This window comes from Eubalaena glacialis, chromosome 11 (genome assembly GCF_028564815.1).
Source record: "Eubalaena glacialis isolate mEubGla1 chromosome 11, mEubGla1.1.hap2.+ XY, whole genome shotgun sequence".
NCBI lineage: Eukaryota > Metazoa > Chordata > Mammalia > Artiodactyla > Balaenidae > Eubalaena > Eubalaena glacialis.
In genome coordinates this window covers 805608-873856 of record NC_083726.1, presented here as the reverse complement: position 1 = coordinate 873856, position 68249 = coordinate 805608, and the positions used below count along the sequence as shown (strand labels likewise).

Genomic DNA, 68249 nt, shown 5'->3' with positions numbered 1-68249 from the left:
CTGATTTTCTGTTACTTCTTGAGTCACTTTAGTTAATTTGTTACTTTCTAGGAATTTTTCCATTTCATGTAAGTTGTTGAATTTGTTGGTAGACAGTTGTTCATAGTCCTCTCTCATATTTCATTTAGTTACTTTTTTTTTTTTTTTTAAGGTTTTTTGGTGTGGACCATTTTTAAAGTCTTTATTGAATTTGTTACAATATTGCTTCTGTTTTATGTTTTGGTTTTTTGGCTGTAAGCCATGTGGGATCTTATCTCCCTGACCAGGGATCAAACCCACACCCCCTGCATTGGAAGGCAAAGTCTTAACCACTGGACCGCCAGGGAAGTCCCTCATTTAGTTTCTGAGGGGGCAGTGGTAATGCTCCCAGGTTTTTGCAATCTATGTCTTCTTTTTTTCTTGGTTAATCTAGCTAGGGATTTGTCAATTTTGTCAGTGTTTTCAAAGAACCAACTTTCAGTTTCATTGAAGTTCTATATCACTTTTCTGTTTTCTATTTCATTAGCATCCACTCTAATCTTTATTATTTCCTTTTTTCTGCCTTGGTTTGGTCTGTTCTTTTTCTAGTTTGCTTTTGTTTTCTTTTTATCTGGAGGTGAATGTTTACATTATTGATTTGAGATCTTTTTTCTTTTCTAATATAGGTATTTAAAGCTTTAAATTTCTCTCTGAGCACCAGTTTAGCTGCATCTCATGTATTTTGGTTTGTTGTGTTTTTATTTTCATTCAGATGAAAATACTTTCTAATTTCCCTTGTAGTTTCTTTTTGACCTGTGGATTATTTAGAAATGTGTTATTATTTCCAAATATTTATTGATTTTTCAAATTTTCCTCTGTTACTGTCTTGTAATTTAACTTCATTCTGGTTGAAGGATATATTTGTATCATTTCAGTTCTTTTAAATTTATTCATACTTGTTTTATGGCCCAGCCTCTGGTCTGTACTGTGGAATGTGTTGTGTGCGGTTGAAAAGGGGAAGTATTGTGCTGCTGTTGGATGGAGCCCTGTGTAGATCTGCCAGTTCAAGCTGGTTAATAGCATTGTTCAAGTCGTCTTTATCCTCACTGATTTTCTGTCTTGCTGTTCTAGTTGACCTCCTTTCAAGTTTGCTGATTCTTTCTTCTGCTGGCTACCAAGCCCCTCTAGTGAATTTTTCATTACAGTTATGCATTTCAGCTCCATAATTTCTAATTTCATAATTGGTTCTTTTTCATAATTTTTCTCTCTATACTGATACTTACTTGGTGAGACATTGTCCTGCTTTCCTGTAGTTTCTTTATATGTGGTTTCCTTTAGTTCTTTCAACTTATTAGAGTAGCTGATTTAAAGTCTTTGTCTAGTAAGTCCAGCCTCTGGACACCCTCAGGAACAGTTTCTTGGTTTATTTTTCCCCCAGGTATGGGCCATACTTACCTGCTTTTTTTTTTTGCACGTCTTGTAATTTTTTTGTTTTTGTGGAAAACTGGACATCATTTGTTGTTATTGCTGAGGGGTTGTTTTGTTTTTGCCTGTTTGTTCCTTTAGTGACCTTCCTGGACTAATTCTGAAAAGTCTGTACTCCTTGTAGTGTTTGGACACTTCAGTCTCTGCCTGGTTAGCTTGGCGTCAGTGATTTCCTGAAATCCACTGAGCTGAATGATTTCCTTAAATGCTGCCAACACATGCACCCGCCATCTTTGCCAAGAGCTGTGCGTGTGCCTGTGCCTGTGTGTGTGTGTGTTGGGACAAGCATTAACCTTCTCCTTGCACAGGGCTTCAAGGTCAGCCAGAGGTGAGAGATGGGGTGGCCCCTCAGGTCTCTCCTGGGCTTGTCCTTCTACAGCTGCAGGAATCTGTCAGAGCCTTTCATAGCTCCCTGCAGACATCTCGTCCCCCCATCTTCCTTCTCAGCCTTTGGCCAGGCTCTTGTTTGCCCCACTGGAGTTGCAGGGTTAGGCAACTGTGATGTTACAGAAGTGCAACTGTTTTCAGCAGAAGCCCAGGGAGAGGGCTTCTCCCACTGCAGGCTCTGAATCAGGTCAAATAACTACCGTGCCCTGTGAGCCGGGCTTTTCCAGGGACCTGTGACAAAAGTCAAGTGGTGGCAGTGCTGCAGACAGTGGGACTTTGTGAGGGGCCGCAGGCCCGGTCTGCCCCTCTGGTGGCTGCAAGGCTGCTGCTTTTCACAGCTGCCATGGTCCTGTGGTTCCTGTGGGGAAGGAAGGACGGAGTGGAATGTTCTTACGAGCGCCCACAGTTTTTCTTAAATAAATGCTCCTCGGATTGTTGCAGGCCTTTGCTTAACCCCCAGAGTTGTGAACAATTTGATATTGACAACTGCCTAGCGCTGCCTTTGCTTTCCTGCAGCCACTGGGTTATGGAGGTCCTCACCTACCACTCTGAGCAGTGCTTGCGTCAGGAGATTTCTCCTCCCTTCTCTACCCTTCCTTTGCTGTTTCTTTTGTCCCTGAACTGCTCAATTTATAGTCTATTCCCAGCAGTTCCTCTTTGAAATGGGTCTTTGCCCTGGAGGAAGCATGGGCTGGGTGGTTTTTCTCCAGCCTCTTTGGACCTTACCCTGGACCCCTGACATACATCCGCTCTGATGAGTGCAGAAAGCTCCTCCCAGTTTCAGCAGCTTGGTCCTCGGGGCTTCCGGTGAATACCTGTTGGCTACTTTGGGATTATCAGTAATCACATGCCCAGGGCTGCTTTCTTTTTCTGCCTGTACAGATCTAATACCACATGGGCCTTGTATATATTCTTGGTTTGTCCTGGTGGCTTATATTTTGGAGTTAAGGAAATACCTTGTCAGGCTTGTCTTCTTGTTGGTCTCGTCCATGAGATTGTGGCTTTGCTCTTTTAGTTCTGCGCTGTATTACCAACTGAAACAATGAACTTAACTGTAGTTCAAGTGAATAAAATAACTACACTTAAGAGAAAAAACTGACCCAAGAAACTCTCGGACACAGTGCTTGTTTATATACCCTCAAGCCCAAAGACAAAAATGTATAAACTAATATTTCTGTTCAAAAGCTTGTTTTTCCTTGGTGGTATGGGTTAGCATTCTGAAACTACTTTCTGAATATTGTAGGATTGAGCAAATGAGCAAATCTTTTAAGGCTAGTGGGAGCCAGATTTCTCGCAATTGGAGAAAGAAGTTACAGATATGGAAACAGGGAGGCTCGGATGATCCTGGGATGTTGGATTGAAATTGGAGGCATCAGCGTGAACATGTGGTTTTTATCCACCTGTGCGTGTGCATGTAGGCGTATGTGTGTATTAATGGTTTTTACTTAATTCCATTGAAAGGGCCTAGAAACAAAGGCACCCCAGTGACAGTGGGCACACCAAGCACCTCACTCTTTACCCACACCATTATTGTTTTTGTTAACTCTTGTCGCTTTCTGTCCATCACTGAATTTCCATGTGGGATTATTTCTGCCTGAAGAACACTTTTGCATTTCCTTCAGTACAGGTCACCTAGTGACATATTCTGTGTTTGATTTGTCTGACAGTGTTTTTATTTCGTATTAATTCCTGCAGGAATATTTTTGCTGAGTATTGAATTCTGGTTTGGCTTTTATTTTTTTCAAAACTATGAAGATACCATTCCTTTGTCTCCTGGTTTACATTGCTTCTCTTGAAAAGTCAGTAGTCTGTCTAGTTATCTTTTTTTAAAATAATTCCTATGGAAGTGTTGTAATATATACTAGTGTAATGACCTGTGCACTCATCACCTGGCTTTAACAATTACCAACTCAAGGCTGCTCTTGTTTTATCTGTATCCCTCACCCCACCTAGTTATGTTAAAGCAGATACCAGAAATCATATTTCATCTGGATATTTTTCAGTAAGTATCTTAAAAAGATGGGATTCTTTGAAACGTTTTATCTACAATATCTTTATGCCTTAATAAACTAAGAATTACTTAATATCGAATGTTAATTCAGTATCCAAGTTTCCCACATAGTCTAAAAAATGTTATACAGTTTGCTAATTCCGATCAGGATTCAAGTATAATTTGTTTGTTAAAGAAACTGGGTTGTTTGTCCTATAGAATTTCCCATAGTCTGGATTTTGCTGATTTCATCCCACTGGTGGTATTTAAATATGTTCCTCCATCCCTTGTAATTTTTTTTTTTTTAATTTATTTATTTATTTATTTTTGGCTGTGTTGGGTCTTCGTTTCTGTGCGAGGGCTTTCTCCAGTTGCGGCGAGCGGGGGCCACTCTTCATCGCGATGCGCGGGCCTCTCACTATCGCGGCCTCTCGTTGCGGAGCACAGGCTCCAGACGCGCAGGCTCAGTAATCATGGCTCACGGGCCCAGCCGCTCCGCGGCATGTGGGATCTTCCCAGACCAGGGCTCGAACCCGTGTCCCCTGCATTGGCAGGCAGATTCTCAACCACTGCGCCACCAGGGAAGCCCCATCCCTTGTAATTTTTATCTGTCTGCTTTATCTCTTGTTTTTAACACTTTTTTTTTCTTTTTCTTTAAATCTTGCTTGGGGTTTGTAGGGATTCTCGAGTCTGTGGTCTGAAGTCTTTGATCCGAACTGCTTTTTTTTTTCTTGTTTTTTTTCTGTTGTGGTTTATCACAGCATATTGCATATAGTTCCCTGTGCTATACAGTAGGACCTTGTTGTTTATCCATCCTATAGACACTAGTTTGCACCTGCTAATCCCAAACTCCCAATCCTTCCCTCCCCCACCCGCCCTCCTCCTTGGCAACCACAAGTCTGAGTCTGTTTTGTAGATAAGTTCACTTGTGTCATATTTTAGATTCCACATATAAGTGATGTCATGTGGTATCTGTCTGTCTCACTCACTTAGTGTGATCGTCTCCGGGTCCATCCATGTCGCTGCCCTCACAGCCACATCTCTTCTTCTTCCTGCACTCTTGTCTCCTGTCCACCGCTCTGGCCCCCCAGGGCTTCCAGTGCTCACTTCTGGATGCGAGCAGCGGCCTGTTTCCACCCGTGTGCCCTGGACGCATTTCTCACCCTCTCTAAGCCTCAGTGTCCTCGTGTGTAAAAGGAGAAATACCAAACTGAATCTTCCTCAAAAGATTTTCATGTGGTTTAAATGAGACAACACAGGTTGAACCCACGGTAAACAGTCACTGTTGGCTCTCCCATTCTCGTCACCCCACGCTTTTGCCCCAGGAGCATCTCCAGAGAGAGTCAAAGTCACCCGGGAATGTAATGTTTGCCGTGAAGGGAGAAGAGCTGGTTTCTCCCAGACCCAGAGAGAGGAATGGGGACAAGACTGTCCAGGACTGAGAAGACATCGAGGCACCGAGGTCGTAAGGGAAGGAGCAGCAAGGCAGAGTGACCTTGAGCCTGTGACCTTCCTAAACGTACTGAGATCCAGTACTTCTTCATAGAGGCCTTAGAACCTTTATTACATAGATGACTGTGTCTTCTGTGACTAAAGCAGTGTGACCTTTCCTTCCTGACCTGCCTCTTGCCTGGACCCCCAGTGCGACACTGGGTACAAGTGTGAGGCGGGGGTGGGGGGTCCTTGCCTTGTTCCTGAGCTTTCCCTGCCCAGTGTGATGGTAACTGTAGAGTGTTTCTAAAAGTCCTTGTAAGACTGAGGAAGTTTTCCTCTCTTCCTGCCTTGCTGAGAGTTTCTGTCGTGAATAGGAATAGAAATGATGTTAAATGTTTTTCTGCATCTAATGACATGACTCTATGGTTTTCCTCCTTTTTTTCCATTAATGTGGTGAATTCTGTTGGTTGATCTTTTAATGCTAAACCAGCCATGCTTGTGATGAACCCCTCTTACTCACGGTGTATTATCTTTAATGTCGTGCTGAATTTGATTTGTTAAATTTTTAAGAACTTGCTACATTTTCTTAAGGTTTTTCTATGATCATAGGGATATGAATCTGATTCTTTTCTTATAATGTCTTTGCTGGTTTTGGAGTCAGGGTAATACTACCTCATAAAAAAAAGAGTTGGGAAGTGTTTCTTCTATTTTCTGGAAGAGTTTGTGTTTCACCAGTTTTTTTTTCTTTAATGTTTGTTGAAATTCACGAGTAAGCCATCTTAGCTTGGAAGTTTCTTTAAGGGAAGGTTTTTAACTACAGGTTCAGCTCTTAAAATAGATAGAGGGCTGTTCAGGTTATCTCTTTCGTGAGTTTTTGTAATGTGTGTCTTTTCAGGATTTACCCGTTTCATCTAAGCTGCTGAATTTACCATCATAAAGTCACTCATCTATTGCCTTACTATCTTTTTGTATCTGTAAGATCTTTGGTGAAAATCCCCTCTTTCATTCCTGCTATTGGTAATTTTATGTCTTTACCATTTTTTTCTTTAATCAGTCTGTAGAAGTTTGCCAATTTTGTTGATGTGTCCAAAGAACCCGTGTTAGGTTTCATTGATTTTTTGTTTTCTCCCCTGCCTCTTCTCCCACGCCCCCAATTTCAGTGATTTCAAATCTTTTATTGTTTCCTTCCCTTTGTTTGCTTTGGGATTAAATTTGCTTTACTTTTCCTTGTGATTTTTTTTTCTTTAACCCTCAGCTTAACATAGAAGTGTTATTTATTTGAAGATATTTAGGATTTTTCCAGATATCATTCTGATGTTGATTTCTCATTCAGTTCCCTTATTGTCAGAGACCATTCTTTGTTTGATTTCAGTTCTTTTAAATTTATTGAGATTTGCTTTACTGTCCGGAGAACAGTCTATCTTGATGAATGTTTTGTGTCCACCTTTAAGTGATATTCCGTTGTTGTTTGGACTGTTCCATAAATGTCATTTAGGTCAAGTTGATGATAGTGGTTTAAAGTCTTCTGTTATCTTTCCTGCTGTTCTGTCTACTTGTTCAGTTAACTACTGAATGGGGGTGTGAAATCCCATCTGTAATTTCGGTTGGTCAAGTCTCCCTTGGGGTCTGTCAGGTTTGCTTCATGCATTTGGAAAATCTGTTGGTAGATGTGTGCATGTCGGATGAACTGACCCCTTTGTCCTTTTATGTGATCTCCCTGTCATGCTGCTGTGTCATTCTTACATCCTCATCGCGTGCTAACTTAGGCACGCCCGCTTGCTCCTGGCTGGGTTAGCGTGCTGCACCTTTTCTGTCCTTTTGCTTTGAACCTATTTGTGTCTTGATGTTTAACGTGTTTTTTGTAGGCAGCATATAGTTAGTCTTACTTTCTTACCCAACCTGACAATCCCTGCCTTTCTTAAAATACAACTTTATTGGTGGTGTAGGCTGTGTCCTGTGTCTTCTTTCCTCTGATGCTCTGCTCCCAGAATGCTTCACGTCTGGCCACCAATATGTGCTCTTGTGTCCCACACTGGCCGTTCTCCAGCACCAGCTGGCTGTCCCTCAGTTCACTTCTGACATCACCGCCTGAAGTCATCCTCAGATCCCCCGGGTCAGGGCCCAGTCCCACAAGACCGCTCCCATTCAGACACCAACCCCAGTTGTCCCCTGTATTTCTGACCAATCGGCTTATGTCTGGGTTCCCACAATAAAGTGCTAGGGCGGCTTACAGAACTCAGGGAACCCTTACTGACATTTATTGGTTTATTGTAGGAAAAGGATACGATAAGGGACACAGACGAACAGCCACATGAAGATGCACAGGGCGAGGTCTGGGAGGGTCCTGAGTGCAGGGGCTTCTGTCCTCCTGGAGTTGGGGTGCGTCACCCACCCGACACGTGGTTTTGTTCACTAGCCCAGCAGTTCCCCTAACCCCCGGACCATTGGGATTCTACAGCGGTTTCATCACGTGGGCGTGATCAGTATTAACTCAATCTCCAGCCCATCCTGGGGGGTGGGGGTGTGGCTGAGAGTTCCAAGTTTCTGGCCGCGGCTCTTTCTGGTCACGGGCCTCCATCCAGGAGTCACCTCGTTAGAACAAGAGATGTTCCTGTCAGTCAGGAACTCCCAAGGGTTTTAGGAGCTCTGTGTCAGGAACTGGGGGCACAGACCAATGTACGTATATATTTCATACTTTTTCACATTAGGTGTAATTGACGTACGATAAACTGCACTTATTTAAAGGGTACGATTTCCTCAATATACACACACACTTACATCATGTTTATATACATAAACAGTTTGCTGCCAACATTTGTGGACAAATCGTATGGGCATAGGCACTCACATGCAACTAATTTTCAGCAAAGTTACAAAGGCATCCTTTTGTTGAGAAGGATGGTCTTTTCAACAAATGATGTTTGAACAATTAGATATTCATATGCAAAACAATGAATTTGAATCTTTCAAAGATCTAAGTATAAAATATAAAACTTCTGGAAAACAACAGGAGAAAATCTTTCTTAGATACAACCCCAAAAGTACAATCCATGAAAGAACAGATTGGTAAATTGGACTTCACTAAAATTAAGGGCATTTCTTTTCCAAAAATAATGTTAAGAGAATGAAAAGACAAGCTACAGACTGGAATCATATACCTGATAAAGGGCTTGTCTCCAGGCATGTAAAGAACTCTAAGAAAATACACAATCTGTGAAAACGTGGGCAAAACACGTGAACAGATGCTTCACCAACGGAGAGAAGCAAATGGCAAATACGCACATAAAATGTTCAACATCATCAGTCATTTAGGAAATTGCCAATTAAGGCCGTAATAAGATACCTTTACATACCTATTAATTAGAAGGGCTGAAATTACAATGATGGACCTTACCAAGTCTTGGTATTTTCTCTTTACCATCTTTTTCTCACTTTTTTGGATATATAGTAATGTGTATATGTTACTCCCAAATTCCTGATTTATTCCTCCCCCCTACCTTTCCCCTTTGGTAACCATAAGTTTGTTTTCTATGTCTGAGAGTCTATTTCTGTTTTGTAAATAAGTTCATTTGTATCATTTTTTTAGATTCCACGTATAAGTGATATCAAATGATATTTGTCTTTCTCTTTCTGACTTACTTCACTTAGTATAATCTCTAGATCCATCCATGTTGCTACAATGGCATTATTTTATTCTTTTTTATGGCTGAGTAATATTCCATTGTGTATATGTACCACATCTTCTTTATCCATTTGTCTGTCAATGGACATTTAGATTGTTTCCATGTCTTGGCTACTGTAAATAGTGCAGTTATGAACATTGGGATGCATGTATCTTCACCTATGGTTTTCTTTGGATATATGCCCAGGAGTGGGATTGCTGGATCATATGGTAACTCTATTTTTAGCTTTTTAAGGAACTTCCATACTGTTCTCCATAGTGGCTGCACCAATTTACATTCCCACCCACAGTGTAGGAGGGTTCCCTTTTCTCCACACCCTCTCCAGCATTTGTAGACTTTCTGATGATAACCATTCTGACAGGTGGGAGGTGGTACCTCATTGTAGTTTTTATTTGCATTGCTCTAACAATTGGTGACGTTGAGCATCTTTTCATGTGCCTTTTGGCCATCTGTTTGTCTTTTTTGGGGATATGTCTATTTAGAGGGTATTTTCATTGTGTAACTGGTTTGTAAAAAAGTCAAGGAACAAACTTTTCTGTTTTAATTTCCCATTATGGAATTCCTTTCTATGCATACATTGAGGCTCATATATCCATGACAGTGTAGATTTGAAATGTGACTGAGTCCAGTGTCTGACTTGATTTCATCTTCTGTAGATAATGCAGAAGGATCACTGTGCCATCAAGATGACGGCGATCCTGTGTCTGAGACAAGCAGGTCCCCGCTGCGTGAATGCGTGTCTACACCGTGAAGTGTTTAAGAGTAGAACTCCTGGAAAGCAGCGGTCCGCACCCTAATGACATGCTCACGAGTTCCCTAGTCTACTCCTCAGTAAGATTTATGATTAGCCATATTCATAAGCATCCCGAAAGATAGGATTCTTTTGAAAGAACTGAAGATAATGTACACTTGGGGGCACAGATGAGCATTTGGATGAGTTTTCTACCAACCTAGGAGGTCAGCATCATGGAGCAGCCAGAATAGTTATGGTCAGTCATGGAGAATCACCAGGAGACTCGTCCCGAAGGGGATGGTGATTTTGTTTCTGATAAAATAAATTTTAAAATAGAAGAGGAAGATGATGATCAAATCCCTAATCACAGTTTGGAAAGAATGGACTTTAGAAATGAGCAGGAGGACGGGAAACGGGCTGACAGTGGTGACGAACGGGCGGAGGGCAGAGAGGCGAGCGGCGGCTGCCGGCCCCCCGGGAGGCGCGTCTCTCCTGACCCCGAGGACGACTACGGGGCCCTGTTGTCACAGTACAGCAGCACCCTGTACAGCGTGGCCATGGAGGCCGTGACGCAGAGCCTGCTCTCCGGCCGCGGCATCAGCTCCAGGAAGAAGTCCCCGGCTTGGAAGCATTTTTTCATCTCACCCCGGGATAGCACGAAGGCCATCTGTACGTACTGTATGAAGGAGTTCAGCAGGGGCAAGAACGAGAAGGACCTGAGCACCAGCTGTCTGATGCGGCACGTGAGGCGGGCGCACCCCACCGTTCTCGTGGAGGAAAACGGCAGCGCGCCGGCCCCGGCCCCCCTCCCTGCCCCTCTGCCGCGGCTCCCGCCACCGCCCACTGACACCGGAGACCCGGGCACCGTCCTGTCACCTGGCAAACTCGTCCCCAGAACGGCCTCTAAGAGCCCGTCTCCCCATCAGGTAACGGAGGAACCTGGCTCTGTGGTTTCTTCCGAAGAGGCCCCCTCCGACGTGTCAGTCTCTGAGAGGTACAGCAGGGATGAAGCCCTGGTGGGGCCGCCTGCCCAGCCCCTCAGCCTCCACTGCGACGAGCCTGCAGAGAACGGGGCTGAGAAAAACCTCCCCCTGCCCAGGAGCGCATCCGGGTCCAGGAGGAGATCCGCCGTCTGGAAGCACTTCTACCTGTCGCCCCTGGACAACTCCAAGGCCGTGTGCATCCACTGCATGAACGAGTTCAGCCGGGGGAAGAACGGGAAGGACCTGGGCACCAGCTGCCTCATCAGGCACATGTGGCGGGCACACCGCTCCATCGTGCTGCGGGAAAACGGCGGGGGCGCTGGCGTGCCGCCCCCCTACTCCGCGCCCCCAACCCTGCTGCCCACCCCGCCGCTGCCCGACGGAGAGCCCAGCCCCGCGTCCTCGTCTCCGGGGAAGCCGGTCCAGGACTCCGCCTCCGCGCCCTCCTCCCCCGACCGGCTGGCGGAGGACCCGCCGGCGCACTGGAGCCCCGGAGACGCGCCGGTGGAAGACGCGTGGGCGCTGTCCTCCTCCTCTGACGTGGGCGAGGCCTCGTGGGCATCGTCTCCCGAGAAGCAGCCGGGCGACGCACCCAGCCCTCGCCCACTCGAGTCCGGCGCCGTGTTCCAGCAGAACAAGAAGGTCATGAGGAGGCTGAAGTCGGAAGTCTGGCACCACTTCTCGCTGGCCCCCACGGACAGCCTCAAGGCTGTGTGCAGGCACTGTGGCTGCGTCATCAGCCGGGGGAAGAAGGGTGACGTGGGCACGAGCTGTTTGATGCGGCATCTCTACAGGCGCCACCCGGAGGTCGTTGGGAACCAGAAGGGCTTTCTGGGGGCCAGCTTGGCGAATTCGCCGTACGCCACCTTGGCTTCTGCAGAAACTTCCTCCTCCAGATTAACTGACCTGCCGACCATGGTCACAAAAAACAATCAAGTTACGTTTCCCGTCAACAGCAAAAAGACCTCCAAGTTGTGGAATCATTTTTCTATCTGCTCCGCGGATCCCACGAAGGTCGCGTGCTTGCACTGTGGCCGGACGATCAGCAGGGGCAAGAAGCCGACAAACCTGGGCACCAGCTGTCTCCTGAGGCACCTGCAGCGGTTCCACGGCGGCGCGCTGAAGCCCGACGCCCCCAGGACGGCGCCGCCCTCCCCTCCTGGTGCCCGCGGGCCCCCGAGCTCAGAGTCGGCAGGCGCCTCCTCCTGCGATGACGTCAACGAGAAGTTTTATGATTCGCATCCAGTTGCCAAAAAAATAACAAGTCTCATTGCTGAAATGATCGCACTTGACCTCCAGCCGTACTCGTTTGTGGACAACGTTGGCTTCAACAGGCTGCTCGGATACTTGAAACCTCAGTACTCTCTGCCCCCTCCGTCCTACTTCTCCAGGACGGCCATCCCAGGTATGTACGACAATGTGAAACACATCATCATGTCACATCTCCAGGAAGCCGAGAGCGGTGTGGTCCACTTCACGTCTGGAATATGGATGAGCAGCCAGACCCGGGAGTACCTGACCCTCACCGCCCACTGGGTCACCTTTGAGTCGTCGGCCCGACCGCACTGCGAGGACCACCACTGCTCGGCGCTGCTGGACGTGTCGCAGGTAGACTGCGACTACAGCGGCAGCAGCGTCCAGAAGCAGCTGGAGTGCTGGTGGGAGGCCTGGGTGACGTCGACCGGCCTGCAGGTGGGCATCACGGTCACCGACAACCCCGGCGTAGGGAAGGCGCTGAACGAGGGGGCACGCTCGAGCGTGCAGTGCTTCAGTCACACGGTCAACCTCATCGTCAGCGAGGCCATCAAGAGCCAGAGGATGGTCCAGAACCTGCTCAGCACCGCGCGGAAAATATGCGAACGGGTCCACCGGTCGCCCCGGGCGAAAGCAAAGCTGGCGGAGCTGCAGAAGGAGTACGAGCTGCCGCCCCACCACCTCCTCCAGGACGTCCCGTCCAAGTGGAACACGTCGTTTCACATGCTGGAGCGGCTCATCGAGCAGAAGAGGGCGGTGAACGAGCTGTCTGTTGAGTGTAACTTCCGGGAGCTCATCAGCTGCGACCAGTGGGAGGTGATGCAGTCCGTGTGCCACGCCCTGAAGCCCTTCGACGCCGCCCGGCGGGAGATGAGTGCCCACGTGTCCACGCTCAGCCAGGTCATCCCCATGATCCACATCCTCAACAGGAGGGTGGAGATGCTGTTCGAGGAGACCATGGGCATCGACACCATGCTCAAGTCCCTCAGGGAGGCCATGGTGAGCCGCCTGTCCGCCACCCTCCACGACCCCAGGTACGTGCTGGCCACCCTGCTGGACCCGCGCTACAAAGCCTCCCTCTTCTCCGAGGAGGAGGCCGCGCAGTACAAGCAGGATTTGATCAGGGAACTAGAAACGCTGAATTCTACCTCAGAGCCTACGCCCGTCCCCAACGGATGCGCCCCGGGCTCCCCACCGAGAGACTGTGCCGGGGAGGAGAGCCTGTGGTCGCTCATGGCCAAGATGAAGAAGACCGAGCCCAGAGGGAGGACGAAGGTCCCAGAGGACATGGTGCTCGCCTACCTGGAGGAGGAGGTGCTGGAGCATGGCTGCGACCCGCTCGCCTACTGGAACCTGAAGAGGGCGGCCTGGCCGGGCCTCTCCGCCTTGGCCGTGCGGTTTCTGGGCTGCCCCCCGAGCATCGTGCCCTCCGAGAGGCTGTTCAGCACACCCACTGAGAACGGCAGCTTTGGCCAGTCCAGGCTCATGATGGAACATTTCGAGAAACTTATTTTTCTGAAAGTGAATCTTCCCTTAATATGCTTCCAGTATTGAAGCTCACGGTGGAGCCGCCAGACGAGAAACAGCATCTGTCCCGGGCTGGCGGCTCACTGCGGTCGGGGCCCTGCGGGGCAGCAGGCCGGGCGCTCAGGTCCACATCCACGGGAGGTTCCCGGCCCGGCCCTCGCCGTCGTGTCCACATGTGCCTTACCCAGTTCTTCAGGCCAGGTACCACGGTGTGTTTTTTAAGAAGTCCAGTAGAAACAGCCTGTCTTGTCAATTACGAAATACAGTGATTAGGTTTTCATTCGTAACTGTAAAATTTTTTAAAAGTTGGGGGTTAGGAGTTTGTTTTACTAGAATGACAGAGGAGATATAAGCAGTTTTATTCTGTAGGCTTTTTATTCGATTATGTAAAAACCACAAATCAGGTACTGTATTTTAGTTTAAAATTGCTTTAATTGCAACAAAACAGCTTTTGTGGCTGTCAGATAAAATCTGTATATAGGAGGTGGAGTTCAAGCCATCCTGACTGAGCAGTTCCTGGCTGCGGGCTCTAAAGTACGTTCAGGGGACGGCGAGTATTCTGGGAGGTGACTGTTTACACAACAGAGACGTGGCGTTCGAAGACAAGCCTGCACTCACATGTACCACGGAATGTCGGCCGTGTAGGGTTCAGGGGAGAGAGCATTACCGTTTCAGGGGTTTGCCCTCGGTGCCACGTGGGCTGTTAGCTCGGACACATCCCCGCCGTTCACGGTGAGCGCCGGTGGTGCCTGCTGTGTAGCTGGTGCACAGCGTGACACGTTTACAGCATCCTGTTGGTGGAATCTCCAAGCCTCTGACTCAGTGGCTCTACACCATGAAGCTATCTTGAAATTTGTGCACTGACCCCCCAATTTGATCAAATTATGTATACAGTCCTTTTTAGAAGAGGTGGCTTATTAACAGGGAAGAAGATTGCTATAATACAGTTGTAAGAATAGCCTTAGGTGTTTAGATTTTCTTTTTGATAATAGGGAAGATGCAGCCATCAGTGGGGTATTTTAGAATCCCAAGGACATCAAAATGGAGTATCAGTCATCAGGTTTTTTTTAACAATAATACGTCTTCAAAGTTTTTGCCTCAGTGTCTAGAAAAGGGTTCATTTTCTTATTTCAAACCAGGTAAATATTCTGGGTGAAACAAGTCACTGATTTGCCTGTGACCTTTTAGAAAAGTTGTCGTTTTGTTAAAATACTGTACCTATTATTAATCTGAATTCGCATTGACTATGTTTTAGTGTATTTATAAATGGTGAACTCAGTTTCTGAAATTAAACTTTTTATTTGCAATTTTCTACTGCTGGAGGACACTGGCTTTTTATTCTTAGGATAATAAAACAGTCCTACTCTTGGGGGCCAACATACACAGAAACCACATTCATGCAGCCTTTGGATTTTCACCTTAGCCCCAGGTGGGACCCAGGGGAAGTGGAGGAGTAATTCTTACAACAGCATTGCTGATGGTGGCAGTAATGTATGAGAACTTTCCAGGTCTTGTGTTCAGAGCGAGTGCTGTGCAGCCTGTGGTGCTGGAGGGGAAGAGCAGCCACTGTGGAAAATAGTATGGAGGCGCCTCAGAAAATCATATGCTACCATATGACCCAGCAGTCCCACTCCTGGATATTTTTCTGAAGAAGGGAAAAACACTAATTTGAAAAGATATATGTACCCCCATGTTCATAGCAACATTATTTATGATAGCAAGATATGGAAGCAACCAAAGTGTCCATCAACAGATGAATGGATAGAGAAGATACGGTGTATATATATATACAATGGAATATTACTTAGCCATAAAAAAAATCTTGCCGTTTGCAACAAAATGGATAGATCTGGAGAGTGTTATGCTAAGTGAAATAAGTTGGACAGAGAAAGACAAATAGCACATGATTTCACGCAAATGTGGAATCTAAAAACAAAATGAAACAGGGACACACTCATAGATACAGAGAATAAACTTGTAGTTTCCAGAAGGGAGAGGATGAGGGATGAGTGAAACAGGTGAGGGAGAGGAAGAGGCACAAACTTCCATTGACAAAACGAGTCACCAGGTTGTAACGTACAGCATAGGGCATATAATCAGTAATATTGTAAAAGCTTTGTGTAGTGACAGATGGTAACTAGACGTATTGTGATCATTTTTATAATGTATAAAAATATCAAATTACTATGTGGTATACCTACATCGTATGTCAGTTATAGTTCAATTAAGAAAATCCATTAGTGTCAGAATGAGAAGGGGTCCGGGAAGATGGCGGAGGAGGAGCACCGCAAGTCCCCGTCCCCTGCCGGAATCGGTCTGCCGTAACTGTCGGGAACTCTGGAGAATACAGACGGCTTGTAACCCCCAGGGGAGACTTGCAGGGTGGCAGCGCCCCACCCCCCAGCCCCAGCCACCTGGCAGGCAGCTGTGCATGGGTCCTGGAGCAGCTTGCACACAGCTTGCAGGAGCCAGGGCAGGGAAAGAAAGGACCCTGTCCTCCAGATATTGGGGATCTGTGCTCTGATAGCTCATCACTGCTTCTGATCTCACAGGTGCAGAGAAAGAGGCAGGCGCCCCCGCCCCCCACACCCCCGCATTGTTGCAAGACCCTCTGCCTCTAGTGTCTTCCAGGGGATTTAAAGGGCCAGAGCCCTTTATTAAAAAAATTATTTTTTATTTGTTTACTTTTGGCTGCATTGGGTCTTCATTGTTGCGCACAGGCTTTCTCTAGTTGCAGCGAGTGGGGGCTACCCTTCGTTGCGGTGTGTGGGCTTCTTATCGCGGTGGCTTCTCTTTTTGTGGAGCACGGGCTCTAGGCACACAGGATTCAGTAGTTATGGCACATGGGCTCAGTAGTTGTGGCTCACGGGCTCTAGAGCACAGGCTCAGTAGTTGCGGTGCACAGGTTTAGTTGTTCTGCAGCATGTGGGATCTTCCCGGACCAGGGATCGAACCCGTGTCCCCTGCATTGGCAGGTGGATTCCCAACCACTGCACCACCAGGGAAGTCCCCAGAGCCCTTTTTTAATCCCCTGTATTTTTTGCTTTTCCCCTTTCAGGAGCCAGGCATTAAAGACTAAGGACATATAAAAATAACTGCATATATGGGGAGAATTAGAATGTGACTACTTGTACCCAGGGAACAGCTCAGAAAACACTTAAGAAGACATTAACTTTACACCTCAGGCTGACCCTTGGCACAAAGACGATCAAAAACAAAACCTAGGGAAAGCACAAAGCCTGGGGAAGAGGAAGAATCTGATTTCCCGAGTCACCAAATTGTTAGATGAAAATGTCCAGTGCACAACAAAAAAATCACAAGGCATACAAAGAAACAGGAAAGTATGGTCAAAATACTTTTTACCCAAAGGAAAAAAAATAATTCAACAGTCTCTCCCTCAAAAAAGACCTGATGGTGGATATACTGGACAGAGACTTTAAAACAGCAGTCTTAAAGATGCTCAAAGAACTAAATAGGACATGGAGAAAGTCAGGAGAAAATCAAGAAAATAATGTATGAAAAAAGTGGAAATATCAATAAAGGCATAGAAAACCTAAAAAACCAAAATGAAATTTGGAGCTGAAAAGTACAACTGAGATGGAAATTTCGCTAGGAAGATTCAAAGGCAGATTTAAGCAGAATGAATAAAGAATCAGCAACTATGAATATAGTGCAATGGAAATCATCAAGTTTGAGAAACAGAAAAAAGATTGAAGAAAAGTGAACAGAGCTAAGGGATATGTGGGCACCACTAAGCAAGCCAACATACATACTGTGGGAGTCCCAGAAGAAGAAGTTATGGGTGGGGGCAGAATATGTGAAGATATAATGGCCGATAAACACCCAAGAAGCTCATGAACCTCAAGTAAGATGAACTCAAAAGAGACCCACACTGAGACACGTTATATAATCAAACTGTCGAAAGGCAGAGAATCTTGAAAGCATCAAGAGAAGTGACTCACCACACACAAGGATCATCAATAACATATTAGCAGATTTCTCACCAGAAACCTTGGAGCCCAGAAGACAATGGGCTGATATATTCAAAGTGCTAAATGAAAAAAAATTGTCGATCAGGAATTTTATATCTGGCTAAACTATCCTTCAAAAATGAGGGAGAGGGATTTCCCTGGCAGTCCAGTCGTTAAGACTCCACACTTCCACTGCAGGGGGCATGGGTTTGATCCCTGGTCTGGGAACTAAGATCCTGTATTCCACGTGATGCAGCCAAAAAAAAACGAGGGAGAAATTAAGACAATCCCAGATACACAAAAGCTGAGGGAGTTAGTGACCACTAGACCTGCCCTGCAAGAAATGCTCAAGGGAGCCCTGCAGGTGAGATGAAGGGACATCAGACAGTGACTCAAAGCCATGTGGAGAAATAAAGTGTTCAGAGAGGTAAATATATACGCAGCTACAAAACCTAGTATTATTGTGAAGATGCGTTGTAACTCCACTTTTGGTTTTTTTCCCCCCATGTTTAAGAGACTAATACATTAAAAAAGAAAAAAAATATATATATATATATACATTCACACACATATATATATACTTCCAGTTTTGAGTTCTGCATGTAAGGAGCTTGGAAATTGCAACTCCAGCCTAACAAGTAAAAAGCAGAACAATCTGAAAAATCAAAAACTCTTCTTGGCAGACACAAGTCAAACTGTTGCCCCCAAGACTGGGGAGACAAGCAAATACAGTGAATCATGGTTTACCAGAGTAGAGAGTCTGGAGTGCAACCTGGCCTGGGAAACCAGTTCTGGGGCAGAAAAACTTAAACTGCAGTTGATGGATTTCTGGAGACTCAAAGTCATCAGCAACTGTGAGAGTTAAAAACTCCGGGGGACCCAGTCATAAGGGAGCCCACACAATACTGTGCGATTTACCCCTGGAGCATGAGCAGGTTCCCAAGTAAATGTCAGAGCCACGTCCCCTCAAGCTTTCTGCAGGGGGAGGGAAGGAGCCATTTCCTAATGTGACAGAGCACCCTGCTCTCCTTAACAAGGCTGCTCTCGAGGCAAACTCGTTAACCAGAGCCTGACCTGCTGGGGTGTTATCAGAGCCTAACTGACCAGGGGAAGCGAAATGCCCAGCTCCAGCCTCCTCTGGGCAGCCTGCCCCAGCCAAGGGGAGATAAAGGACTGAGAAACACTTGTGAAGTTCACAGTCCAGAGGCACAGGCTCAGTAAAAGAACTGAGGCCTGATCACAGGACCATAGAAGGCTTCCCCTCTCCCACACCTCACCTCCACATTATTAAGGCCTACTTATAGCAGTTCCTTTCACCCAGTACGTCATGTCTGGCTATCAGGAAAAAATTACAAGGCAAATTAACACAGTTAAAAGGCAAAACACAATTTGAAGAGACAGAGCAAGGTTCAGAACCAGATATGGCAGAGATGTTGGAATTATCAGACTGGGAATTTAAAACCGTTATGTTTAATATGCTGAGGGCTCTCATGGATGAAGTAGACAACACACAAGCAAAGATAGACAATGTGAGCAGAGAGTTGGAACTCCCAGGAAAGAGCTGAAAAGAAAAGCTTGAGATAAAAAAAACACTGTAACAGAAATGAAGCCTTTGATGGGCTTATTAGTAGACTGCACATGGCTGAGGAAAGAACCTCTGAGCTAGAGGATGTCTAAATAGAATCCTCGAAAAGCAAAAAGCAGGGAGAACAAAGACTGGAAAAAACAATGTCCAAGATCTATGGGACAATTACATAAGGTGTAACTCGTATAATAGGAATATCGGAAGGAATGAAAGAGGAAGAAACAGAAGATTTAAAATAATGACTGACAATTTCCCCACCTGAAATGTCAGACGCCAAAACAGGAAGCTCAGAGAACATCAAGCAGGATAAATGCCAATAAATAAATAAAACAAAAAATCTATACCTTTACATATCATTTCTAAACTAAAGAAGATCAAAGACAAATCAAAAACCTCAAAGAAACCGGCAGGGTTGAGGGGGGGGATAATACCTTACCTACAAAATAACAAAGATAAGAATTACAACTGACTTCTCAGAAATCGTGCAAGCAGGAAGAAGGTGGACTGAAATATTTAAAGTGTTGAGAGAAAAACCCCACCAACTTAGAATTCTATACCCTTTGAAATTATTCTTAAAAATGAAAGAGAAATAAAGACCTTCTCAGAAAAACAAAAGTCGAGGGAATTTGTGGCCAGTAGACTGCCTGGCAGGAAATGTTAAAGGAAGTTCTTTAGAGAGAAGGAAAATGATACAGGTCAGAAACTTGGATCTACATAAAATAAGGAAGAGCTCAAAGAAGGAATACATTAATTTTTAAATTCTTAATTGATCTAGGAATTGAGAGTTTGTTCAAAATAATAATACCAACAATGTATTCAATTCTGTATGCTTATACATGTATGAATATATGAGTGTATATTATATATATGTATATATGTGTGTGTGTGTGTGTGTGTGTGTGTGTGTGTAGCTTCTATATAAGTGAAATGAGTGCCAACAGTGATACAAGTGATCAGAGGGAGGAAATGTAAGTCTGCACATTACACAGGAAGTGGCATAGTATTGGCTTGGCCAAAAAGTTCATTCAGGTTTTTCCGTACATATTTTTGGCCAGCCCAATAATTTGAAAATTGACTTGGATTAGCTGTAAATATATAATACATTGCAAACTCTAGGGCAACCACTAAGAAAAAAAAGTACAGAAGAAGTATAACCCATATGCTAAAAAGAGAAAATGGAATCATATAAAATGCTCAATTAAATGATTGTCAGAGTAGATTAAAAAAGCATGACCCAACTATATGTTGTCTACAAGAAATCCACTTCAAATATAAAGACCCATAGAGATTAAAAGTAAACGGATGGAGGAAAGTATACCATGACAACACTAGTCAAAAGGAAGCAGGAGTAGCCATATTTCAGACAGCAGACTTCCAAACAAGGAAAGTTATCAGAGATAAATAAGGGTATTATATAATTATAAAGGGGTCAATTCTCCAAGAAGACATAATAATCCTTAATGTGTATGTGCCTTAACAGGGTGTCAAACTATATGAGGCAAAAACTAATAGAGTTACAAAGAGAAATAGATGAATCACTATCATAATTGGAGACTTCAACAACCCTCTCTCAGAAATGGTCAGATCAAACAGACAGAAAATCAGTAAGGACATAGTTGAACTCAACAACACCATCAGTCAATTGGACATCTACAGACTACTTTGTCCAACAGCAATAGAATACACATAATCTCCAGCTTATATGGAACATTCACCAAGATACATCACATTCTCGCCATAAAGCATACCTTAACAGATTTAAAAGAATAAAATTCATACAATGTCAGCTCTCAGACCACAATGGAATTAAACTAGAAATCAGTAACAGAAAGATAACTGGAAAATACATGGAGATTAAAAACATCACACTTCTAAATAACACATGGGTCAAAGGAGAGATTTCAAGAGAAATTTTAAAATAATTATAACTAAACGAAAAACACAACTTACCAAAACTTGTGGGATGCAGTGAAAGCCATGCTTAGAGGAAAATTTAATGCGTATATTACATTACAGCATTCAATGCATATATTACAAAAGAAGAAAGATGTAAAATCAGTAATCTAAGTTTCCACCTAAAGGAACTAGAAGAAGTCCAACATAAGCAGAAGAAAAGAAATAATAAGAATCGGAGGGGAAATCAATTAATTTGAAAACAGGAAATGAATAGAGACTATCAATGAAACCAAAAGCTGGTTCTTTGAAAAGATTAATAAAATTGATAAGCTTCTAGTCAGACTAAGAAAAAAAGAAATTATGCTAATTACTAATAACAGAAATGAAAGGAGTCATCATGACATCCCATGGACATTAAAAATATAATAAAAGAATACTGTGAACAACTCTGTGAACACAAATTTGATAACCTTGATAAAATGGGCCAATTTCCTGAAAGACACAATCAGCCAAAAGTCACACAAGAAGTAGACTATCTGAATAGGTCTATATCAATTAAAGAAATTGAATCAAGAATAACCTTCCAAAACAGAAAGCACCAGGGCCAGATGAGTTCACTGGTGAATTCTATCAAACATTTAAGCAGAAATTATACGAATTCTCTACAACCTCTTTCAGAGGATAGAAGCAAAGGGAATACTTCCTAACTCTTTCTATGAGGCTAGTATTACCCTAATATCAAAACCAGACAAAAACATTACAAGAAAAGAAAACCACAGGCCCATATCCCTTAAAGAAACTATAAAACTCCTTGAAGATAACATAGGAGAAAACTTAGATGACCTTGGGTGTGGTGATGACTTTTTAGATACAACATCAAAGGCAAAATCCATGAAAGAATCAATAGCTAGACTTCGTTAAAATTAGAAACTTCTGTTGACAATGTCAAGAGAATGAGAAGACAAGCCACAGACTGGGAGAAAACATTTGCAAAAGACACATCTGATAAAGGACTATCATTCAAAACATAGGAAGAACTCTTAAAACTCAACAATAAGAAAACAAGCAACCTGACTAAAAAAAGGGCTTAAAAAAGCAGGGAGACTGCTTCACCAAAGAAGACTCTTCACCAAAGAAGACTCTTCACCAAAGAAGACATATAGATGCCAAGTACTAATATGAAAAGATGCTCCTCATCATACGTCATCAGCAAAATGCAAATTAAAGCAAGACTCCACTACACACCTATGAGAATGGCCAAAATCCGGAATACTGACAACACCAAATGCTGACAAGGATGTGGAGCAACAGGAACTCTCACCGTTGCTGCTGAGAATGCAACATGGTGCAGCCACTTGGGACGACACTTTGGTGGATTCTTACAAAACTAGGCATACTCTTACCATACGATCCAGCAATCATGCTCCTCAGTATTTACCCAAAGGAGTTGGAAACTTACATTCACACAAAAACCTGCACACATGTTTACAGCAGCTTTATTCATAATTGCCAAAACTTAAAATGTGGAAGTTCAGTTTGTGACTTCAAATCTCAGAGGCCAAAACGTACCTTTTAATAAGGTACGTTTGGAAAAAGACACAATTAGGCCTACCCCTCACACTGCACACAAAAGTAAACTCCAGGGACTTCCCTGGTGGTCCAGTGGCTAAGACTCCACGCTCCCAATGCAGGGGGCCCAGGTTCAATCCCTGGTCAGGGAGCTAGATCCCACATGCCGCAACTAAGAGTTCACATGCCACAACTAAAGATCCCGCATGCCACAACTAAAGATCCCGCATGCCACAACTAAAGATCCCGTGTGCCATAACTAAGACTGGGCGCAGCCAAATAAACAAATAAATAAATATTCTTTTTTTTTTTTTTAAAGTAAACTCCAACTGGATCAGCAGGTCTACATGCAAAAATGAAAATATACAAGTACTGAAAGGAGGCAGAGCTGAGCTCCTGAGTGTGGGGAAGCTTCCCAACTAGGAGCAGGTAAAGAAAAGACTGATAAACATGAAAACATACAATTGACAAAAATTCTGCATGGGAAAAGGACTTCAGAAGCAGATTCAAAAGACAAATGACAAACGGGGAGAAATTATTTGCAATATATATTGGATATAAAGGGCAAGTACCCCTATTAATTGAAGAATTTTTATAAAGTGAGGGGGAGATGACCAAAAATACAATGGAAAATGGACAAAAGCTACAAACAATTTACAAAGACAGATGGCCCTTAAACCTATGAAGACATTCAGCTCCACTCATAGGGAAATGAAGATTAAAACTATACTGAGATGCTACTGCTTACCCATCAGACTGGCAGATTGAAAAAGGTTAACATATTCTGTGGGCCCTGTGGAAATGGGAAATGGTACCACCCTTGTGGAGGGGAATTTGGCAATACCTAGCAAAACTAACACGCATTTACCCTTGGCCTAGCATTCCCACTTCCAGGAATTTGCCCTAAAGACATACCTCAAACAATTTGAAAATACAAATGTGTAAGGTTATTCTTTGTAGCATTATTTGAAGTTGCAAAATATGGGCAACCACCTAAATGCCCACATGCAGGAGATTGAATACATGAGTGCACATCCATATAATGAAGTACTGTGGTTCCAAAAGATGAGAGAAATCCCTGTGAATAGATGGAGTGATTTCTAGGAGACCTCCAGATGTGAAAAAAACAAAGAGCGTATGGAATGCCACTGCCTTTGGGGAAGAACGAAGGGGAATAAAGAATATGTGTATTTGCTGGTCTTTACAAAAAGAAACACATGAAGGATAAACCAGAAAACAATGACATTCGCTACAAAAAACAGGGAGGAGTTATAGGAGGGAGGGAGCAACTTCCCTGAGCGTGCCTTCAGGGAGAGCTCGGACGTCCAGAAGAGCGCGTGGTCACGTGCTACCAATCAAACAGGAGGGGGAATCGGATCCTAGGACTTAAAGCCAATGAAAAGTGAATCAAAAGAAAAACGTAACACACTGAGGTGGGTAATCCAAGGAATTTATAAATGCAGTATTGACAGTCGTGGGCAAGGGAGCAAAGTGCATGAATCCAGACGTCTTGTTTGTATGGCAAAGGGATCCCGAAACTATTTATCATCTTGAGCAATCACAGTTGACCCTTGAACAACACAGGTTCGAACTGCACGGTCCACTCATATGTGGATTTTTTTCAATATATTGGAAAAGTTTTTGGAGACTTTCGACAGCTTCAAAAAACTCACAGATGAACCATGTAGCCTACAAATATTGAAAAAATTAAAAAGTTAGGTGTGTCATGAATGCATAAAACATATGTACATGTTAGTCTATTTTATCATTTACTACCATAAAACATACATGAATTTATGATATAAAGCTAAAATGTATCAAACCTGAGGCACAGGACTTCCCTGGTGGTGCAGTGGTTAAGAATCCACCTGCCAATGCAGGGGACACGGGTTCGATCCCTGGTCCGGGAAGATCCCATATGCCGCAGAGCAACTAAGCCCATGCACCACAACTACTGAGCCCTTGTGCCACAACTACTGAAGCCCGTGCGCCTACAGCCCGTGCTCTGCAACAAGACAAGCCACTGCAATGAGAAGCCCACGCACTGCAACGAAGAGTAGCCCCCACTCGCTGCAACTAGAGAAAGCCCGTGTGCAGCAATGAAGACCCAATGCAGCCAAAAATAAATAAATAAATTTGTTAAAAAAAAAAAAAAAACCTGAGGCACACAACACACGGCTTCATTTGAAGTGCAGAGAAAGGAAGCAAACGTAAAGATGCCGTATGAAGTCCTCACTGCATGAATTAACGGTAGCACCTACAGTAATAATGCTGCAGCCACCCCTGCTGCTGCTTCCGGAGCGCGTGCTCCCCGCATCCGCGTACAACGCCGTGTGCGCTCACCCCCTCCGGAGCAGGTGGTCTCTCCAGTAAACCGCAATCTCTTGTGGTTCTTGCGGATTTTTTCATTGTATTTAGTGCAACACCATGAACCTTGACCACCACCACCACAGGACCCACGAAGTGCCCTGGCAATGCTGCAAGTGCTCCCAAGACGCAGAGAAAAGGCAAGACATGAAGAGAAAAAGCTGAATGGCTTGATGTGCATCGCGGAGTGAGGTCTGCAGCTGCGGCTGCCGCCACTTCAAGATGAATGTAAAAAAGAAAAGGAAATCCATGAAGCTGGCACTGCAGCTACACCAGCAGGCAGAAAACCTTGCACTTCTTGTGAAATACCTTTTTATTTTTATTTGAAAAAGCAGCTTTTATGCGGGCGCAGGATTGCCATAAGAAGGGTGCACCTATATAGACTCTAATAATGATTCGAGAAAAAGCAAAGTCATCACACGACAACTTAAAGCGAAAGGGAGGGGAAGGTTGTAAAGCTGGAGAATTGAATGCCAGCAAAGGATAGTTTGATGATTTTAGAAAGAGGTTTGGCTTTTAAAATGTCAGGATAACGGGAGAGGCAGCGCAGACAAGTTCTCAGACGCTGCTAAGAAAATCATTGGGGAGAAAGGACATCTGCCTGAACAAGTTTTTAATACAGATGAAACTGCCCTATTCTGGGGGAAAATGCCACAAAGGACATTCATCAGTGAGGAGAAGCGAGCAGCAGCTTTTCAGGCAGGAAGGAACGGGCCGTGTCTATTATCCTGTACAAATGCAGTCGGCTTTATGGCCAGGACTGCCCTCGTCTGTAAAGCTGCTGACCCCCAGCCTTGCAGGGAGATGAACAGCAGCTGCCAGTCATTTGACTGGACATCAAAAGGGCCTGGGCAACCAGAACACTTTTTCTGGATTGGTTCCATCGATGCCTTGTCCCTGAATTCAGGAAGCACCTTGTCAGGAAGGGACTGCCTTTTACAGTTCTGTTGATATTGGGCAACGCGCCTGCCCGCCCAGAACCCCAAGAGTTCCACACCGAAGGTGCTGAAGTGCTGAAGTGGTCTGCTTGCCCCCAGACACAATGTCTCTATTCAGTCTCTAGGTCAGGGGGCCACAGGACCTTTAAGGTTCATTACACATGACACTATACGGAAAGGATCATCAACGCTATGGAAGAACCCTGATACAGAGAACATCGTGAAAGTCTGAGAGTCTGGGAGGATCATACCACTGAGGATGCCATCGTTGTTATTAAAAAAAAAAAAAAGCCGTGAGAGCCGTCAAGCCCAAAACAATACATTCCTGCTGGAGAAAACTGTCCAGATGCTGTGCATGACTTCACAGGATTTACGAGAGACTCAGTCAAGGAAATCATGGGGGACTTCCCTGGTGGTACAGTGGTTAAGAATCCGCCTGCCAATGCAGGGGACATGGGTTCGAGCCCTGGTCCGGGAAGATCCCACATGCCGCGGAGCAGCTAAGCCCGTGTGCCACAACTACTGAGCCTGCGCTCTAGAGCCCGCGAGCCACAACTACTGAGCCCACGTGCCACAACTACTGAAGCCCACACGCCTAGAGCCCATGCTCCGCAACGAGAAGCCGCTGCAATGAGAAGCCCACACACTGCAACTAGAGAAACCCCACGCACAGCAACAAAGACCCAACACAGCCAAAAATAAATAAATAAATAAAAATAAATCAAGGAAATCATGAAAGAGACTTCGGGTTTGGCAAAAAAAGTGGGGGGGTTGGTGAACGGTTCTGAGATATGGGTCTTCGAGAAACTCAAGGACTGGGACTTCCCTGGTGGTCCAGTGGTTAGGACTCCAAGCTTCCACTACAAGGGGCCTGGGTTCGATGCCTGGTTGGGGAGCTAAGATTCCACAAGCCACACGGCACAGTCTAAAAAAAAAAAAAAATTCCAGGGCTACTAGGCAGCACACCAGAGAAAGCCACAGAAGACGACCTGATGGAGATAGATGAGGGCTCCTGAGCCAGAGGCAGACGATGAGACAGGCGCAGAAGCAGCAGCGCCGGGAAACAAACTGACATCAGACAGCCTGGCAGAATGGTTCCAACGAGTCAAGACGACTTCTGACTTGTTTTACAATATGGATCCTTCCATGATACGGGCGCTGAAGCTAAAGCAAACGGTGGAAGGATTGGTTGTATACAGAAACACTTTAGAGAAATGAGAAAGCAAAAAAGTCGGGCAGAGCTTATGATGTATTTCTGCCAAGTTCACCGAGTGCACCGGCCTCCCCTGCTTCCACCCCCACCCCCGCCACCTGAGACAGCAAGACCTACCCCTCCTCTTCCTCCTCCTCAGTCTCCTCAGCGTGAGGACGAGGAGGATGAAGACCTTTGTGACGACCCACCTCCACCTAACGAACAGTAAACAATCATCATGCTGCGGTTAAGAGACCTCTCTGTGTGTGTCTCGATGTGAAGATCTAACAGCTGTACACCCTGTAAAAGACTTATATTGGACAGTCCATCCTCACATAGGCATAAGCTGAGTGATACTAAGTATAAAATTAACAATGTGGTTTTGTTTTATAACTTTGCTTTCAAAGAATTAGGTACAGTCTCCCTCCCTCCCTGACTTGTAATTGGAGAAACTGTGTAACTGTCTATCATCATAGGTTTTTTTTTTTTTTAATGTAACAATGTTCCCAATACTGTATGATGAATATGACTGCAATACTATATGCCATAAAAATTTTATGACGATCCATCCATTAGTGTATAGGCTGGGCTACCTGGAAGTGATCGTATCGATCACACTAGGCAACCATAAAGCAATCACGTTGCTGCTGCTTCATTATCAATGCATATATCATTGTACCTGTAAATAAATGTGAATTTCTTTTTCACATTATCTTTTCATTATTGATGTCTAGTATTAGTCATATGTGTTAACATCTACAGCCTTTCGTATGGTCTAAGACAATAATTATGTAGGTACTGACAGACTATTCATCTTGGAAACATGACGAAAACTCATGATGTTGATAAAGACAGTACTATAAATATTTTTTTTTATGATTTTTTTTTTTTTTTTTTGGCCCACCGTGCAGCTTGCAGGATCTTAGTTACCCGATCAGGGATCAAACCCGGGCCCCCAGCAGTGGAAGCACAGAGTCCTAACCACTGGACCGCCAGGGAATTCCCTATGATTTTTTTAAGTTTTTTACTGAATTTGTTACAATATCCATTGTTTTATGTTTTTGGTTTTTTGGCTGCGAGGCATGTGGGATCTCAGCTCCCCGACCAGGGATCGAACCCACACCCCCTGCATTGGAAGGCAAAGTCTTAACCACTGGACCCCCAGGGAAGCCCCCACTATGATTTTCTTAATTAACATTTTCTCTTCTGTAGCTCACATAATTGAAAGAATACAGTATCTGACATGTAATGTACAAGACATGTGTCATGGACCGTTCATGTTATGGGTAAGTCTTCCACTCAACAGGAGCGATCAGTAATTAAGCCTTGGGGGGGGGGTCAAAGGTTATGTGCGGATTTCCAACTGCGTGGGGGTCGGTGTCCCTTGACAGGGGTCAAACGTGCGTTGATGTTGTCGGGGTCAGGATTCTTACTGAGGGGACAGGACATGCAGACGTGGAATGAGGGAGGCGAACAGACGCCACAGAGATGGGGTGGAGCTGGAGGTGCCGGCATGCTGCTGTGACCTCTCACACCTGTGCACATGCAGGCGCGCCTGTCCCTCTCTCCGCAAAGGGCCTGGAAACACGGGCATCCTGATAGCGATGGGCACACTTTGCACCCAGATCTCGGTCTCTGAAACCAGTCCCTGCCAAAAGGAGCCTGGGCCCTCCAAACGGCCGACTCCAGGGTGGAGACAGAGAGGCCCGAGGAGCCTGGGTGGGACTCCTTGTGCCAGGAAGCAGGGAAGTGCTCAAAACCTTAACGACGGGGCACGCAGCCGGGACAGCACGGCTTGACAGGCCCCCCGGGTGAACCTGCAGTTTGAACACCAAGGCAACCGACAGGGCAGCTCACGGCCCATCGAGGTCCAGCAGCAGTCCACGCGTGCAGGCTGACGACCGGGGGCCACATCTAAACGCTGAGAACTGCCGATGACAGATAAGTAACAAACGCTCACGAGAAACAGGCCACGGGGGAAGGTGGGAGCCTGCTGAGAGGCGGGCGGCCGCAGCAGGAATCACCAGCGGGCGCTGTGCGGGGAGGTCTGGGGAGGGGCCCGCACAGACTGCTTGGCAGCTTCGGTGGAAAAAGCAGTTAACTAGAGGTCACGAAGCGCCACCTCCTTCCGAGGCACCGAGGCACTCGGGCCGGAGGCCAGGTGTAGGCCACTGCCTCTGGAATGGCTCAGGGAAGACCGCCTGTCTCTACGCACACGTATGTAGCGTGTGTGCGCGTGTGCATGTGCACGGTGCGTGTGCACGCGGGCGAAGCACACTCAGTTCCCTGCATCGTCTTCGGTGCCTGGTGAAGTCAGACACGTGTCAGGAACTCAGTAAACACTGTTCAGCAAAGTGGGAAAGTGCCCAAATCACTTAAACAAAACCCAGGTGGAGGCAGTCTCCGGCAGCGTCACCTGAGAGCGACGACAAGAAGACATTTACAATTTGATTCTCACTCTTTTTGAACGCGTTTATCTCCTAAAGCCTCATCTGAAATGGAAACGGCTGCCCGTGACCACAAAGAAGGCCCCGCCCCGCGGGCTGGGTGCTGGTGGGGACGAGTCCAGCACGCGCCGAGTTTCTGCGGTTACGCTGCCCCAGGGGGACGCCCTTTCAGGGGCCGAGAGGCCACAGCCTGCTGCCCAAAAGCAGCTCCGCGGGCAAGATCCACGCCCTGCTGCCGTGAACAGCACTCGGTCTGGATGGTAAACAGCATCCCACCCACCGTCACCCTGGCAGGGGTGCCGGGCCCCTCGTCCTCACAAGTGGTGGGCAGCGTGGACGCGGCTGCCCCGGCTGCGGACGCGCCCCCGTGAGGGCGCACCCCTGGTCCTCTGCGCGTTTCCCGTCTCGTCCCGTCGGTCGGAACGCCGACGTTCCTGGAGGGCCTCTGGCGCCTCCTCAGGAAGGCCCGAGAAGCCTCTCCAGAAGCACCAGCTTGGTCCGCAGGTTCACATCAAAGGGGGGCAGCCTGGTCAGGTTCAGGCTCAGGCCGGTGGTGCCCGGGACGCTGGCCAGCACCCGGTGCGTGTCCCGGTAGGGGGCCAGCTGCCCGGGGGCAGCCTCCACCAGGAGGTGCGTGTAGGCCAGCATGCGCTCGGAGCCGGGCTGCACGTCCTCCCTCTTCTCGTACCTGCGAACGAGAGCAAGGCTGTGTGCCGCGGGGTCCACGGCGGCCCCGGGAGCCCGCGCATGAGACGAGGACGTACCTCCAGGCGCTGTTGACTTCCAAAAACCGGGACACACCTGTCTGGGCAGCGGCCACGTCGATGTGCACCACGACATCTGTGGAAACCGCGTCTGCTCGGTTAGCGCTGCGAACCCGGCACCTCTGGCCAGAGCCGCAGCCGGTAGCGGGGGGCCGAGCGCCTACCTGTGCGGGGGGGCACCAGCTCGTGCAGCCTCTGCATCGCCACGCCGCCAGGGTAGTTGAAGTGGGACACGTACGAGCCTGTGGCCGAGTACATGGCGTTCACCACGAGGTGTCCTATCACGAGGAGGGACCCCACTTTATACAGCCAGGACTTCTTATAATTATTCAGCCTGTAAAAGAGCAGTGCACCTTGCGGAAAGGCAACGGCAGCAGCAGAGCAGAACCTATCGTTAGGAGCAGAAACCCACTGCCTGCTGTCGCTGAGCGAGAGTTATCGCCAAGCAGGCAGACGTGACACTGTCTCTCTGAAATTCCACCCAGATGCCAACATAAAACTTATATTACATTTTCAAGCATCCCACGTCATTACTTGGGTCAGAGCGTAGCCTCCGGGCCAAATACCGCGCTGCCTGTGTGTAAGTGAAGCGGACGGGATAAGGCCGCTGTCACAGTGCGCGGGCAGGACGGCGAAGCCCACGGAGCGAGGCACTCACCATCTGTCCTTTACAGGCCAGTTGCTGGCCCTGTAGACTCGGGCTGGACCCTTGACCAAAGCCTGGCCAGGCGCCCAGTTAAACACGTCGGTTTACCCTAAGCATCTTCCCCTTTGTGAACCGGGAACCCGCCCGCAGGAGAGCCCAGGCAGCAGCGTCTCGGTGGTGGCACTCACACACGGGCGCAGCCCCTGGCGGCCACGACATTGAGCAGGGGGAAGGCGTAGATGATGAAGCGCAGCTCCTTGTGCGGGAGAAGCGAGTACAGAGCCACGAAGCCCAGCGCCGGCAGGAGCAGCGCCAGGGCCCTTCTGTCCACGGCGCCCAGAGGCACAAAGAGCAGGCTGCAGCCCAGGCCGCGAGGCAGGGCCGAGTAGAAGTACCAGAGCAGTGGTGAGGTCTGCGGCAGGAGAGTTAAGGAGGCCACGCGCCAGCCACAGCTGCCCGTCCCCGGGCCGAGCTCAGGCGGGAGCCAGGAGCGTGCGGGAGACACAGCCCTGACAGCGCCCCTGCCTGCAGCACCCGGGACCCCCGCGCCTCGGGCCACGGCATGACCCCTTCACACGCGGACAGAGACTGGGACTCGGGTGCCGGTGCCAGAGCCAGGCCGCGGATGGCGAGTGGGGCTGCGCCGAGTTCTTTAACTTTTCCCTCCGTTTTTCACTGTAAAAACAGACTGTCCCAGGGTGCTGGGCCCACTGGGGACTCAGTATTCTACTTGCGTGTGTTTAACTACTCCAGGATAAAATGTGAAAAGAAAGCAGATCATCACGAGGACAAAGGAGACGCTTCGGCTACAGACACCGGGTGGCGGCCACTGGACCAGGGGAGGCCCAGACTGCGGGGAAGAAGGCACCAGTGCTGGCACTGCAGCAGCCACCATGCTCCATCAGGTGCGGACACAGGAGGAGAGTGGCTCATTGCGCAGCCCCGCCCCGTGGGCCACTGTGCAGACACTAGAAGGATACGCCCCAGTTGGAACTTTTGTTCAGGACGGTGTTGTACCAGAGCACCTTTCCTTCTGGCCACACGAGGTAGCGCCAAAAATAGGAGTCCACGGCCACCGTCAGTCCTAAGAAAAGAAGACCTCAGGAAAGAACACGGCCACCTGGGCAGCTCGGATCTCGACGCAGCTGGCTGAACGGCAGCCGCGGAGTCCTGGTCACAGGTAGATGTTCCCGAGACGCAGCCCCGTCAGCACAGAAACCAGGAGCCACCAGCAGCTTCACGTAAAGGAGCTGAGGCGTCGGGACCTACCCCCCAACGAGCCTCTTCACGCAGGTCCCTCGTGGCCGCCCGGCCTGGCTGAGACACACGAGGAGAAGAGCCCCTGATGGAGGCCCCGGGCAGCAGGGGGTGGGGGCCCTCGTGGGGGACCCTTGGGCAGAGCAGCCAGGGACCTGCACCGAGACGTTTTACCACCACTGAAGGTGAAGGTAATTCCATTTAACGAAAAACAAAAACAAGAAAACCTCCCGAGTTTCGTCTGCATGAAACAAGACAAGGAAAGCACAGGCCCCAGACCGCGCGGCCGCGGTGACCCGACTCACCTAAGCAGAGGATCCCGGCCGGCGCGGCGCAGCGCAGGGCCCTGGCCGCCGAGACCTTCCGCAGGCAGAGCGGCGGCAGCAGCGCCAGGCCCAGGAGCAGGCTCAGCTCGGCTCTGAAGACCAGGACGGCGAAGGCCGAGAGCCGGATGAAGCGCGCCCACCTCTGCCGCAGCCAGGCTGCGAGGGCTGCCAGGACTGCAAGGCACAGGCCAGGAGGCGGGCCGCTTGCGCTCTCCTCGGGAAAGCCGCACAGAGCCCTCCAGAAGACAGCCAGCACCTCTCAGAGCCAGACCCGCCAACGCGGGCCCGGGGCTGCACCGCGACAGCCCCCCGCCCGGCCCGCGTCCTGCGCTGTGGTGCAGCCCGAGCCACTTCCGCAGGCCAGGCGGCCCCAGGCGGCCCCGGACGGCCCCGGACGGCCCCGGACGCCGGCGCCCACGCGGCTTCCCGCCTCCTCCGCAGCCTCGCACTCGCACGTCCAGCGCCAACCTCGGCCGCCCCCTCCCCTTCTCCCGCCGGCCGCCTCTCCCGCCTGGTCCCTCCGAGGTCCCCGCACTTGGCCCCCCCCCCCCGAGGCTCCCAGAGCGTCCCCACCGGGCCCGCACGCGGCTTGCTCTCCTCCCAGCTCCGCGGACCAGCTCCAGCTCGGGTCCTGCTCAAGAGAAGCCGAGCCCTGGAAGCCGGGCCTCAGCCCAGCACCGAGGACAGGGCCCTGCTCCCCTCGCAGGGTTTCTGAGACGCCCGGTGGGGAGCAGCCTTCGACGGGCAGGCCGGCCAGGCGGCTACGTACCCACAGGCAGGGCCAGCACGTTGGGGAGCGTCCGCGTGCAGTAGAACATCAGGTGGAACTGCGAGGCCGTCACGCAGCAGAACAGGGTGGCCACCGTGGCCCCGAACTGCCGCCTCACTTCTTTTTGTAAAGTCCAGAGTCCAAAGATCACGCCGAGTCCCAGGACGGCCCTGACTGAACAGAGAGGGCGCCGTGTGCGCGACAGCGGCGGGGCGGGGCCCTTAGCGACCACGGGGTCTCTGAGGGAGGGGCGCTGCCTTCGGCACTAAAAACGGGCTGGGTGTACACGGCAGCACAGGACTCAGCCACAGCGGAGGAAACCACGCCACGGCAGCAACATGCAGGAACCCAGAGGTGACCACACTAAGTGGAGTCAGTCAGACAGAGAAGGACAAGTGTCGTACGTTATCACTTATGTGTGGAATCCAAAATATGACACAAATGAACCTACACACAGAACAGAAACGGACCCACACACACAGAGAACAAACTTACGGTTACCAAAGGGGGAGGAGGAGAGGGATAAATTAGGAGTTTGGGATCGACAGATACACACTACTGTATATAAGATAGATAACTAACAAAGATACACTGTATAACACAGGGAACTATCTTCAGTATCTTACAATAACCTATAACGAAAAGAATCTGAAAAATATACATATAACTGAATCACTTTGCTGTACATCTGATACAATGCCATATTGTGAACCAACTATACTTCAATTAAAAAATATAGGGGGCTTCCCTGGTGGCGCAGTGGTTGAGAATCTGCCTGCCAATGCAGGGGACACGGGTTCGAGCCCTGGTCTGGGAGGATCCCACGTGCTGCAGAGCAACTAGGCCCGTGAGCCACAACCACTGAGCCTGCGCGTCTGGAGCCTGTGCTCCGCAACGGGAGAGGCCACGATAGTGAGAGGCCCGCGCACCGCGATGAAGAGTGGCCCCCGCTTGCCGCAACTAGAGAAAGCCCTCACACAGAAACGAAGACCCAACACAGCCAAAAATAAATAAATAAATTTTAAAAAAAAATAGACACGTAAAACAAATGGAACTAAAATACATTAATTTAAAGTGACAGTATATTTTTTACTGAAACTAGCGTTAGATGAATTTGTTCATTTTGTGCTTCACTCGCTATTAACTGAATTCTTTTAATTTTGAGTGTGGTGGGCCACATTTCGTGTCCTGTCACATCGTTTATTAAACACTTTTGAAACTGTCAAAAAAATGGGCGAGCCATGGAAGACGGACAGCCTAGACCCTGGCCACCCCACCCTGAAGCTGCACCGTGCCTGGTGGCCCCGAGGCAGGGGCCTGCGGCACGCAGCCGCTGGGCAGGGCAGAAGCATCAGGACGACAGCCCGGCACTGACCCCAGCGGCCCCACCACCTGGCCGATACCTCCAGGGCCACGTTTACCGAGGACCTGATGCGCAGACGTGGCCCCCAACTCTCCCGTCCAAGGCTTCCTGGCCCCCCCACGTGACCACAACAGCCTGGAGCGAGGGTGGATTTCCGTTTCCTCATCTGCCCTTTCAGGAAGCGGAAGTGCTTCTTCCCCAGGAAGGTGCGATTTCTAAAGCTCTCCACACAGGCCGGAGCAACCAGCCGTGAGACGGGTCTGACCGAGCTGGGAAACGCGCTGCTTCTGCCCGGGGGACGGGGCTCGGCCCCCACCGCAGTCACGCGGGCACGGCCCGGCGGGGCTGACGCTGTCCCCGCTCTGAGTCCCTCTGCCGAGTGGCCGGGATTCCAACAGGTGGACCCTCCTGCACGAGGGACCCTCCACCTGGGTGACTGAGACCCTCTGACCACACCAGTTCTCCACCCCGTCCCCGTTTGAAGACCCCCTTACCTACTAGCTGAGAATAGAACTTGGACGCTTCCAAGAGCGAAAGCACGTAAACGGCGGGGCTGGAGAGCGCCGCGATCACCAGCGGCCCGAGGAACGTCCTGGGGACCACGCCAGGGAACTCGAGATGGTCAAACTGCAGGGAGAAGGGCAGGTCAGCAGAGGCCCCAGGAAGCGGGGGTCGATGCACGGCTCGGGCGGGAGCTCACCTTCTCCACATCCAGCTGGTGGTAGAGCAGGTCGTGCACGGCCTGCAGGTTGAAGCTCTCCTCCACTTTGGTGTAGGGGCAGGCGACCAGGTGGACGGCGGCTACCACCACCAGCAGCCCCAGGAGCCGGCGCTGCTTGCCCAGGCCCGACGGCCTCTTCCCGGCCATTCTGCACGTCAGCCTCACGGACCTTCATCCACCGCCGGCACCGCCACTCGAATCGTTTTGAGAGAATGGAGACGCAGGTCCCTGAGCTTCAAAACTCACGCTCGAGTTAACACCTGGGAAATGTGTTTGAAGGATAATGGGAATCCTTTGAACTGCTGCAGCTTCTGTATTCCGAAAACACATCAAAATAGAACGTTGAAAGAAAAATCATGCTAGAGAAGCTTTCGTACTTTAACCAGCCTTCTTACGCTTTAAGCTGTGCGAATACTTTCCCAGGAAGAAAGACCTGAGTTGCAGAACCCGAGTTTAGTCCACTGTGCAGCCGGGACCTGGGCCAGCCCGGCGCTGGAGGGCAGCAGGATGACCCCCATGCTCAAGAAGCTGAAATCTGGCCGGAGAGTTAGGAACAAGCTGGGCTCGGCCCCCACGGTACTGGCCGAGGGAGATGGGCCGGGAGGCTGTGAAGTAGGAGGGCGGGAGGGGTGCGCCTGGAGAACTGCAGAGGGACAGCCACGAGAGGACAGGAGGTGAGGCGCAGGGCTCGGGGCGCCAGCGAAGCCCTGCACCTCAAGGATGGTGAGACAGGGGCACGGACACCCACCCGCTGTGTTCTGACCTTCACCCCCCAAGCCTCTTGGAGCCCCGGCGAGCACCACGCTGGTCGTGAGCACAAACACGTGGGTGGCAGAAAGCAAGAGTGTGTTCCTGGGGGGTGGGGATGCAGACAGATGTGCCTGCAACAGACCACCCAAACACCAACAGGACTTTGGGGGGCACCCCATGGCACGAAGCTTCCTGAGAAAACCATGGAAGTGGCTGGGGCAGTTCCTACTCGTGGAAGACCTCTATCTTTCAATCTGGCAAGGGAAGGAAGATGGCAAGTTCTTCCTGTTTCTGGCTTGTCTGAAAACAGGTTTGCTTTTATTTGATCAAAACCAGAAGGGCAAGAAGTGAAAGGAGACAACCACGGTGCTTACTGTTTGTTAAAACTACTTTTTGGTTCGAGGGAGAGGTATGAAGTCTGTACTCTCCTAGGCTAGCAAGTGGGGAATCAACAACTGAGGGGGAACAGGAATCCTGTTTGACATGGTGGTGGTGGTGAGGTGAGGGAAGTAAGGGGGTCAAAAGGGCTCTAATAATTAAGAATTACCAAAATAACATGCAGTTCCCAGGGAAGTAACAGAACTTTTCCCTTACCAAATGTAAGGGCGGGATCCTTCTGTCCCCCGCTCCCCACTGTAACCTCAGCAAGGATGGACTCCGGTCATCACAGGGGGCATCTGTCTCCCCTGCTGGGCTCACAGCCTGAGGGCAGGGCTGACTCACTGCTGTATCAGCACAGCCTGGCGCATGGCAGGTGCTCAACAAACTACTTGAAGAAGAAATTCATAAAAACTAAGCGTGGGGGGCTTCCCTGGTAGCTCAGTGGTTAAGAATCTGCCTGCCAGTGCAGGGGACATGGGTTTGAGCCCTGGTCTGGGAAGATCCCACATGCTGCAAAGACCCCACGCAGCCAAAAAAAAAAATTAAAAAAAAAAAAACAAAACTAAGCGTGGATCTCATCACACCAGTTTACATTTTCATTAAAGAAACGTTAACGCTTTAATTTCCAGTGAAGCCGAAGAGACCACGGAACGTTCATATACTACTCTCTGTTCCTCTTACTGTTCGAGGGGAGAAAGAGTCTACAGAACTAGCAAGCATCCCTAAGGCCAGGCGGTCGGAGGAGCTGCGCAGGTGCTCCGTGGCAGGAACCTGACTCGGGCTCACAGCTGTCCCAGGCCAGTCCCTGCACACCCCACTCCACACCTCTGCCCAGAGGAGGTTCCCCTGTGGGAAGATCTAGACTCTGTTATTTCACAAGCTGTGGGGTGAAAAGGCACCTGCCAAACCTCGCTCCGGGCCCCAGGAGCTTCTCATCCAGATAAGAGTGTGCTCTGTGCTGACGACCAAGGGCAGAAACCAACTGGCAAAGCAGCTTATTTTGGAAGGCGCTGGCGGCACCCTGCATGCCCAGCCGGGACCACGAGGAGACAAACAGGACACACTCAAGTACAGAAACCACGGTCAACCCCCCACCGGGCCCGAGACGGTAAGCAGACGCACCTGCACTGGTCCACACCTGCTTGCAGCTGTTCGGGTTGTTAACCTGACGCACCCACAGGCTAAAACAGGCCACGACTTTAAAACATGTCGTTTATAGGATGGTGACCCCTCAGATTAGGTGCAAAGGCCTTCTTGTCCCCGCCTATTCGGATTCTAAGGTCTCTACTGAAACTGGTCAAGTCAACTGGCTGGAAACACAAAGGAACTGGTACAAATTCGGCCAGAGAAAACTCTGTATCATTTGTACTGCTTCCTTCTGGCAGTTCTGTCCTACTAGAAACCAGGTAATGCCCACCTTCGTTCTTCCTAACTTAAGCCACGGGTTCCAGTGCCAATGGCCTCGGGCACGTGGGGAAATGCAGATGTCTGGAAGCCCAGAAACACTCATCAGGCCCCAGGTGAGGAGCCCCAACCCTAGGTTAGGAGACTGCCCCCAGGTGAGGAGCCCACCGCCGGGTGAGGAGCTTGGCCCTCAGGTGAGGAGCCCACCGGTCGTCCTGCGTGGACACGCACGGTGAGGCCCAAGGAGCACCGCGACAGCGCCGGCCCGGGGTCCCCGCAGCCCGTCCCGAGAGCCCCAGCCGCGCGCGCTGACCTCGCCAGCCCACGGCGCGGTCCCTCGAAGCGCGTCCGCCTGGACTACCCTCAGCCGGAAGTCGAGCGGCGGAAACCGAGAATAGAGGCGACGCCCTTGCCCGAACCTAACATGGCCACTAAACCCCGGCTGCCGTCGCGGCGGGCGCCCTCTCTGCCCGGAGGAAAGATGGCCGCCGCGGGCGGTGCAGGCGAGAGGCCGGCGCGAGGGGCGGGCTCGGATCTCCACGCCCCCTGTGCCCAACCCTCCCGGCGGGACGCTGACCCGGGGCCTTCCTATTGGTCGCCTCTCGTGGCGAGCCCGGATTGGGCCACATGGGGACGGGGTGGGCCCAGCCGACCAATAGCGATGCGAGGGCTGGCGCGGGGCGGGGCCCCGGCCGGCGCCGTCAAGTAGCCCCGGGAACAGCCGGCGCTTCGGAGCCGGTGGGCGGCCGGAGGCCGGAGCGCTCGGCCGGTTCCCGCTGGACCTCGGCCAGTGCCCGCGCGGCCGCGTTCCCGCAGCGCTGTCCACGTCGGCCCGCCATGCGCCCGCCGGCCCCGGCCGTGCTGGGGCTGCTGCTTCTGATGCTGCTGTCGCCCGGGGAGGCCACCAAGAAGCCGACGCCCTGCAAGCGATGCCGGGAGCTGGTGGACAAGTTCAACCAGGTGGGCCAGTCACCCCGCGGGGACACGAAGCCAGGGGTCTGGCCGGGGTCGCCTCGCCATGGACCAGGGTCACCCCACCATGGACTAGGGTTGTCCCGCCGTCTACTGGGGTTACCCCCTCCGTGAACTGTGGTCACCACACCAGGGACCCAGGGTTGCCCCACCATGGACTGGGTCATCCCACCATGGATCTGGGGTCATTCCACCATGGACTGGGTCACCCCACCATGAACTGTGGTCACCCCACCATAGACCGCTCACCTCACCGTGAACGGGGTGAGGCAGCAGTGCTGAGCCCTGTGCGGCCGTCTCCCCGCAGGGAATGGTGGACACAGCAAAGAAGAACTTTGGTGGTGGAAACACGGCTTGGGAGGAAAAGACGCTGTCCAAGTATGAATTCAGGTGGGCGCCCTGCTCTTACTGGCCCAGCGCCTGCCTTTGGTGCCTGACGTGTTCCTGGGAGCGTTGACTGACAGACAGAGCGTCCCTTGGGGCTTGTCACCTGTCCTTGCCTGGGGCTGGCGCACTGGCTCCTGGCTGGCCTGTTGGCTTGCACACTTGTCCCACTCGCCCTCCACTCGGCAGACACGGTGGTTTCTTAAAAACATAGGTGGGGCTAAATCCCTCCTGCCCCCCACCCCGAGCTCCGGCCTCCTCCGGCCCTATTGCAGGGCTTCCCCTGGCACACCCCACACCCGATGTCCCACCGTGAGGACGGACAGGCCTCCCTGCCCAGCCCCACCTTCCATGTTTAGTTCTTTGCCTGGCACTGACTACCCCCGGCCCCACTTAGGTGTTTGCTGAGGGTCTTTTTTCACTGAAGTGCCACTGTAGTTGTGGCCTGGCAGCAGGTGGGGCCTCGGGACATCCCTGGGGAATGGACGCTGACCACTGAGGTGCCCTTTGCCCCGGCCTCGCCGAGCTGACGGCCTTGTGTTTCAGTGAGGTCCGCCTGCTGGAGATCATGGAGGGCCTGTGTGGGACCAGCGACTTCGAGTGCAACCAGCTGGTGGAGGAGCACGAGGGGCTCCTGGAGACCTGGTGGCTGCGGCTGTGAGTGCCCGAGTCCCCAGGGACCAGCGCCAGCGACTCCTGGCTTTTGAAATGATGTCAGGTTTAAAAAGCTACAAAAATAGTAGGGGTTTCCACACACCTGTTTTCTTCCTTACCCGTGTTCCCATCCTTTATTACCAAAGTGCGACAATCCAGACGAGGGTATCAGCTGGAAGAGTCTTTTGGCACCCAGACCCTCGTCTCCCAGATCCCATGATACTCAGAAGCACGTTACACGTTCAGCTGTGTTTTTGTTTTGAGGAAATCTGCCGCGTGAGATTTATTGAACACTTTTTAAAATCCTCAGGAAGAAGAAGTATCCTGCCTTATTTGAATGGTTTTGTGTGAAAACACTGAAAGCGTGTTGTGCTCCAGGAACTTACGGGCCAGACTGCCTGGGTGAGTTTTCTGCGGGGACTCGCGAGCGTCCTGTGTGGATAACCCTGTCGTGATTCCCAGCTGGGCACGAGCTCAGGTGGGAACGTGGGCCCTGTGCAGCCTCCTCCCAGCTGTCAGGATCTTCGCCTCTGGGTATCTGGTCCCAAGTATGCTCCTAATTCAGGGCTCCACAGACCCCCTGGTCGCCCACCTGGGTGCTGCCCTCTGGGTGCGGGGAGGTGGCCCATAAGCAGCGAAGCCCGTGTGAGAGGCTGGGGCGAGGGGCGTCCAGCCTCCAGGGGTGAAGAGACTGAGTGAAGCCATGGCTGCCGCCCAGGCGTCACCGAAATGTTCACGTGGATCAACTGGGCAAAGGGCACGATCCTGGCGCTCAGGCCCCACCCTGGCCGAGGCTGCCCCTGCCTGTCCTGCTGGCCCCGCTGGTGTGGCACCACAGCGGGGGTCCTCACTGTCCCGTCCTCGGCCCCGTGTCCCGGGTGACGCAAGCCGACGCCTCCTCCAGACACCTCGCCAGTGTGGGGCTCCTGTGTCCCCAGACAGAAGGGGTGAAGCAGGGCTGGGGTTTCAGCGAGACGCAGAGAGCTGGTTTTATGAGTTTGTCGCGGGGTGCGCTCTGAGCGGCTCGGCGTCCCCGCAGCGTGCCAGGGTGGGTCCGAGCGGCCCTGCAGCGGGAACGGCCACTGCAGCGGAGACGGTAGCAGACAGGGCGACGGGTCGTGCCAGTGCCACCCGGGGTACCGGGGACCGCTGTGCGCCGACTGCATGGACGGCTACTTCAACTCGCTGAGGAACGAGACGCACAGCACCTGCTCAGGTACCCGGAGCTGCTGGTGTGGACGGGAGGGGGACCCGGTGACCGCTGACCCAGGCTTCTGGGAGCTGAGGGGGAAGGCGCGGGCCCTTGTACGATGTAAGAAGGGACATGACAGGACCAGCAGCCGGGATGGTCTCGCTTCCTGTCCCCAAACAAGCCCCAGGAGGGAAGTGTGAGTTGCTTACCCCGACGTCCTTCTGGAGAAGGGCTCGGAGGCTGGACAGTGTGGCACCTCCAGCTCCATGACGTCCACGCTGGTCCCGGGGCCCCGGACCTGCACCTGGAGTGTCTGGCCCGAGCTTGCTCTCCCCGCGGCTGTCCCAGCAGGAGGCTCGGGTGTCCTTGGGCGCAACTCGGGGATCAGAGGCTGGTGTCCCCGCTGTCACTCAGGCTTAGGGTCTCGGAGTGAGCAGAGGCAGGGCCGAGTCTGGCCACGTCAGGGCACCAGCAGGGTGGGGAGGTGGCCCAGGTGAGAACCGGGACAGCGGAGGCCACGCAGTGTGACCTCCTGGCCCCAGGTCCCCGTGTAGAGGACACGCCGTCTTGGTCACCCTGGTGTCGGGTAAGGTGGGCTCTCCCACCTGGGTTCTGGGCCCCCCCGTGAGTTCTGAGATGGGCCCGTGGGGTTGCACGGATGGAGCCTTCTCAGCTGTGATGGGCACGCTTCTCCCTTCTGGTTGGGGAGGCCCATGCCCTGCTCGTGAGGCTGCATCAGCCCGGGATGGCGTCCTCTGACGGGGCGTAGATGTGTAAATCCAGGGAGGAAGCCACGAGTGGCACCCTGTCTGGATGTGTTTTCTCGTTGGTGGTCACTGATGTACAGGAAGACCTTTTGGGCGTCAGCAGTCGTGTTGAATTCTCCCGTCAGGGCTGGCGGTGAGGCTGCGCCCCTTGGGCATCCCCGTGGAGAATGTGCTGGGTGTCTGGGAGGCCAGCTCCTCCGATTCCTACCCCAGGCCTTTCCCGCGCCCAGAACGTCCACGCGTGTTGGCGGGCGGCATGCGCACACGCAGCTGGGTGTGGGCTCCAGCATTCGGGAGGCTGCCCCTGGCAGGTGACGAGCAGTTCCTCTGGAGTCCTCGCTCGCTGAGCATTTTATCCCGCCGGGCGTGGGAATCCCCGTGTGCTCTGTTCTCTCCTTCCGTCCGGGGACGTTGTGAGTCACATGAGTAGGTTTCTCTGCTGTCGAGCGTATCTTGCTCCTCTGGGATTTTTTGCTGGTTTGCGGTTTTTGTTTTCACCCTATGAACGGCAGCTCCTAATTTCCGAAACGCCCTTTGCGTCGAGCTCACTCCTGAGACGGGATCCCCATGTACTGACGGCCGTGCCACCTCTGCCTTCCAGCCTGTGACGAGTCCTGCAAGACGTGCACGGGCCCTACCAACAGAGACTGCGGCCAGTGCGAAGTGGGCTGGGCGCGGGAGGACGACGCCTGCGTGGGTGAGGCTGGCGGGCTGCCCTCCCCCACCCCTTCCCCCCACTCTCTCGTGGCGTCTGCGCAGCCCCCGGCTACCCGCAGGACACCCCACTCCTTCTGTCCGCCCACTTCTGACTCGTGGGGAAGCAGCCTCTGACGTTCCAGGCCATGTTTTAACGGGTCACAGCATGGAGGCTGGGTTTGCCCGCGTGCGATCTTGCCTGTGGGCCGGTTGCTGCACGTGAACCCTCTGTGGCCTGGACTCTGGGCTGGGAAGGTGGCCCCTGCCCCCCGTCCTTGCCATCAGGTGGCCCCGGTGGTCCTGTTGGCTCAGGACCCGGGAGGGAAGCCTGGGACTTGGGCCCAATCGTGTGTCCTCGGGCCCTGGTTTCATAAAAGAGACAGACGTGGGGTGGGGGGCTGTGGCCGGCAGGTGGACACTGCAGGGCATGGGCGGCCTCTGACTGTGGTGGACTCCGCATGGCCCCTCGGTCTGGAGGCCCTAGCCGTGGTGCGTGGCTCTCCCCGTCCGCCGTGCCCGGCCAGCTGGGGCCCCGCCTGCTCCTGGGGTGTCTTCTCCTCGAGCCGCAGCCCGTGAATGCTGCCCTACAGCCCGGCCGCCAGCATCTCGGCCCTGCCCGAGTCCGCGCAGGCCCAGGTGCTGGCGGGTGCGGCGGGGCGGGGGACAGGCGGCCGCCGGGCTGCCGTCCTCCCGCCAGGGCCTCGGTTTTGGTCTCATCCTCGCAGCTGCTCAGCCGCAGGCAAGTCGGGGGCCTCACGTCCCAAATTGAGCGGGGAGGGTGGTGCCCCCCCAGCCCCACCTAGGAGCTTCACCGCGGCCCCGTGGGAGCGCTCACGGGTCAGCCGCTGGTCCCACCTGCACACGGAGGCCCCCGAGGATGACTGACTGTGTGTCTCCCCACGGCGGTCCCTCTGGCCAGCGGTCAGGGCGCGGCTGCCGCCACAGCTGTGCCGTCCTCTGCAGATGTGGACGAATGCGCGTTGGAGCCGCCCCCCTGCAAGGACCAGCAGTACTGCGAGAACGTCAACGGCTCCTTCGTGTGCCAGGGTGAGCGCGCCTCCCGGCCCGCCGGCTCCAACCCCTCCTTCCCCTCCAGAGGCTTGCGGCTTGTCAGCGTGACCCCTGTGTGCTCTGCCACCTTAAAACGTTTACGGTGGCAACACAAGTGATAGATGTTTCCTGAAGATGAATCAGGAATTCAGATAAGTTGAAAAAAGGTGGCAACCATCCACTCCCTGGGGAGGGGCCCCTGGCAGGCCGGTCGAGGCAGCGCTGATCTGAGCGGCGCCTTGTTACCTGTTTGTTTTTCATTCAACAGTATCGTGACCACCTTTGCATGTCACATTTTTGTACATCGTGTTAATTATTTTGGAGCATGTTATTTCACAGTTTTCTTCAACAATCTGTATCATTGAATATTTGTCATACACCGTTCCCCACAGTTACAAACTTTGAAGATCCCTGTAGGTAAAGCTGTTTACATTCTTCATTATTTTCTTTGGATGAGTTTCCGAGTTGCTCAGTTCAAGGGAATGTGGATTTTAGGGCCACCCACCCCCCCCCGAAAGGTTGAAAGGTGGTGCCGATTCCTCGCCTTCCCCCCCCGCCCCCCCCCTCACCGTGTCCGTGGCCATGCCGTCCTTTCTCCATGTTTGTGGACACACAGCTTCAATGAGACGCCCCCAAAGCATCACACGTTCTCTGCTGTCGTTGGCACCAAGCTCCTAGCTGGTGAGTCAGCAGTGTCACAGCTGGAGGCGGGTTTTGTTTGAGAAAAGATGCTGCCCCCCATCCTTCAGGTGACAGAGGTCATGGAGGGGCCCCGTCAGTACTGCTTCCGCAGCCCGGCCTGCACCGAGGTCCCTTGGCGACACAGTGCCAATGGTCAATCGGTCAATCGCAGCAAGTCCGCACTTTGCCTCGAGCGCACGCTGTCTGCTCCCCACCACCCCCAGGATGGGGACACTGGGCTCTCCCGGCCGCAGGGCCTCCGCCATCTCGTGTGTGGTTTCAGGTCGCGCTTTGCCCACAGGACGGGGGTCTCGTGTCGTCATCTCCCTCCCCTCTCGTTTCCAGAATGTGATTCTACCTGCGTGGGATGCACAGGGAAGGGTCCTGGACAGTGTAAAGAGTGCATCCCCGGCTACTCGAAAGAGAGCGGCCAGTGCGCAGGTCAGCGGGTGCATCTGCATTCAACTTGGGGGCGGGAACCTTCCCAGAGACCACGCGCGCTGGTGGGGACGGGACCCTGGGCTGCAGACTGCGATTCTCATGCGCCCAGGGGCGTGGGGGGCCGAACGAGGGCCTGCGGGCTCCGGCTGGACGTCCGCCTCGACAGTCAAGCCCGGCTGGAACCCGGCTGGAGAACCACCGGGCTCCGCCCTCACGTTTGCCTGGACCATCTCTTCTTCCCGCCCCCGACGGCCTGGCTCTGGGGCTCCTGTTAAATGCTCCCCTCTGTCTCCTTTCTCTAATGGGCTGGTTCCATCTCTGCGCTTTCTGCGTGGGGGTGAATCATGACGCATGAATCCCTCGATCCTTCGATCCCCATGTGCATGTTTGCCGAACGAGGTCACCTGGTCAGTGGAATGTTTTTATTTAGACATTGACGAGTGCTCGCTGGCAGAAAAGCCCTGTCTGAGGAGGAACGAAAACTGCTACAACACGCCCGGAAGCTTCGTCTGCGTGTGCCCCGAGGGCTTCGAGGAGGCCGAGGACATCTGTGTGCAGACGGGGCCGGCGGGGGCCGGTGAGTGACCGCTCACCCCACGGCCGCCCTCTGCCCTCTACCCTCTACCCTCGGCCACAGGGCCTGGGTGCGCTGCTACCTGTTCCCAAGTTAAGAAATTTACACAAAAATTGGCCCTGGGATGATGGGAGCCGGGGTTCCTGGAAGACAAGAGCGTAAAGTCCTCTGTGGGGACAAAGCCCCGGGGGGCTCCCTCTTGTATGGAGGGAGGGAGACGCAAAGGAAGGTCAGCACACAGGCCGCCAGCCGAGCAGCCCCCAGGTCCGGCCGAGACAGACGTGCAGGGAGGCGGCGGGAGGGGCAGATGGCTCCACGGGGGCTCCTGGGAGCCGTGACAAAGCGCCACAGACCCGACGGCTTCAACCCCAGAGGCCCCTTGTCTCCCAGTCCTGGGGGCTGGATGTCTGAGATCAAGGTGTCGGCAGGGCTGCCTCCCCCTGAAGCCTGTCGGGGAGCACCCTTCCTGCCTCTTCTGGCTCTGGTGGCTGTCACTCTTGGCGTTCCTGGGCTGGCAGCTGCGTCCCTCCAGCCTCTGCCTCTGTTTGTCACATGGCCTTCTCCCTGGAGCCTGTGTCCGAAGTTCCCTCTACTTATAGGGACACCAGCCATTGGGTCAAGGCCCACCCCAGTGAGCTCCTCTTAACCTGCTCCCCTGCAGGGACCCTATTTCCAAGTAAGGTCACGTTCACAGGCACCGGGGATTAGGATGCCAACCTATCTTTTGGGGGGGACACGGTTCTTCCCACAGTCATCTCGTACAAGTTCTAGAACAACACGGAGAACGTGAAAGAAGCCACGTTAAAAAAGACAATGGCTGAGAGTTTTCCCGAAGGAGTAAGACTTGGCTCAGGCTCCAGAAGCTCCCTGGGTCCCAGCAGGATAAAGAGAGGCTAATCCACGTGTAGATGCCCTGTAGGAACCGAGGGTCCTGACGGTCAGCGAGGGCCGTGGAGGGGCCGCAGCCACGCACCCTCTGTCCCCACACGTCACGCAGGCTCTCGTCTCGTCCCGGCTGGTTCTGGGGGCACCTCACCGGCTCCCATCACCCGTCTCTCCCACAGCCATGTGGCGGCTCTGGGGTGCTGTCGGGACACCCTGGCCATGGGGTGCTTGGGGCTGCTGCATCCAGAGGGAGCCTGGCGCCGCCCCACGGCCATGGGCAGCCTGTCCACGCGTTACCGCGGCCCCAGCGCCGGCCTCATGGCCGTGTCCTCAGGACCTTTCGTGCTAGGATTTTACGGACCGATCTATTTGTTTTCTGACAGAAGCCACAGAAGCAAGCCCAACACAGCCGCCGTCCCATGAAGATTTATGATGTGCAGCCACGTCAGAAGTCACACCCGCCCTTTAAATTATTCAGACTGTTGTCCTGGACGTGGCCCTTCATGTCACACCATCGCTCCAGGGGAAGCTGCTTTCATTGAAACGGCTGATGCTTATTTGACCCTTAAAAAAGCTGCATTTCTTGGTTGTTCTTAAACAGATTTGTATATTTTGATACCGTTCTTTATAATAAAATTGGCCACTGAATGTAGTTGGGCAGAGAACAGGTGTGGGTTTGTCTCGTTGGAAGCGTTTGGACCCTTAGAACGGAATTTGCCCCGTCCTGCTGGAGATCCCGGGCCTGCGGGGGTTTTCAAGGCAGCACAGCCGGGCTGTCCCCGAGGGGGCTCCCGCCCCCCCCCCACCCCCGGCTTGCAAGCACCATCAGAACCTTAATTGGGTGAGTTTCAGGGCCCCACCTGTGGGCGCCTAGAGTGAGTGTCGCCAGGGACCCTGGGGACTAAGCTGGAGAAAACGTCAGTTGTGAACCCCAGGGCCAGGTCATCACGTGGGAAGAAGGCGGCATGGAGCCCCCGCACCACCCCGCAGCCCAGCCCAGCCCGTTCCCACCGGTCCATGTGGCGGTCAGACCACGGCTTCCGCTCCAGCCCCCCAGGACTGCCCCCCGGTGAGTGCCCGGTGTCCACCACCCCACCCACTCCCCTCGCTCATGCTCCCCCAGCCCCTCTGGCCTCCTGTTCCCCCCACCGACCCCCCAGGCCTCACGCCATCCCTGTAAACGTCTCCCGCTGTCCTGGTGCCCGTGACCATCCACCTGTCCCCTTGCTGCACCTGTGCTCTCCGAGCCCGAGCTGGGCCCTCTCACCTGGGCACTGGGACAGGGCACCTGCAGGTGGGACTCTGCCCTGGGGGTCCCTGCGGGGAAGGGGCGACCACAGCACCCACGGGCCGCAGGCGCTGGTCACGCCCCAGCGCACCTCGGGCTCTCCCCAACCTCTCGTCTCTGCCGCGGGGGAGGTGGAGCGTCCAGTCCCAGGCCTGCGGGGGGGCCCCGAATCCCTAGAGGGGACGTGGAGTCCAGTGGGCTCAGCAAGGCCAATGAGCAGCACAGGTTGGGGGCTGCTCTCATCTGGTCCAGGCCTGGGGGGCGTCCACACTGGGGGATGGCCGTCGTCAAGCTGGCACACAGTCCTCTCGGAGACGGACACGGCGGTGCAGGCCGAGGGGCAGGGCCCATGGGAGGGCGCGGCCACCAGCAGGGGGTGATGGGGGTGACGGCTGTGTGTGGAGGGCAGCACGGGGCCAGGCGGAGGTGAGGGGATGGGGGTCCCTGGGGAGGGGGAGGAGGGGGAGGGGGAGGAGGGGGAGGGGGGAGGGGGGGAGGGGGAGGGGGAGGGGGGGAGGGGAGGAGGGGGAGGGGGGGAGGGGGAGGGGGAGGGGGAGGAGGGGGAGGGGGAGGGGGAGGAGGGGGAGGGGGAGGGGGAGGAGGGAGCCTGCAGTTTGGGGGCTTCCAGGAAGCCGTGTGGGCTGGGGCCCTGCGGATGGATGTTGGGTGGGTGTGGCCGGGTGCCGGTGGAGGTGCTGACCCGTGGGTGGACGAGGAGAGGGAGGCCCCTGGCCTGGGGTGCCTCGGGGAGGCACGGCTAGAAGGCTCCCAGGAGAGGGAGAGAGGGGAAGCCTTCCCTGTCAGCTGCGGGGCTGCGGGGCAGGGGCAGCTCCAGGCCAGGGCGGGTGGTCCCTGCCCAGCTCAGGTCCTGCACGCGGGGCCCAGGCTCAGGTGCCAAAGCCATCCAGCGGTGGGGCCTCATGACTGCACTGGGGAACTGACCCCCTTTCCAGCTGGAACCAGATGGCCCGCATCCTCACTGCAGGCCCTGGGACCGAGCTCACGGTCCCTGGGTGGCACTGTCTCCCCACACACGGTGGGGTCACCTGGGTGGCTGCCCTCCCCCCACCGGAGCTCTGTGGGTGCCATTGCCCCCTCTCCCCTACAGGTGGCATCAGTAGGTGTCTTGAGGGGACCAGACAGTCACTTGGCAGTGGGGAGGGGGTGGGTCCCACTGCTTTGGACGCTTGAAAGCTGGACCCCGGCCTCAGCCCCGCAGCTGGCTCCCCTGTGACCACTACGCTGGCCCATGGGGCCCGAGGGGTCCCCTACCCGGCCCCTACGCTGCTTTCCTGCTGGTATACCACCTTCCTGGGCACTATTGGCCCTGGGTGGCCTGGAGAGGGATGAGGCCACTGGGCACCTCTGTGCTGACGGCAGCTGCGGCCACAGCCCAGGGGGGTCCCTTGGCCCTCACGTCGTTCTGCTCTGGGACCCCCGCTCAGGCCCCCCAACCCTGCCCCTTCGCTGCACCTGCCCCACTAAGGCAGCGCAAGTCAGGCTGACCTGGTTCCTTGACAGCGCCGTGCATGGTCCCCCCCAGGGCCTCTGCGCTGCTGTCCCTCCTGCTGGGAACACGTGGCCCCCCAGGGCCTCTGCGCTGCAGTCCCTCCTGCTGGGAGCGCGTGGGAGGGCCCTGCTCCTCCCTCCATGGGGGTCTCTGCTCAGCGGCCACCCTCAGAGGTCGGCCCTAGCCCCTTGCCCACGTTGCACCCCTCTGTGAGCCCCCACCCCTCCCCAGGGCCGTGTCTCTGCACCCAGCAGGGGATCCTGGCCCCCTCTGAGCCTGAGGTCTGGAGTCAATGGTGGAACACCCCCAGTCTCAGCTTTCTCATCTGTAGACGGGAGGATATTCCCAGCCCAGGGAGCTGGGCCAGACAAAGTGGAGGTGGGTGGTGCAGATCGGGCAGGGAGGGGGACTCGCCCCCAGCAGGACCGCACCAGGCCGGGCTAGGGGCTCAGGATGCAGGCAGGGTCCCTGGGACTACCGTGGCTGGGGGTCCACGTGCAAGGGTGTGGGGATGTGGGCGCTAGGGGCTTGAACGATGCTGTCCTTTCAGAGGCTCTGGCTCCGCCTGCGGCAGGGAGGGGTGACTTGGCGGTGACCCCTGCCCGAGCCCTGCGGCCTCCCCTCTGGCCAAGCAGTTGGACAGGACTGGCCCCCTCGGTGGATCAGCCACTGGGCCCAGGGCCAGAGGGGCAGGTGCGGCCAGCAGGTGGCGCTGTGGGACCACCCCGGGCCCCTCGGCCTGGACCGGCCGGGGGTGGGGTGCTAGCCCTGGGCCAGGAGGTCCCGGGAGTAGAAGGAAGCGGGGCTGGGGCGGGGCTGGGGCGGGGCTGGGACAGGGCCGGAACATCACACTGGGGCCTCAGGGGCACCCCCCCCCACCCCCCCCCCACCGCCCCCCCCCCCCCGCCCCGGAGCCCGGACCCCTGGCTGCTGGAGTGATCCGGTTCCAGCAAGGGCCGCGCCTCTGCTCCCTCATCCCACCTCGGGTGCTGCCCGGGATGGGAAGGGACGGGGCTGCCAGGGCCGTGAGTCACAGCACCCTCCACGGTCCCACACCGCAGGGACCCCTCCGCACACCTCCTCAGGGTCACGGCACGCAGTGCCGTCCTCCAAGCCGGACGGCCTGCCCTCCTGCCAATCAGGGTCAAGGACCCTGCCCCGGTGGCACTTCTGCTCGCCCACTGGGCCCTGCACAAGGTTGCTGGCAGCCCAGCGGGGGCACTCGGCCACATCCCTTGGGGGAGCCAGGACCTCGGCTCTGCGGGCCCCGGAGGCCCAGACTCCCGGGGCTGCTCCCACTCACCCTCGGCACCTGGGCCCAGGTGTGCACCATACGCAGGTCCTGGGGTGGCTTCCCTCCCCACAGAGGATGGCCGGCCACCTGGCCTTCAGCAGGCTGCTGTGCACCCCGTGGGTTAGAAGCTTCTGGAAGTGTGGTGCCTGAGTGCCCGTGGTCCCAGCCCAGCCCTGTCCTGGCTTTGCTGTAAAGTGGGTCCCTTGGTCTGACGTGGGATCCTGTGTCACAGGATCAAACGCTTTGGAAGCCAGCGGTTCTCAATGGGTGGCGCCGGGGACACAGGCAATGTTTGGGGACACTTGTCTCAAGGGCGTAAGGGGGTTTCTGGCTCAAGTGGGTAGAGACCAGGGATGCTGCTCAACACCCTCCAGAGCCCAGGACACCCAGCCCCAAGTGTCGGCCTCAGGGGAGACGATGGCCGCAGCCCGTGGCCAGGTGCCCCCTCTCCCCGGGGGAAGCCATGGCCTGCAGACTGCCTGCTGCTCTGGCCCCCAGGGTCGCATGGAAGGCCTCCCCTTCACCCACCCACACCTCTGCCCCGGGATGGGATTAAATGCAGCGGCAGGGACACTGCGCTGCAGCCCTCCTGCTCTGTGCCCCGTCCAGCTGGGGGCTGTTGGGGGCCCCGGGTATTGGAGCAGAGCCCGAGCCCCGATGTACTGCTCCAGAACCCGAAGCCTCCAGACCTGTGCGTCCTCCTTCATGGTGGCACGCACCTTGCTTTGGGGGGGCCCCAGGCCTCTGCACCTGCGCAGGGCCCACCTCTCCCTAGAGCACACGTGTCCTACAAAGGCCCCAGTGTGTTCGCCACTTCCTGGTCACCTGGCCTGATTAGCACAGGTCTGTTGATAGGGAGGATGGGCAGCCGGTCCAGGTGACTGTGGGCTGGAGAGTCCCCGTAGCCTGGGGGGCCATGAGGACGCTTTGGGCCTCCTGGTACCAGCATCACCCGTGTCTAGCAGTCCTCAAATGCTCGGCATCTCCCCTCCCTGTGCTCAGTTACGGGGTCCAGGGAAGGGCTGGGTTAGGTGTCACGCTGTGGCAGACTCCGCCTACTGGGGACCAGCCTGCCCTTCGGTGGGGGTTCTGGGTCTGAGGCCTGCCTCGGGCCTGGAAACGGGGCAAGGGGTCACGACCTTTCACGGGGGCCTCCCGGTCACGCATCCGTGGCCTCTCCTCCTCGGCCGCCCGTCCAGGCCCCGGGAACACAGTGTTCTGTCAACCACACCCTCAGGCGCCTCGGGCCCTTGGCCCAGCTCCAGCCCTGCTGCTCCCGGGAGCTGCACGCACCTGCCCCTGACGACCAGGCGCCACCACCCCCGTCACCCTCCATCCTGTGACAGCCTCTCCCACTGGCAGCAGGGCCCGCGGGAGCCCGGGCAGGCTGCCTCTCCCTGCTCCGGACGGCTGCGTCCGCCGGGCCTCACACCCCTCCCGCGCCCGAGGGCGAGGTCCCAGCAGCTGGGCACAGGCCTTACCTTCCCCCCGCCCCATCGCCAGGCCCCAAACCCTGGCGCCAGCCTAGAGCCTGCTCCCCTTCTCACGCCTGTGCCCCTGTGTGAGGCTCACAGTGGAAGTGGGGGGCTGCCCCTCCCCAACTCCACTACACCAGCTCCCTGAGGCGCCCCGGCCCAGGGCCAGCCTCTGTGGGTGACCCTTCCTGGCCTGCTCACTGCCCACCTGCCGGGGGCCCGGAATAGGGCTGGCTCCTGGGGCCTCGTCAGCCACGGCTCCGGCTCACAGATGTTCACCCCAGCTGCCTTCCCAGATCCCGCTGGCTCTGCCCTCCAGCCCCCCAGGTACTGCTGGGCCCTCCTGCCTCTGCCCTTCATCCCCGCCCGGCGGTGCCAGGGTCTTGCAGACAGGCAGGCCTAGGGGTGGGGAGGGGCTCCAGCCCACCACTTGGGATAGGACGGCTGTGAAGCGGGATGCCCGGGGTCAGGGCCTGGTGGCGCTGTCACTCTCGGTAGATCCACAGCCAGCCCGATGGGCCCTGGGATGGGGGCACATCAGGGACTATGCGGAGGGGGCACTGGAATCCTGGGCAGGGGTAGAGGGCGGGCAGCACAGAAGGCCTCGGTCCTGGGGACAGCCATGGGGGCAGATGGCTCCGTTCCGGGGCTGGGTGGGACCAGCCTTGGGCCTCTTTGGGGACAGGCTGCTGTTCAGGCCACACGCCCCCTCCCAGTTCAGGGTCCTCAAAGCCCTCATTGTGGCTGGGATCATCCCAGACGCCAGGCTGGCTGGCTCCACACCACTGGCCTGACGGGGCGTGTGCAGTGCGGGGCGCCCACCTTCTTAGAGAGGGGCGGCCCGTGGGCTTCAGTGTCCCGGCTCCGGACCTGGGCGCGAGGGGGCAGGGGACCCTCTCGGCAGCTCAGCCCTTCGGGAGACCCCGCGCCTAAGAGGGCGCGAACAGGGGCACCCCTCCCCCAGACCCCTCCCCGCGCCCCTCCAGGCCCGACCCGTCGATGCCTTGTCCCCCTAACCCCCCGGAGAAGGGGAGGGCTGGCCGCCGCCCCTGTATCCGCCCTCGCAGAGAAGGAGCAGCGGCGGGGCGGGGAAGGGCTCGGCCCGCGGGCGGGAAGCGAGGCGCGGCCGTGCCGGGAAGGGGGCGGCGCCGGAAGCGTCGGCCAGGCTTCGGCCGCGGGAGGGGCCGCGGGGCGGGGGGGAGGGGTGGCGGGGCCGGAGAGGTCGGGGGAGGGGCGCGGTCGTCCCGCGCGTCGCGTCCGGGATGGGGCGGCCGGAAAGGCGGGGATCCGCCCGCGGCCCGCCCGCGCGTCCGGGCGCTGGGAGCCCCCTTCCCCCTTCCCGGAGCTGTAGTGATGCGGGCGTGATGACGCCGACGGTAAAGCCCGAGGTTTCGGGGACATAGGCACGGCGCGTGCGCGGTGGGCCGCGACCTTCTTGGAAAGCGCTTGGCGCCAGGTGGCCGCGGGCGGGATGCTCGTGCCCCTCTTGACGTCATCGCGGGTGGGGGGTTCCCGAAAGAAACAGGCCGGGCGGAAGCAGGCGGGTGAATGAGATGTGAGGTCGAGGGTGAGCGGCCCGGCAGATCCGTCCCCGCGTCCGCCGGTGGGGGCGGCGGCGCGGGGTCTCAGCCCCGGAAGGACCCGGCGGGGCCCAGGGGCTCGGGCCTGATGAGCGCCGCGGACCCGCACTGGCTCTCCGGGCGTAGAGATCACGTCCCAGACACTGAGGGTCTATTCCCCTGCCGTCCCCCGTGTCCTCCAGGACCTCAGGTCAGGCCCTGCCTTGGGGAGGGAGGGGGCCGCGCCAGGGCTGGTCTCAGCAGGGCCTGCGCCCGCACAGCTTTCCCTCCCCGGGGAGCTACGGCCGGCCCCTGGGCCCCTGGACCACAACCTACCCTCCCGATGGGCGCCTCGGGGGACCTCCGACTGGGCTCCGGGAGAGGAGGGGAGCAGCCCCCGCCCCGTGAGGCTGGAGAGTGGGGATCCAAGTGAAGGCCCGCGGGCAGCCCCACTCCATGCTGCACCCTCTCTGGGGTCAGGTCTGACCTTTTTACCAGGAGTTGAGTATCCCTTTGTGGTTTCAGAAAACAGTCAAAGAGAATGAAGCTCAGTCGGGCAGACCCGGGGGTGACCAGCGGCCACCCATCCCTTGGTGTGGTCTGCTGCCCCGCCCCCATGTACTGCTCCCTGCTGGAGGCGGGGTCGACCTGCGAGGTCAGCGGGGACCCTGTGTCAAAGCCACTTCCGGTCGTGGACTAGAAATGAGATGACAGAGCACAGGGCTGAGGCTGAGGGCTCCAGCCCCCTGCGACCCCTCCTCCACCCTCTCCCGTGTTGCCACCTGACGCCAGGTGCGGGGGCCCATCTAAGCACCCCTGCTCCATCTGGGGTCCCTCCTAGCCCTGCCCCTCCCATCTCACACTCCCCAGCATCAGCACGTCTCTCCTTGGGGTGAAGGGTGGCTGGCCAATGGCCCCGTGGGAGAGCAGGGCGGGGGGCACCAGCCTGGGCACCCCCCCCAGCCTGCTGCCCCAGGTGAACCGCAGGCCCCGGCTCAGCTGCTGACTGGATAACAGTGGCCCTTGTCCAGCCGCCGGGGTACCAGCCCCGGGTGTCTCGGGCAGAGAATGGCACCCGCCCCCCACCCCACCCGGAGGCATATTGTCCATTCACCCTCCACCCTCACTATTAATAGCGCCTCTCGTCAGCGGAGCCACTATAAATAGCCCCCACCAGCCCCTCACACAAGCCAGTCCAGGCGCCTGCCGCCTGGGTGCACACAATCACCCACACACGCCTGCACACGGGCCCCCTCAGCCGCATGCCCGGGCGCTGACTCCTGGCCGGCTGCACGGCCAGGACATGGAGGCCGCTCACGCCGCCTGGCTGAGGCTGCCCTGCACCCCTCAGGGGTCCTCCCCAAGCCAGGGCCAGCCAGGGGGTGTTGTTTCTGTCCCCATGTCGGTGACCCCCTGAGGCCACCCGGCCAAGGGGCCTGCAGCTGGTGTTCTGGCCCTTCTCCTGCAGGGCCTGGCCTGGCCTTCCTTCTCGGGGAGGCAAGCACACCCGGTCTGCTCCCGAGAGCCATACGCAGGGGCTTGGGCATGTCAGAGGCCCTCTCTGACCCTCGAGCTTTCTCATTTGGGGAGCAGGCACCATGGTGGTGTCCACCTGGCTGAGCACCCAGGGGCTGCTCTCCCAGCCAGCCTGGAGGGAGAGCCACCTGCAGGCCAGTCCGGGCCCCTGCTGCTCCCTCTCGGGAGACCCAGCTCCCGTGGGGACTTAGCCCTGCCTTTCTGCTCCCAGGGCTGCTGGGTCAGGCCCTGAGGGTCACAGGGCCCTGCCAAACCCCAAGGGGGCCTAGGCTCAGCACAGCCCCTGCCCACCCTGACGCCAGGCTGCTCTGGCCTCCCACCTGTCCCAGGGGGCAGGCACCACTGAATTCTTGTCCCCTGCTTGTTCTGGGGGCCTCATCGAAGCCGGTCAAGCCACGACCCACATTCGCACGGTGGCAGGGTGGCCCCTGTCCCAGGACCGTCTCCCCTACAGGGTCCTGTGGCTGGTTGTGCCCGTGGCTGGCATGGGGGGCTTGGAGACCGCTGTTCTTGTGCCACGAGGAGAAAGGAAACAACCCTGTTTACGGAAAAGGCACGTCCGCTGCTGCTGGCCAGCAGCCTCCTTGCGGGACAGAGGCCCTTTGTTGGAAAAACAGGAAGCAAGGATTTCCAGGACCCGTCGGGCCACCCGCCGGCCACCCGCCCGGCTTCCGCCAATTCTCAGCAGCTTCTGCCCGTCACCAGCTGCCTGTCTGTTCATCTACTTGTCTATATGTCCCTCTGAGCTGGAGGCCCAGGCTTCCAGCTTTGGGGCAAATCTGCTGTCATCTCAGCCCGTAGTCGGGAAGGTCACCTGTCTCCTGCACGGTGCACCCTGGTCACACAGGGACGGACACCCGAGAAACACCCCTGGGTGCCCGGCTTCCAGCAGAGCTGGGAGCACAGCAGGCCCAGCCAGGCCCTCTGAGTGCTGCCACCCTGGAGCCAGAGACCCATGCGGAAACCCTCAGAGACGTCAGCCCCACGCTGCAAGCCGCCACGAGCCAGGAAAGACATGTGGGAGTGGGGCCTCTGTTAGGTCACAGCCACCAGGGGCGCCCCTGAGGGCATCCTTGGACCTCAGACCCAAGGGGCGCAGAGAAGGACAGTGCCAGCAGGACGTGGGGAAGGAGGGTCGGGGAGGAGGGGGCTGAGGGGGAGGATGAGTCAGCCTAAGGTCTCCTCTTGTCTCCACGCACTGCCCCTCCCTGCCCAGGGGCCCTGTGGGTCTTGGGGTCAAAGGTCACCATGTTGCCGCTACCCAGGCCAACGTCCAGGCCATGCTTCACACACCGCTCACTAGCTGGACCCCCCATAGCACGGGCGAGTGTGCACTCACACGAGCACACCCACGCACATGCGGGCACATGCATCTGCACACGTTCTCACATACACACGCACAGGCGTAGACACACCGGCACCAATCAGCAGCATAGTCACCGCGTCCCCATGAGCAGGACACCGCAGCTGCACCCACCCCCTCCCCCCACCTCTGATGCACATCTGCTGGAGGGGCGGGGGAGGTGCAGCTGGCTCACCCCGCAGCCCACCCCTCGGGCACTGGCCCGAGCTGGCCTGTGTGAGTCCCAGCCCGGCGCAGCTGTGAAGTGCCACAGGGTGCCTGGCGCAGGGCGAGAGCCGGGCCAGCACTGTCCCAGGGTGAACGTTCCCCACCCCCGACCCAGCATGGCACCAGCCCTCCCTGGCCCAGGGCTCGTCTGCCTGCTTCGTGCCCTGTCTGTGACCGCAGTCCTGTGGGGTGGGTGTCCAGGGGAGTCAGGGAGAAGGGACGTTGAGTCCGTGGGAGGCTGGGTGGGCCCTGGAATCCTGGACTTCATGCAGGTGCCTGATAGCCCTCGTGCCATCCCCTGCCCACCTGTCCTTCCCGCTGTCCACATGCCCACCTGTGTCCCTGAGGGTGGGCAAGAGGCGATGCTGTCCAGAGGGGGCGGGTCCTGGACCAGGGGGCAGCCCCAAACCAGGATCTGTCCGGGCCTGGCGGTCAGCCCCTGCCCCGCCCTCGTCCTGATGCCGCCGCGGCCTCAGGCTGCTGGTGGGACGGTGTTTGGACCCCCACCCAAGCCGTTCTGGCGTTTTCCATCGTTCTTCCTTTTGTTCAACCATTGAAAGAAGGGTGCTGAGCCAGTTCATGCCAGGCCCTGGACCGGCGGGGTGGGGACTGAGGCCTGGAGAGTGACCCAGGCTCACGGGCAGCTGGACACCAGCGACATCCCTGGTCCCGATGCCTGGGTCTGCCCCCTCGGGAACAGCCCCTGCAGGGGCTCGGAGGGGCTGACCGAAAGCTCGCAGGGGTAAGCAGACAGGTAAGAGCTGCCCCAACACCACTGTCCATGTGGCCCTCGGCTCAGCTCTGGCCCTGGCACGGTCAGGGCTGAGGGACAGTTTGGGCACAGAAGACAGCTGGGCATCCAGGGGCCGAGGGTCCCTCCTGGAGACTCCTGCCCCTCACTCACCATCCCTCTGCTGCCCACCTTGGTCTCCGGGGGGCGCTGGGTGCCAGGAGACCTGGCAGAGGTGGAGGGCACACGAATATGGGACACTGGGTGGGGGGAGGCGACAAAATATACCCCAGCAACGTGGCCTGTGAGTTAGAGGCCAGGATGGCGAGAGCAGAGCATCGGGAGGAGCTGGCGGGAGGAGGGTCCGATGGGGGCGGATCTGGGAGGACTTGGCTTCTCCCCTGTGGGGTGGGAGCGCAGAGGGGCCGTGATCTGACCGAGGTTCAGGGGGTCCTTCTGCTGCGTAGTGCGGGGCTGGGCGGGGGCGCTGCTGCGAAAACCCCGCCTGGAATGAGGGCTCCACGGTTTGGGTCAGAGGGCCAGGTTCAAGGTGGAGGCTTCAGTTTGGACCTGTTGCCTGTGGCCTGGGTCCAGCGTCATGGTCCCTGCACCCAGACCTCTGCAAGCTGCCGTGGCCATGTCCTCCATGGGCGTGCTGAGGGCCCCCGGAGGTGACGCCTTAGCCAGCTGATGCCACGTGGGGAAAAGCGGGCACCAGGGGACTGGCTTCAGGTGACTGCTTCAGGGATGCCTCGGCTGGAACCGCAAGCCAGGGAATTTATGCGTCCGTGTGTCTGTCTGTCCGTCCACTTATATGTCCGTGCGTCCATTATATCCACGTGTCCATATGTCCATGTGCCCATCTCTCCATCCGTCCAGCCATCTGCAGTTCTGCAGACCCATAAGTGCTCCAGAAAGTTTCGTTTAATGGTGAATAAATGAATAAACCCACCTGTCTGTCCAGCCACTGCCCCAACCCGTCCGCGACCTGACCGTGGTTCTGAACTGGGCGCTCGGGAAAGAGCTACTTATTGAATGACTGAGTGAGTGAGAGTGATGGGTTGGCCGTCCAGCCCCCGAAGCTGCTCGCTGCTGACCCCTGTCCGAGCCCCAGGTCACACTCCCAAGCAGCAGAGGAGACGTGGCCCCAGTGCCGCTCCTGTAGCTTCTGAGGACGCAGCGGGCCTTGTGCTGGGCGGCCATCAGGCTTGAGTCCTGCCTGGGGCAGCTGGACCCAGGCTGGGCTCCGAGGGGTGTGGGGCAGCCCCCTGGAGGCTCCTCCGCCCTGGGCTGAGGGATGGGTGATGGGAGGGCCCATCATCACCCACCAGAGCCCCCAGACCTGGAGTTGGCCTCACCGGAGTCTGGCCAGCTGTCACAGTGGGAAGGGAGGCGGGGAGGGGGCTGCCCCTGCGTGGGGCCCAGGCATCCGCGGGCACCAGGCTCAGGCCCTGGCGGCCCAGGGAGACGTGGTTGCAGGGGAGCCCTGTGAGCAACCTTGGCAGTTTTGAATGCTTTCCCTGAAAATCACTTTCCCTAAAAATCACCCTCAGGTACCTGCCCCGAAGCCCCACACCCAGAGCAGAGCCCCTGGAGCGGCAGCCACTTGGGGGCTGGTGAGTGGGTAGGGGCAGTGTGGCTGGAGGGGCACATAGCCCATGGCCACCCTGACCTTCCAGGGCCTCCCTGCCTGCAGCCCTCAGCCCCTGCCCCCTTCCTGCCCCAGGTCTTCGGGGAAGCGCCCACAGGCGTGTCAGGGACGGAAGGTTTTCTCCATTAACGAGGATCCCTCCTTTGGGACACTCCGGCCGGTGACTCCTCCCTGACCCAAGCCTCCGTCCCTGAGGGGTCTGGCCTTGGTGGTCACACTGGGGCAGGGGTGAAAGCAGCCCCACCTCCTGCCGGTCAGGGCCTGCCACCTCCAGCAAGGTGGCCTCCCCGCTCACCTGCTGCTCTTGGGCAGCTTGGCTGTGTCCCTCGCTGAGCGCCCTGGAGAGACTGGGCCTCCTTGGGCACCAGGGTCTCTGACCTGCAGAGCCCAGAGCTGCGGGGACAGGAGCATAGACACCGGGGGGGGACGACACCGGGAGTGGCCACTCCTGCCCCCGCTCCTGGACCCTGGCACAGCACCGCACAGGTCCCATTGTGGGTGGCAGGCTGTGCTCCAGAACCTAGGGCCGTGCTGGACTCTCCTACCGTGGGGACAGTGTGACTTTCTGAGGGTTCCCCGTCCCAGGACCTTATTATACCAACGCAGGAGGCTTGACGCAGCCCTGGAACAGGCCTGGGGCGTACACACGGCCTGTCCTGCGTGACAGCTGTGCCTGGTCCTCCTTCTGCATGGGGACGGGAAAGAACGCGTTCACCAAATCAGGGGCGATGCACCTCCAGCAGAGGCTACTGACTGCGCTGGCCTTCCCGCCGCACTGCTCAGCAGCTCCTTGGCAGTCTGCAGCCGTCCAGTCTCTGCCGGGAGTTAGGGTTAGGGCCAGCGTGGTGACCGGATGGGGCTGGGGTGGTGACCACCTGCACCTCAGGGCTGCAGGGTGGCACTGGGCTCTGCCACATCACCTCCCCGGAATGTGGCACTGTTTACCGTCTCAGCTGGGGTGAAGTTTCCACCTGGCTGTCCCCGCCACGAGAGCTCTTCCCTCACAGGCTGAGAATCTAGTTCAGGGGTCGCCCCAGCTGGACGGATGTCCACCCGGTTATACTTTCAGGGGCTGGAGGAACGGCCACTGTGGTCCATGGGTCTCCTGCCCTAACTAGGACCCCACGCGCCCCTGCTCTAATGGGCCGCGACGCTCTTCAGGTTTCCAGGCACCACCGTCAATGCACACCCTGTGGCCTCCCCGCAAGATACCCCGCTGGAATCCCGCGGGGCTGCACCGTCCTCCCCCCAGCACCGGCCACTTCTTCGGAGCTGCCAGGGGCTTCAGCCGGAGGTGGAGCCGGGGTGGCGAGAGGCCCCTGGGGGGACCGGGGGCAGAGCGGGGGCAGGGCAGTGACTCAGGTCACCGCAGGCACCCTGGCTGTCCTGCTGGGGTGGAGGCGGGGAGGCCAGCGAGGAGGGGCACTGGGGTCATCCAGGCGACACGGGATGGTGACAAGGACCAGGGGTGGGTGGTGAGCGCCAGGCAGATTCTGGATCCCAGCCTCCCGGTCTCCTGTGCCATCCCCTCCCATCCAGCGTGGACCCGGCGGCTGGCTCCTAAGGCTCTGGCAGTCGCTCCGTGGAGGGGCCCACGTGTGTGGAGCTGAGGGAGGCCCCGCCAGCGAGGACCTGGTCCGGCCACACCGATGCCTACATGGTCGAGCCGCCCCATGAGACCGCAGCCTTGCTCAGCACGAGGAAACGGCCACGCCTGGATTCCAGACCCACAGGAGCCATAAGACAATAAACCTGTGTTGTTGTAGGCCCTTAGGGTTTGGGGTAACTCGAGACACAACAAAAGATGATGTTGAAGGTGGAGCCAACTGCGGGGGTGAGAGGAGACACCAGGGCGTCCAGGCGAGGGGGCAGTGCCCACCCCACGCAGCAGGAGGGAGGTCCAGAGAGGCTGTCAGATGAGGCGGAAGCCACACAGGTCTCTGTCGGACACTGTGGGGGGGGGACCGATGGTGGGGGAGGGAGGGGCCTGTGAGGGGCTCGCAGGGCGGGCGGGAGGGGTGCAGCGGACAAGAGGGGTCAGGGTTTGGGAGGGAGGGAGATGGAGCAGAAGGGGAGGGCAGCAGGGAGGGTGTTTCTCCAGCCACATCCAGCTGCCCCGAGTGGGGGGGAGTGGCCATGAGAGGGGCCGAGGGGGAAAGGGGGAGGTCAGGGGGGGCCAGGGGTCTGAGCTGGGCGAGGAGAACAGTGAGGACAGGGAGAGGGTGTCGGGCAGTGACAACCTGGGGCGACTGCAGATCAAGACCCCCCTGAGATGCCACATCACGCCCACCAGGATGGCTGTCACCAAAGAAACGGAAAATACCAAGTGTTGGCAGCATGTAGTAAAATGGTACCCTCGTGCACACTGCTGACGGGAACGTAGAATGGTGCAGCCACGTGGAAAACATGACGGACGTTTCTCAGGATGGGCTTGCGTCCCACACGATCCAGGATTCCGTTCTCGGGTGTGAGACTAAGAGATTTGAAAGCAGGGTGTCTGACAAACCCTTGCACGCCCGTGCTCATGGCAGCATCCTTCACAGCAGACAAAGACAGGAGCAGCCCAGGTGTCCATCAATGGATGGAGGGATAAAAACACGTGGTCTCTACGCACAGTGGAATATTACTCAGCCTTTAAGAGGAAAGGAATTCTTGGTTTTTTTTTCAGTAATATTCCCTAGCTTATTTATTTATTCATTTATTTTTTGGCTGCGTTGGGTCTGTTGCTGCATGTGGGCTTTCACTAGTTGCGGCGAGCAGGGGCTACTTTGTTGCGGTGCGCGGGCTTCTCATTGTGGTGGCTTCTCTTGTTGCGGAACACGGGCTCTAGGTGCACAGGCTTCAGTAGCTGTGGCTCGTGGCCTCAGTAGTTGTGGCTCACGGGCTCTAGAGCGCAGGCTCAGTAGCTGTGGTGCACAGGCTTAGCTGCTCTGCAGCATGTGGGATCTTCCCGGACCAGGGTTCGAACCTGTGTCCCCTGCATTGGCAGGTGGATTCTTAACCACTGCGCCACCAGGGAAGCCCCAAGGTGGGTGTGCTTAATGCCCCTGAGCTGTATACTCAGTGGTTAAACGGCAAATTTTATGTTACGTATATTTTACCACAACGAAAAATAAAAACAACTGAGTTAGTTTGGTGCAGCGTTTCACCACTCAGGTAGGAACAAAATACACCCCCACGAGCTACGAAATACTGTGTGACTTCAGCGTCTGCAGTGAGGTCACCGCCCTTATATCTGCTTTAAAACTTGCCCTGCACAATATTATAATAAAGGGTAACGTTCATGATAGTGATTTCTTTTTAGTGATTAAATTTAATCTTTCTTTATTTAGAACATTAAATAAACGAATAAAAAAAAGACCATGACAAGTCTGTGCTCTTTTCTGCATGTATGTTACATTTAACAATTAAAATATGTATTTTTTTTTAAAAAAAGACATTTCCTGGGCATATCTCCCCACCACCTCGAGGCCCCCAGCCCCAGGCTTGGGAACTCAAAGGTGCCCTGGGATCACCAGGGCGGCCAGTGAGTCTTTGGTTGGCGTTCTGCATTTCTAACAGGCTCCCGAACCCCAGCGAGGGTCCAGAGCGGCACCATCCGTGGGGCCCCTCCTCGCCGGTGAGAATTGAGCCACCTGCAATATGGGAGGCACAAGCGGTTTAGGCTTCAGTAGGAGAAAAGATATAAACTGTCTCATTAATGCCTGTTTATACTAACTGCATGTTGAAATGATAATATTTCGGAGATACAGGGTCAAATAAGATCAACATTAAACTTAACTTCACCTGTTTCTTGCTACTCTCACTTACCCATGTGAATTCACTTTTTATTGGGTGGAGCTGGAGCTGGTCTTGAGGGCTCCTCTCCTCTGAATCAAGACCAGATCTTCTTTTCCTTTTTTTAAAATTTTTTTGCCTCACTCCACAGCATGCGGAATTTCCCCACCCAGGGATCGAACCCACGCCCCCTGCAGTGGAAGTGCAGACTCTTAACCACTGGACCACCAGGGAAGTTCTTCTTTTCCTTTTTTTTTTTTTGAATTTATTTATTTTATTTATTTATTTTTGGCTGCATTGGGTCTTCGTTGCTGCGCATGGGCTTTTCTCTAGTTGGGGCGAGCGGGGGCTACTCTTTGTTGTGGTGCGCGGGCTTCTCATTGCGGTAGCTTCTCTTTTTGTGGAGCACAGGCTCTAGGCACGCGGGCTCAGTAGTTGTGGCTCGTGGGCTCAGTAGTTGTGGCTCACGGGCTCTAGAGCGCAGGCTCTGTAGTTGTGGCGCATGGGCTTAGTTGCTCCGCGGCATGTGGGATCTTCCCAGACCAGGGCTCGAACCCGTGTCCCCTGCATTAGCAGGCGGATTCTTAACCACTGCGCCACCAGGGGAGTCCTTCTTTTCCTTTTTTGAACTTCTCCGAGAGGGCCTGCAGAATAGCAGAGTTTAGAGAGCAGGAGACTGGACCCTAAGTGCAAGCCCACCCTCCCCAGAACGCAGCCAGGCCTCCCCTCCCCGAGGGTCCTGGCGAGCCCCATTTAACCACGCTCCCCGCAGCCAGACACCCCCCAGTCCAGTCTGACCCAGGCTGACCTTCGCCTGCTCTTTGGCACCATCACCGGTTCCTCAGTTCATCCCCACCTTGGTCTCCCCAAGCCCTGCCAGCCCCCTGCCCATGCTCCCCCCACATTCCAACCTCCCCTTACCCAACCTGGCCAGGTCTGGCCACCTCGAGCCCTTCCCAGAAGCTGGGACCAAGAATCTGGGAGGAAGCCCTGGGCATCTGCTCAGAATCCCCCTCACAGGCCTCACAGCCCTGCAGGACCGACAGCAGACGTGGCCTGTCCTGCCGAGCTGCAGGACCACCACCAGGGTATAGGGACACGGGGCCTGGGTGAGGTCTTCCTAACTGATGAGGAAACTTCCGAGCCCACTGGGGCTAGGCCCCGGCTCTGTGGCCCAGATGGGGCTGCCTCTGTGAGCAGGAGGCCTGCGAGGACGGCCGAGCCGTGCAGCCTGATGCAGGAGGATGCTGTGAGCCCATGCGGAGCGCGGTCAGGCCTGCCGTCTGCAGACACACTCACGTAGACACACACGCGCAGGAGCGCCAGCTTCCAGGGCCCAGCAGCCTTCCAGGGAACCCATTTGTCGTGCAAATGCCCTCTCCTGGGGCCTCCCCAAGGGAGCCAGAGAGCTGTTGCCTGTCTAGGGTGGGACCTGAGATCAAGACAGGACCCCTGCTGGGCCCTGTTGGGTCCTGCAGCCCCTCCCCTGCAGTGGGTGGGAGTTGGGGCGTGGCAGAGGGGCCTCAGCTGCAGACCCAGACTGGCCTGAGATCTGACCCCCTCTACCCAATGCCGGCTCCACCCTTGCGCAGCCACGCTCCCTCCTGGCTTCCTGGAACATGGCTGGAGGCCTGGGGGGACCAGTCCTCTTCACTTTTCTCAGCTGCCTCTGGGGCTGTGAAGCAAGAGCGAGGGCGCTCAGCTCTGTGCCTACCCCCGCCCCCCTGCAGGGCCAGGATGCAGCCCACCTGCCCTCCCAGCCGAGCCTGCAGGGCCGTCTCCCCACAGGGCATGTAAGCCCCGCCCCCCCAACTCCCGCCCACCAGTCCGGGGTGCAGACCCCAGCGCCCAGGCGAGCCCGCCAGACCTGGGCTGGGCCCTGTGCCGGGGTCGGCTGGCCTCTGAGTCCAGTTGCCACACGGAGCCAGGATGGCCAGGCCCTGGGACACGGGCTGAGGGACACAGGCCACGGCCACCCCCTGAGAGAGGAGCCGGGGGGCCTGGTGGGGCGGCCACAGTGGAGCCGCGGGGAGCCCGGCGGGCGGGACGCTCCAGCCTCCGCGCGTGCCCAGCCCTGCTGCGCCCTCCCCGCAGGCCCGGCGCCGCGGCCGCCCGGCCCAGGACACGGTGTGCGGCCGGAACAGGGCGGTGTCTGCTCAGGGCGCCGGCTGCCGCATCGGCACACAAGCGCCCATTGTGTTCCCGGGCGCCCCCGCCGCGACCCCCACTTCCCGCTGCTCCGGCCCCACCCCGCAACCCAACTCCCCCCGCCCCCCAGGGCCCCCTCGCGTCCCTCTGGCCTTTCCCCCCACCCCCGGCCCCCCTCGACCCCGCCCCAGCCCCCCTTGCTCCGCCCCGTGCATCCCGCCCCGCCTCCAGCCCTGTCCCCTGCTGGCCCCGGGCCCCAGCCGCCCCCCAACGCCCGCACTGCCCACCGACCTTTATACCCCTCGACACGCGCCCGCCAACTGCCCTTCCACCGCACCGCCCTGCAGGTCTCCCCGGAGTCCTCCAGGCCTGGGACTCCCGGGCCTCACAGATCAGGATTCCTGGCCCTGCTCCCCCTCCTCCCCTCCCCCCACCCGGACCGGACGTTCCCCGGGGCAGGAGACCCTCCCCACCAACCACCCCAGGCCTGGGAGAAGGCCCAGAGAGCAGAGCCCCTCGGGCTGCAGGGGGTTGGCTTCCTGCTGAGGGGGGGCCAGGAGGATGGCCTGGAGGCAGGATGGGTCGCAGGATGCTTTGGGTTGGGTCTGCATCTTGGGGGCAGGTGCAGGCCCTGGGCGCTGGCTGCCAGGGCTGGTGCCGGGGCCCTCTGTTCCATGGGCCACACTTCTGCCCGGTGCCATGGTGTGGCCTGGACATGAAGCCTGTGGGTGACGGTCCTGACTTCCTGGGCGGCCGGGCTGCTGGACTTTCCAGTGGAGAGGGCCCTCAGGCCTGCAGGTCATGAAGGACATGACCACTGGTCAGGGCACAAGGGTTCACACTGGTCCACGTGGGCCCTTCCAGATCCTGACTCAGCACCCACGTGGGCCCACCCAGGTCAGGACACAGGGGACCACAGGCATCTTCGCACTCGCCATGCTGCTCGCGGGCACACGGGCTCACCGATATCTCAGCGGCGCTTGCGCACGCTTCTGGCGCCCCCTCCCCCCACCCCGCTCGGGCACGCGCCCCACCGCACCTCTCCAGCCCCACAGACTGGCTTAGGGGCTCACGCAGAGCGCTCTCCCGGGCGCCCCTCGGACAAGCCCAAGCCGCAGCGCAGGAAGTCGTAAGAGGTCGAGAGGGGCACGCACGGGCGGGGATGACCCGGATGGCTCCAGCGACAGGGAGGGGTGGGTGTTGCCATCGACCGCAGGGGAGCATGGGGCACAGAGTGGGGTGCGGGCCAGTCTGAGCCGTGTTGTTGGTGAGTCCTCCACCGAGGAACTGAGGAATCACCTTCAGGCGCCCGGCCCCGCGGAAGCCCCATCCCGGCCCCGCGGAAGCCCCATCCCGGCCCCGCGGAAGCCCCATCCCGGCCCCGCTGGCTGAGTGCTCACGCCGTGGAGAGCTCCAGGGCACCCGCTCCAGGGCACAGCTGGTGCGCACCGCCGGCTGGCAGGGCCCCGGGGGGCGGGGGAAGGTGGGGAGGGCCTCTTCCCGCTCCCCACACCCACCCCCGGCCGTGAGGCCCCTCTGTGCGCCCAGCCTAGCAAGGACCTCAGGTGGGCAGGACTGCCCAGCTCACAGGTGGGGAAACCGAGGCTGGGGCGGGCGGGGGAGGGCAGTGTCTGGGCAGGCCTGGCCTACACAGGCCAAGAGCCGGCCCTGTGGAACTGGTCTTTCCAGGTGTGTGTGTGTGCGTACACGTGTGTGTGTGGACTGGAGCCCAGCCAGGAGGCAGGTGGAACAGAGGCCACAGCCTGCGTCATGGGCACCTCAGGGCACCAGGCCAGCGGGGGGGATGGGCAGGCAGCGTCCACTCCTCTCCTGTTCACTACTCCGAGACACAGGGAGGCCAGATTTGGCCTGGGGCCTGGCTACCGGGCGGGGCCCGGCCCCAGCTCTGCCCACCGCCCCTCGGCCCGAGGGCAGTCTGGCCAGTGCCCTCCAGAGCCCTCGAGCGCACACTGAGGGCAGGGCCGGGCTCCACGTGCTGCTCAGATGGGCGGCCCTGCTCCACGTGCCAGGGGCCCAGCGGCCGGGCCAGCTGGTGCTGGCCCCAACCCTGCCTCACCGAGGGGCTCTGGGCCCAGGCAGGCAGGCGGGTCACCTCTGCTGGGGTCCCCAGTGTCCTGGCAGGTGGGACTTCAGGAGGGCAGACCCTCCACCGAGGCCCCCTGGCCACTGCTCAGCCCAGCCTGCTCTCCTGCCCCCACTGTGGGTTCCTTCCCGCGGGCACTGTGCCCAGCAGTCCTCGCCGACTCCAAGACTCGACAACTCCAGACACTCTTGCCCTGGCCGGTGCCATCTCTCTGCCCTGGCCACCCCTCCCTGCCTCCTTGACCCCAAGTTCTTACACAAGGACTGGCACGGGGCCAGCCTATGAGGATGCCCCAGCCCCTCCTGCCTGGCCTCTGGCCCTGGGTGACCCAGGCCCGGCCTTAGGCTCTGGGTCACCCACCCAGCTCCCCTGCCTGTCCCCCCAGCCCCTGTCCTGGTGACCCCTAGCCTTGGTTTTCTAGCCTGTGAGCAGGGCAGCATTGCCCAACCTCAGCTGGCACTTGGGGCCTGGCCAGCCATTTGCGTCCACAAACCTCGGTTTCCCCACCTGTAAACGAGGACCAAGAGGACGACCACATGCCCCGGCTCTGCCCTCACAGCCCGTGTGGGCAAGTCCTGGGGGGGACAGGCTCCCCCCGCCACCCCCTCCCTGTCCTGTCCCTGCTCCCCCGCATGACAGGCCTCTGCTTTAGGAGGGATGCCAGTACCTGGGATCCAGGAGCTGGACCGAAGCCCCCCAGGCCTGAGTTGCAGTCAATACGGCAGGCACTTTGTTGCTTGCCCAGCCTGACCCGGCCAGGGGGCTCAGGGCAGCACGGGACCAGTGCGCATCCACGCCCGGAAGTGAAGGGCGGCTGGCAGAGGGGTTCCATGCCACCAAAGGTGGGAGAGGCAGGAGCAGGTCGCACGGGACTTCGAGGTGCCACCACCTGCCCATGGCACAGGTGCCTCCCCGCACCTCGCCCCGCAGTCCTACCTGCTCCCCGAATACCCATCCTGCAGCTGAGAGAACTGAGGCCCAGCGGCTCTGCCTCTCCTCCACAGGCAAGAGGGCGCCCTGGAAGGGTTTTGAGTGGGGAGTGGTGTGTTCGCAGAAGCAGCCTCCAGATGCTGCTTCGGAGGGACTGGAGAAGTGGCTGGGCCTGGGGGCTGGGGTGGGGGCCAGGTGGGGCAGGATGGATACCAGGGCAGGGCAGCGGCGGGGGCCCTGGGTCCGCTCGCTCTCCTGCTGCCCGTGGGGCGGCCTCAGCCCAGGGCGCCCGAGCAGCTGACTTGCCCACCTGGGTGTGGCCCCAGGGCGGGGTCGAAACCCCGCACAGGCGTGTCCCCGAAACCACGAGTCAGCGGCGCCCTGGTTGCCAGGCTGCCAGAGAGCCACGCGGGACCGCCAAGACGGGGGTGGCAGAGACAGAGACGGTGGTGAGGGGCAGAGGGCTAGAATGGGGCGTCGCTTGGGTCCCCATAGGGCCCCAGCTGGGAGGTAGAAGGGAGCCAGTCTGGCACAGCTTCAGGAAGGGCAAGGGTGGAGGCTCCCCGGCCCAGCTGGGGTGGAGGCACCTGCAGCCCCCCAT

At 56.0% G+C, this 68249-nt stretch overlaps 4 protein-coding genes and 1 long non-coding RNA gene across 6 annotated transcripts in view; 2 read left to right on the top strand and 3 right to left on the bottom strand.

Annotated features, from left to right (window-relative positions):
* The window catches only part of ZBED4 (zinc finger BED-type containing 4), a 28672-nt gene extending 13987 nt beyond the window's left edge, over positions 1–14685 (top strand). For both annotated transcript variants that reach the window (XM_061204609.1, XM_061204608.1), the window contains one exon: positions 9594–14685. In XM_061204609.1, coding sequence (XP_061060592.1) covers positions 9934–13461 — 3528 coding nt within the window. In that variant the 5' untranslated portion in view covers positions 9594–9933 and the 3' untranslated portion in view covers positions 13462–14685. The remainder of the gene's footprint in view (positions 1–9593) is intronic.
* Positions 14686–29771: 15086 nt separating this feature from the next.
* Positions 29772–38204, bottom strand: ALG12 (ALG12 alpha-1,6-mannosyltransferase). Its single transcript, XM_061205364.1, has 10 exons — positions 38094–38204; positions 35225–35505; positions 35019–35151; positions 33162–33335; positions 32372–32566; positions 31790–31893; positions 30998–31221; positions 30328–30497; positions 30164–30239; positions 29772–30087 (listed from the first exon to the last, which is right to left on the bottom strand). The coding sequence occupies exons 2-10, from the start codon at positions 35390–35392 to the stop codon at positions 29856–29858; spliced, it is 1476 nt and encodes a 491-aa protein (XP_061061347.1). The 5' UTR covers positions 35393–35505; positions 38094–38204; the 3' UTR covers positions 29772–29855.
* Positions 38205–38480: 276 nt separating this feature from the next.
* CRELD2 (cysteine rich with EGF like domains 2) lies at positions 38481–46728 on the top strand. The gene is made up of 10 exons (XM_061204939.1): positions 38481–38740; positions 39060–39142; positions 39683–39793; positions 40101–40192; positions 40830–41006; positions 42351–42446; positions 43409–43492; positions 44522–44617; positions 45048–45194; positions 46460–46728. Exons 1-10 carry the CDS (start codon positions 38618–38620, stop codon positions 46507–46509), a joined length of 1059 nt encoding a protein of 352 aa, XP_061060922.1. The 5' UTR covers positions 38481–38617; the 3' UTR covers positions 46510–46728.
* A 5665-nt stretch (positions 46729–52393) lies between these two features.
* LOC133101341 (nascent polypeptide-associated complex subunit alpha, muscle-specific form-like) lies at positions 52394–59380 on the bottom strand. The gene is made up of 15 exons (XM_061206043.1): positions 59323–59380; positions 58934–59082; positions 58397–58489; positions 58158–58328; positions 57609–57725; positions 57213–57264; positions 56947–57130; positions 56615–56788; positions 56229–56338; positions 55143–55276; positions 54769–54850; positions 54377–54687; positions 54064–54258; positions 53539–53898; positions 52394–53308 (listed from the first exon to the last, which is right to left on the bottom strand). Exons 1-15 carry the CDS (start codon positions 59378–59380, stop codon positions 52394–52396), a joined length of 3105 nt encoding a protein of 1034 aa, XP_061062026.1.
* A 2689-nt stretch (positions 59381–62069) lies between these two features.
* LOC133101260 (uncharacterized) lies at positions 62070–64701 on the bottom strand. Its single transcript, XR_009702606.1, has 3 exons — positions 64334–64701; positions 62500–63110; positions 62070–62324 (listed from the first exon to the last, which is right to left on the bottom strand). It is a non-coding gene; the product is annotated as an uncharacterized LOC133101260 (long non-coding RNA).
* Between the last annotated feature and the right edge of the window lie 3548 nt (positions 64702–68249).

Bases quoted from the DNA above. Each gene is read 5' to 3' on its own strand.
- LOC133101341 (XM_061206043.1), bottom strand. From the start codon at position 59,380: ATGCAGAAGGAGGACCAGGCACAGCTGTCACGCAGGACAGGCCGTGTG. The intron at 56,339-56,614 runs GTGGGCAGGGGA...GGCACTTCACAG, and splicing joins GTGGACAGCGGGAAGGACAG to CTGCGCCGGGCTGGGACTCA. The intron at 54,851-55,142 runs GTGGGTCGTGGC...CTCTCCCTCCAG, and splicing joins CACCCTGCCACCGTGCGAAT to GCTGGCTGGGAGAGCAGCCC.
- ALG12 (XM_061205364.1), bottom strand. From the start codon at position 35,392: ATGGCCGGGAAGAGGCCGTCGGGCCTGGGCAAGCAGCGCCGGCTCCTG. The intron at 33,336-35,018 runs GTAAGGGGGTCT...CTCTCTGTTCAG, and splicing joins GTTCTATTCTCAGCTAGTAG to TCAGGGCCGTCCTGGGACTC. The intron at 30,240-30,327 runs GTAGGCGCTCGG...CGGTTTCCACAG, and splicing joins GCTGGTGCCCCCCCGCACAG to ATGTCGTGGTGCACATCGAC.
- CRELD2 (XM_061204939.1), top strand. From the start codon at position 38,618: ATGCGCCCGCCGGCCCCGGCCGTGCTGGGGCTGCTGCTTCTGATGCTG. The intron at 39,143-39,682 runs GTGGGCGCCCTG...CTTGTGTTTCAG, and splicing joins CTGTCCAAGTATGAATTCAG to TGAGGTCCGCCTGCTGGAGA. The intron at 41,007-42,350 runs GTACCCGGAGCT...TCTGCCTTCCAG, and splicing joins GACGCACAGCACCTGCTCAG to CCTGTGACGAGTCCTGCAAG.